Raw genomic sequence first — 69,969 nt, 5'->3', positions numbered from 1 at the left:
CTAAACTTTAGCTCTTAAGATTCCAAACCGATATTTTAAAGCGTTGTCTAAAGTTTAGATAACCGTAAAAAATATCATAGATCATTAATAAATCTACAAATATACTAAAGTGGTCTAAATTTAGTAGTCAGAGTATCCTATATATATATTGGGGAGCTATACTTTTTCTTGTTCCAATAATTCCCCAATAACTCTCTTTTTCTTTTGTGGTCACCAAAATTTCTTCTCATCTCCATTCAAATAAATAGGATTTGTATCTTACCTAATATCATGGGGACCCTTGCAACTACCACTTTTCATTCTCTTATATATTATACACTCCTCTGGAAACCACCTTAAGAGGAGATACATTGGGTACTCCCCTAATATTTATAAAAATAATATTGGGATACCTTAATACATATATGTAATAGGAAACTGCTAGAAATGCTCTCATGTGAGGACACGATGTACTCCGGATCTATAAACATACGAAAATGCTTAGACCCGGCTGTCCGATCATCCAGATGCCGTCGTTCGCGGGCCGCGACACCAACCCAACATTGCATCCTCTTGTCCACTTGTCCTCTCCGGAAGACTCTCCACCATAGCGCCGCGATAGCGCTCTGCCGCGCCACCTTAGCCTTCTTGACAGCGTCCAGGCGTCAACCGCCGGCCGGCATCACCACCGCGCCCCAACGTGGCTGCCCGTCTTCATCCCTCTCCATGGCGCCTCTTGCCCACCGCGACCTTCTCCAGCGCGAGGTCTGTCTTCTCCATCAAAGCGATCCGCCACGCCCTTCTCCACTGGACATGTCATGGTCTTCTCCACCGAAGCAACGAGCTCCGCGCCACCGGCGAGCTCTACGTTCCATACACCGCCGATACACCATTCCCAAGCATTAACGAGATATTTGCACCGAGAGCACATGTTGCAAACATCTCTTTCAAGTGTTTCAGATGTTTTGGAGGTGTGTTGCAAGTGTTTCGTATCGGTGTTGCAAAAGTAGATTGAGATGTTGCATATGTTGTGATGACATACATTAATGTTTGAAGTGTATGTTCCAAATATTTCATCTCTATCAAACGTATGTTGCAAGTATTTTTATCTGGATGTTGCATATGCATGCATGTTGCAAGCGTATTTTTCAAGTGTTTCAGATGTTTCATATGTCTGTTGCAAGTGTTTTATATGGATGTTGCATATGTTTGTAATGGTTTTCAAATATTTTCAGGTGTTTTTATAAGTGTTTCAGACACACGTATCAAGTGTTTCATTTGTTTTCTTTTTATGTTGCAACTGTTGCATCTGGATATTTTCAAAAGTAGATCAAGGGTTGCATATGGGATGCGTGTGGGAAGCGGCTAACGGCGTGAGCGACGTTCGAGATGTCACGGGCTACGTTCGGGGCAGCGCGGACCCGCTGCTGAGCCGCTCGTCCCCAAGCCCAACGTCCTGGGGTGCTTGCTCCCATGCTGAGCGAGTATGGCGCTCGGATGAGATGTCGGAGCCGAGCGCTAGCAAGTCCGAACATAGTCTAAATCTGAAGTAAAATCATCGCGCGGCCCGTTTGGTTTCCACGGACTAATTTTTAGTCATGTCACATCGAATATTTAGACACTAATTTAGAGTATTAAACATAGACTAATTATAAAACTAATTGCACAGATGAAGGCTAAGGCCCTGTTTGGTTATCCCCTCCTAAAATTTGGCAGTGGGAGCAAGCAGATGACAACGGCTCCCAGTTGGTAAGTTCCAGTTCTGTGATTTTTGTTCCAGTACATCCTGGAGTGGATTCAGTGTTCCATGACTACGCGCAAGGGTACAACCAGTGCTAGAAACTTTACAGACATGCACTACTAGCTATAGCACGTGTAAGATATATATATATATAGATTGATGAAGTTTTAATTATGGACGTGTGATATCATACTGAGGAGATAGTTTCCGTCTCAACTCTGAACATATATGATATATCTGGTGCATCGTTCAGTATGTTTTCTTTACTAAAGATTTGGAATCTTGATATGTGTTTGTTTGTCAATGCTGGAGCGGTACATATGAGTCTGCTGGCTACAGACATACACTAATCCCCTCCAGAAATTCAGGATTGGAATATCAACTTAGTATTATGCAGCTCTGAACCGAGTAATAAAGCCTGGTGACACTTGTGTATGAAATGCTATCTTTTCTTTGGTTAGGCATATGTATATCGGATAATGCATGGTTTGGTTGTCATCTTCTGATGCCTAGCTATATATACCTGCTGGTGGTGGTTCTGCAATAATCCAAGCATGTGTGTTTTATTAGCTTATGTATGTATATGCTAAACAAAACTAGCTACTACTTCCCGAGCTTCAATAATCAAATTGCATAGTGCATTCCCGAGCATGTGTGCTTGCAATAGTAACCATCCAGCATGTTTTTTTTTTTTGAAAAATCCAAAGTTGAGGCCCAGAGCTCCAATTGTTATATATGCTGCTACAAAAATAACCATCCAGCATGTGTGCTTGCAATAGTAACTATTTAATTTATCAGATCTTTATGTGTAAATTGTTTCATGTAATAGATGATCTTTTCTTGATGATAGAACTGGTTTCTGTAATAGAACCGTTTTGACAAGGCAAATTGGACAAGTGAAGGAAACACATATATTCTGTGAACTATGTGTTGAACAAATTAGAAAAGGCAATTGTCCAAATGGGCAGATGAAAAATACAGCTTACAAGATTATAGCCCAGAAATATTTTGAAAGGACTGGCCTCAACCATGAAGTCAAACAATTCAAGAACAGATGGACTCAATGCAAGACTATGTGGCAGTGGCATGATTGGAGCTGCAACAAATCCTAGCCTGTTCACTTGCTTTGTTTGATCTCTAGTCGTTCCTCTAAATTGCTTGATTTGTTCTTCATCTCTAGTTCCTCTAGATTGCTTGATTTATTCTTCCATAGGCTAGGAGTTTATGTTATAATGATAAGGTGCTAGACATTATGCTTAGACTTGTATCTAACAATATGTCAATTTTTTTGAGTTGCTTAGACTTTCTATGCAGCAGTCAGAAACCACTGGTTTACCTTATCTAGACTTGAGTTCTGAAATCATTCAAGTGAGGGGTCAGAGGCTAGATAGCACCCTGCTTCACCTAGAAGCAAAAGAGACCGGGGTTGCAAATGAAGATATTAATGTGCATTAGATTACCCAAGTTAACCCCAGTGAGGACCAACGATTCTATGATAGAACTTACCCAAATACAATTGTCTGAACTTACTTTTGGACTTTCCAAATACTGCTTTTTACAACAGCTTAAAACCACTGTGGCACAGCACAGGGCAACTATTGCAAAGATGTCCATGTTGGCAGAAATTAGCTCCCGTGAAGAGGATGCCATGTGGAGCATAAGTGGGGCTCTTAAATGACTTGTTAACCGATTAAAGCGATGGCATGAGCCAAAACCCCTGGAAACTTTTAGGATGACAACTAGTTATTGATGATAATTACTTTGGATTACTAGACTCTATATGATTTCCAATTGGATGTTCAGTTGTTCATATTATTAGATGGTGGGTTAGTCTAGTGCTTTGTTTTGTTCTGACTTCTAATGTTTTGCCAATTTCAATTTTAGTAACCAAATTAAATTGAATGTGTAGGCAAGTTTTATCCTGTGGACTCGGGATACCCAAAACGACCGGGTTATCTTGTACCGTATAAGGGCACGAAGTATCATCTCCAAGAGTATCAAGAAGGGCCAATGCCAAGAGGTAAAAAGGAGGTCTTCAATTTTGCACATTCTTCACTTGGTAATGTCATCGAGCGGTCTTTTGGAGTTCTGAAGATGAAGTGGAGGATTTTGTTAAATTTACTAAGTTATCCGATGCCAAAGCAAAGCCAGATAATTATCGCATGCATGGCACTTCATAATTTTATTAGAGAGAGTAATTTTATTAGAGAGAGTGCTTTGCCGGATGAAGACTTCGACATGTGTGATCGTGATGAAAATTACGTGCCAGTTGTTGAAGAAGGTGCATCGTCTTCTCAAGCAAATAGAGGTCAACGAAATGGAGCTAGCACGCGTCGGATCAAAATATGAATCAGTTTTGTGAGTGGATAGCCAATGATTTGTTGAGTAGGTCTTAGTTCTCATGAATTGTAAGAAGAGATTTGTGTACTGCATCAACATTATTTGGATTGTATAAAAAATTTGAGGTGTGCACACAGGCTGCCAGCAGCGCGGCAATGCCATGTGATCGAGTGCGGGAGCCAGGGGCAGAGCGGGAGTCAGGGCCAGCAGCGTGGGAGGAGAGCGGGAGCCAGGGGCAGCAGTGCGCCAAGGCAGGGGCAATCTGTGCATTGAATAAGGGTAAATCGGTCTTTGTTCAACTACTTTAACGTTGTTTAGTCACTTTAGTTAGAAAGACTAGAAGACTAAATAGGAGTGATTAAAGTTTAGCTACTAGTTTTAGTAGCTAAATTTTAGTCAAAGAGAACCAAATAAGCCTGAATTTGTAAGACGAACTTATTAAGTCTAATTAGTTCATGATTTAATAATATGGTGCTACTGTAAATATGTGTTAATAATAGATTTATTAGGCTTAATAAATTTATCTTAAAAATTAGTCTCGGTCTGTCTAATTAATTTTATAATTAATTTATGTTTAATCCTTCTGACGAGCATCCGACAAACGTGACCGGGACTAACCTTTACTCGTCGCTAAATGCAGGGCGAAACTAGCTAGAGACGACAAAGGTGCGAGTGCGAAGCTACTAAGTTTTTGTAAAGGCTAAATCCTTTTTCCCCTCTTCCGCCTCCGCTCCCATCTACATCGCCGCGACGCCGCCTCCGTCCCTGTCCCTGTCACGTCCGCCGCGCAAGAGCCACTCGAAGCCGCCGCGGTCATCCGCCCGCGCGAAGCCTCCGTTGCCGCCCCCTCCTAGAGCTCGTCGTGGGAGGCCACGCCAAGCTCGCCGCGCTGTGCGTTGCGACGGCAGCGGCGGCTGCTGTGCTGCGCTCGCCCCGCCGATTCCTCCGCCACCCGCCAAGATTTTTCACTAGGGTCGGCTCGAAGGTCGACCGTGTATGCCCTAGCCGAACGGAAGCAGGAATGAAAGAGGCGATGGCTGCGGCTGCGCCGGAAGAGAGGCGGTGGCGGCGGGAGCCGGAGGGGGAGGCGGCGGCGGCGGACTGGGCGTGGAGCTGGGGTGCGGGCACGGACGGGCAGCTGGGGAACGGCGGATTCTACGATCATCACCTCCCGCAGCCGCTGCTTCTCCCCACTCGATGCCGCGGCCGTGTCTCTTTCGTCGCTGGTGGCGGCGCCCACGCTATCGCCCTCACAAGTAAGCCTGGCTACCTTAGGAGGCTCTAATAAGATTGGGGTTGATCAAGTGAACTCTCGCCGGTTTCTCCATGTTTGATGTTTTGACCACTGTTGTAGAAATAGTAGTGTGATAATAGTAATTATGATTATGGCTCTCGCATTGCTAGAAGTTGAAAATTTGGTTTGTTAATGACTAGGTAGTTTTGGCAACCAAGTTGGGGCATATTGGCCTCCTACCATGCTCAGCTATCCAATGTATATCCAGGCAACATTAACCCAACTTGGTATGCTTCTAGAAGTGAATGTTAGCTTGGTGGCAGGTACATGGTAGACACATTACCACTGACACTTTGACATTATCAAAGTCGATTTTTGTGCAATCTGAATGTGTAATGTAAGAAAAGATTGTGAATGCATCTCCATACCTTACTCCCGTAATGAAGCTACCATTTATTTTCACGCACGGCATTTTGTGGAGTAATCATTCATTAAGCATTCAGAGGAGAGAAAACCATTGGTTAAACACTTCAACATGTTCATCTATCTGTGGCAACTTAACGACAACAACGAAATCTTTTACTTGTCCCAAGTAAGTTGGGGTAGGCTAGAGATGAAACCCATAGGAAAGAGCATAAACCATAGCAACTTCAATAAAACAGTTTAGTTATCAAGTGATGCTGTTTGTTCAAGGTTGACTGTTTACTTGGAGGCCAAATGTATATGGTTGATCAGTCTCTAAAGAAAATTAGCTGTCATGTGTTAGTTCTTGATGCACCTTACAATTTTACTATTTTTTATGGAAATAAGTTTGCAGTATACTCAACATTTCAGGTGATGGTGAAGTATTTACTTGGGGCAGAGGTACACATGGCCAACTTGGTCATGGGAACTTGGACAACATCCCTCATCCGAAGTTGGTTAAGTTCCTTGAAAATCGTACTATAACCTGTGTGTCTGCTGGATGGAACCATTCTGGATTCGCTACAGGTCTCCAGATTCTAAAACTATTCATTTCTTATTGTGGTCGTTTGTATATAGAATCTTTTTTGTGTTTGAAATGTTCTATATGAAATTTATGTATTATATATGTTCATGTGTTCGTTTTTTTAATGAAGAGTTCACTATTTCTTTGGTATTACCTTTGTTTATTGGAAAATTGAACAATTGCTGATGAGCTTTACTATGATGTTTCTAGTTCTTATTTTCAGATTCTGGGCAACTCTTCATGTGTGGAGATGGCTCATTTGGACAACTTGGCACTGGTGATAACCTCTCAAGGAACTTTCCTTTTGAAGTGACATACTTTAATGCAAGGCATATTGAGAAGCTTGCTTTTGGTATGCGCCATTCTCTTGTACTACTGAAAGGTAAGTAAAACCATGGGCCTAGTTGTTGCGGTGAAAATCAACTACGTAGTTCTTTTTAAGAAACTGCATGTTCACAGACCCCAGCAATTTACTTTCTTACCTTCTAGAAACACTCATTCAGCAATCAGCATTTCCTCAAATCCATGATAATACCCTAGATCTACACTGTTTCAATCACAATACGTAATCTAGAGTTCTATTGTTCTTGAGAGTTGAGAGAAATTATTCCCAGCCCTACATTGGTATTATCTTTCACATTACATTAGATCAGAGGAAGTGGAAGCTCTTTGGCCTCCATTGGGAGGTACACTACCTTATATGTCTGTCGTGCGAATAGAAGATATCAATGAGTTCATCAAGGTGGAAGTGAGCTAAAAGCTAATGCTATGCCTGCCAAAGGCCACATAAAGTGGTGGCATGAATCAGTGGTGTTAGTTGTTCTTTTCACACAGCACAGGAAACGATGCATATGGAGATGAGTTGTTAGATCATCACAGCTGTAGGATCAATGATTCACCATTCTGCACTGGTGATGCACATTTGGGAGATGCTGTAGGCGTTTGTTGTTCACAACTGTAGGATCAGAGCTTCTCCTTTTTGGTTTCTGCGCTAGTGAGTAGTGATCTAAATGCAGGACAGCAGGAGATGCTGTAGGTGCCCCTGATCTAAAAGATGAGGTGTTAGCATTTCCAGGATCTTACTCTGTTCGACCTGTGAGAAACTAAGAAGTGAACCAGTGGCGGAGCCTGAACCAAAATTCAGGGGGGGGCGCCAATTTGCCAATTGAAACCATGTGTACATAGGCCTGCAGATTTTACGGATTGAAGAATTTGGAAGCAAAAATTAGAAGAATCAACAAGAACTCAAATGTACATGTATGGGGCTATGGGTTGTACGCAGAGCACAGAGCAGCAGAGGCAAAGGCCACAGGCCAATAACGGGGCTGCTGTGTGGAAGCTGGGGTCAGGGCTGTCCCTCACCAGCAGCCGGCCGGTTGCTTTGGAGTGGATGCTGTCACGCCGCGACTTGGACTCTCGGAGAGACGGAGAAGCGGAGGACAGGAACGAGCGATGCTGCGGTGACTTTACGGAGCTGTATAGGGTGTGTTTGGTTCACTTCCTCGCCAAGCCTGGCTAGCAAAACTAAGATGGGCCAGCTCTAGCCAGCTTTAGCCAATGCAAGCAGCACATGTTTGGTTGCCTGTACTGTTTAAGCCTGGCCAGGAATCGGTGTGTTTGGTTTCCTGATTTAGTTTGCATAGAATCACCTCTTCCTTCGACTGGTAAGTTTACCCCCTTTGAGGACTTTTGTCGAACAGGTGGTGGGCATGCTCGTCTACGCAGGAGTGGGTACCTGCGAGCACCTTGGCTGGCGAGCATGGCAGCAGGTGCCGCGTCTGCAGGCGTCTGCAGCGGTTTGGGTTAGGGCTGTGCTCGGAGCTGCAGGGGGGCGCGCTGCCGCGGTGGGTCTCCGGCCGGTAGCGGCGAATTGCATCTCAGTTGCTGGACTGCGGTGGGTCTCAAGCGCAAGAAGCGAGCACCTCCATGGGCATGCTCGGCAAGGAACTCAAGTCACAGACGAATCCTTGCGTTGCTTTGCTTACCGGAGCTGGACTGCTGGAGATGCTCGAGTTGCTGGTGGGCGGCGACAGCACGGTGGCATCTGGATCTGGTGCGTCCTTGTGCTGTGCGTCTTGTCGTCATCCAGGAGGCGCCTCTTGGCTCATGGGCTAGCAGAGCTCGAGCACCGGCCGCCGGGAGCGTGCTTCCGAGCTCGGGAATCTCGTTGGAGTAGCAGAAGACGGGGATGGTGGTGGACGAGGAGAAATTGGGAGGAAGATGTGTGCTCGGTAGCCATCCTTGGGGAGCTGGGACCTGCGGCGATCTGCTCGCCGAGCCACCACCCACCACCGTGCGAATGCCAGGGTGGCTGGGACCGGGCGGCGGCGGCGCCAGGCCCAGGACATACGACCTGGAGAGAGAGAGAAGAACACCGGGAGGTGAGACGAGCGAGGGCCTAAGACTGGCCACGGGAAAACACCCGCACCTCTCGTTCCCGGTTAGCCTGGCTACGACCCCCTCGTGGGCTTCCGTAAGCCTGACCAGGACCCCTTTACAGGCTACCAAACAGGACGAGGTTGTATTCCTGGAGCCTGGCCAGCCCCTTAGCCAGCAAACCAAACACACCCATAGAGTAGCTTTGGGTACTGGACATAGTAGGCTATTGGGCTGAATAGCCTATCGAGTTCAGGAAAATTACAGAAGCGGGGGGGGGGGGGGGGGGGGGGGGGGGGGGGTGGGGGGGGGCCACGTAGCTCCACCATTGAACTGAACCATCTCTCCTGCTTTTTTACATTGATGAAGCACTTAACAAAATCCATATGCTTCACCAACAGATGACACTGTATTTTTCTTCTCAGACAATTCAGTGTATGGATTTGGCTCTGCAAGACGAGGACAAGTTGGTACATGTGTTTCTAGGAACCAAAAAACATATAATGTTCCTAGACTGATTGATGGTTTTCCAAATTGTAAGATAGTAAATATATATGCCAATGGTGATCACAGTGCAGCATTGGATGGTAAGCTTTGTAGTTCTGTAGTTGTTGACTCTCATCTTCTCTTCAGTCTTGGACCATAATCCCCCTTCCATTTGATGTGACAGAATCTGGTCATCTGTACATCTGGGGAAGAGCATTAATTGGAGAAGATGATGATGACCAACCACAGCGAATTTTACCCTCTTCGAGTGTTTCTCAAGTGGCACTAGGATGGCACCATGCATTAGTTTTATCTGGTGCGTGTGCAATGTGTTTCATTCTAACTATACTTTCTGGATAATAAGCTCTCGCATTTTTTGCCGCTTTGTATCACAGCTGGAGAATTGTACACACTTGGTGTTTACCGCCACCAGAAATGTGATCTCCCTGGATTAGGAAATGTATTGGGGCAGCAATCGAACACAAGGGCAACAAGCAGCTCTCATGATCGTTCATCTTCTTTGTCAATGTTGGAGACGGTTCCATTTATTGATAGAGAACAGGTGGTGCAGATAGCAAGTGGAACTGAGCATTCCGCTTTGGTAACAGGTAAACGTTCTTCCAAAGGCTGGTGATGTGCACATAAGAAAAAGAAATTCCCGATGAAACCAACTAATTTGATCTTGCTTATTTTGTTGTCAGATAAAGGAACAGTCTTCACCTGGGGCTGGGGAGAGCATGGACAACTTGGTTTGGGCGACACTTCGGATCATGTGGCTCCTCAGAGAATAGATATAGGTGACAATGGGCAGCGCACGTCTGGTTCACTTGCCGTCTACTGTGGGAGTGGATTTACCATTGCGGTGAAATCGCCCGTAGTGGCTGTCTAGTTTGTGATGCACATACCAAATTCTCCTTGCAACACAACAGCAAGAATAAACAGCAGACAGCACTTTGTTGTGATGCCATGAAGATAATGGTTGAATTGTTTGTGCAAATATTTTGGCGCCTCTGATTTTGAGCGACACATTTGACTTTGCCATTAGAGGTGGAGCTGAGAGAGCCTGGGAGAAAAATAAGAGTACAATATCGTTCGGTGGCTATTTTCATCATTGCACAGAACCATATTCTGAGGCTGCCTACAAAATAAATAACACAGTAGTGACGCATCTGGTTCTCGTTTGTAAACAAAACGATATTCCTGGATGCTTCCTCCAAAAACGTCAAGCTGATGAGCGCTGGCCTTGCGAGTGAAGACAACACGGCAGATGGCAGCAACTGCACCTTTCTTCAGAAGAATCCGGCCATACACAACGCTGGTAGACGCTAATCGGCTGGCTATACAGGAAGATACACGAGTCTTGTGGAACCAAACGGCTCATTTCAACTAAAACATGCATATTCTAGCCATGTCTTAGCTCACGCAGGCTGTAGTTGGCTGGCATATTCTGCATGCATATTCAGCCTGTTCGGCAGCCTGTATTCGGCTTATAAGCCTTGGAACTTTCAGCCATGGATTGGCTTATAAGCCATGGCTGAAAGTACTGCGGGCTGGTTTAGCGTGAGAGGGAAATACTGTTGGCTGACTGATAATCCAAGGCTTATAAGTCGGATACAGGCTGCTGAACAGGCTGAATAAGTCTAATCGAGAGTAAACAAAGAGTGTGTCAGGGAGTTTGAACGTTGAAGGAAAGGATACAACAAGTCCTTGATCTCGTGGCGGTAACTGGTAAGCATCAGTACGATATGGTCAGAAAATATGCATGCAGACGCCTCCCAAATGGGCCGCCTGCTGCCTTGGCATATTCAGGTTGGATGCTCGTGTTCCTCCGGCGACCTCGACGTCGATGACGGGGACGGGGGCGCCAATGGATCCGCGGGCCAGTTTCGCCTGATTTTGGCTGGTCTTTTAACGGCAGCATTTGCCTGGATATTCCGGTGAAGAGCTGAGGTGGTTTTTAAATCTGGGGCTAAAATTTAAAGTGTCACGTCGGGTGTCATATGTGGGTGTTAGATGGGAGTGTTCAGACAGTAATAATAAAACAAATCATAGAAGTTCTCAGGAATCCGCGAGACAAATTTATTAAGCCTAATTAATCCATCATTAGCATACGTTTACAGTAGCTTTACTGCCATATTGTCAAATCATTGACTAATTTGGCTTAAAAATTTATCTCACAAAATAGTCGCAATCTGTACAATTAATTATTTTTTAATCTATATTTAATACTCTATGCATGTATCAAACATACAATGTGATAGAGACTAAACTTTAGAAGAGGAACTAAATAAGGCCTGAATATTCTTAAAATATTCTGACCCGGTATCTCTTCTTGTCAGGTTTAGACCCTTTGAATCGTAGGATTTTTTTCCTCTCATTTCCTCTGTTTTTTCTATAAAAATGAACTAACTCCCCCAACGAAATTTCTACGTTCTAAGTATTAGGCTCCGTTTTGAAGGGCTTTCAACAGCTCTGGCTCCTTCAACTCCTCTAACTCGTGTACTGTTCATAAAAATATCTCTTTCTCTTCTCTAAATAAACTATAAATCGAGAAAAGCTAGTTTTTTTTTCTCATCTGACTCTAGCTCTTTGGCTAGTGTAGCATAGAGCCGGAGCTAGAGAGCCCAACCAAATAGACTCTTAGTAGTTGACAAGATCAGACGCAATTTATGTGCTTCTTTCTTACCATGGGCGGTCCCAAGGCCCGGCCACCCCGGGCGTCTGCCCGAGCTCATATCAGGCATCGAAGGAAACAGGGAGACGATCAGCCTTCAGGCTTCAACCTGCAGTGCTGCAGAAACCTGATAGAAGAAGCAGAACAACATTAATTTAAAACTGTACAAAGCCAAAGATGGCGGAGATTTAGCTCTCAGGGATTAATTCGTCTAGCTTCTTGCATCCAGCGAGTACCCAGCTTATCAAATTGAATAATTGATCTTTGCTATTTATTTTTAGTGGGTACCTATATCTAACTGATGGATCATCATTTTTCCACGGTTTAAGAATAAGAAAATAGAGTTGGCACGCACCGTAGGCTTGTAAAGACACACTCCTTTGAAGACTTTTAGTGGAAAATTGCTAACATATAATCAATTTTAGTGGCATATAGCGACACAATTGCTATGATATGTCTTGCTTCTTAATGTACACTGCTAAATGTTTTTTTTTTTGACAAAGGTAAACCGAACTTTTATAGAAAGCACAAATGTAACATTGTTTCAACAGAAAATGGTTAATTTTATTTTAAAACAACTAATATTGTTGACTTTGCTTATGTTAGTGGTGGATATGTTCGTGTGAACTTGGTAGTAGCTCTTGCGTTCGCCCAGGCTCTAGAAAATATCTAGGTCCGCCACTGTTTCTTACCTTACTTTAGTATTGTTCTCCATCCTTTTATGTTGCCGCTTTTGAACCTAGTGACATTTCATGGGTACCCTGCTTATCATGGGATGTGAATGGCTGAGGCTTCATCTAAGATCTGGTACTCCTACCTTGCAATTATTCCCGTCTGCCCCTCCCCTCCAGCCTTAGTTGTATAAGCATTAATTAATCTTACTGAAACTCCAGGTAGACTGTAGTGCAAAGGAAATACTCCATCGCTGAGGCTCCAAAAGGTAAAAAGAATTGCTCATACACAAAATTACAATAGCAATTACAGAAGACGAGCTCGTGACTAGAAAATTTCCTGCACTGTTCGTTTCTGTGAAATTTGGCTACTGTTGATACTAATTCTGATTTGTTATGAAAGAAAAATACTATTCGTTCGCTGAAAAGTACTGCTGAAGTAGTGCTGAAAAACAGAGCGGGACGTCAACGGTCACGTGGGGATGTTTTCATCGCCATTTTCCTCTCATCCTAATAAGCATCTCATGGCCCTCTATAATATGTGCAACCCCATCACAAGTTTCACTTCTTATGTGCTTTAGAAAAACTCACTAATTATCTTGTACTCTCTCTAATAAAGAAAAGATAACATTTTCAGATTTTGGATGTCATATCTTTTTTTTTGAAAAAAAAACTTTTGTTTTTAGCGCACACAAATATAAAATATTTTATAACAATACTCTCTCCCTAAATTTTTGCACTATTCCTTTTCCCCCTAAATTTTATAACAATACTGTCTCCCTCCACCTCCATCAATATAAAATATATTTTAGTAACAGAAAAGTCTTCTATAGTAGATTTTGACTCTTATTTCCGTTACTATGCATTATCAATGGCTGAAAACTTAATACCATCTTACAATTCCATTTAATACACATTTTTATGCAAATTTTTGTACACTAGACATGTATACAGTTTGAGCAATTTCTAGTCAAAACTTGCGAAGTTTGATTTTTTTTTTCTACAGTAGCATTATATTGATGGGCGAATGGGTATGGCAGTGCAATGATTGATTACATTACAGAGCAAGATGCTCCTTTTTTTTAAGAAAAAAGGGAAGAAATGTGTAGGAAAGATCGATTACATTACAGAGCAAGCATTTGCCACCTTACAAAGTGACAGACTAATTCGCAAGTAAAAAGTGACAGAATATCTCACTAACAAAATCTAGGCTAAATAATAATTTTTTTTACAGTTGTAGTTAGACAAAGGTCAAAAGGACAAGAGAATAATGAAAAATTATCAATGAATTCAAATATACTATTAGGCTGTTCTCGACCTCACAATTTCGAAGAATCCAGCCAAGAACACTTTAATGTGTACTTCGATGCTCCATACGTATACAGTATGATGGGATAAGTCTCATATGTGGGCTGGTCTTTGTGGGCTGTGCTGGTCACATGGTCCTTGTGGCTGCAGGGTTTATTTTTAGGATATCATCTTAGACTAGTTGACAGCATTTTAGAGGATAGCATCTTAGAGGACGGCATCTTAGCATCTAGGACAGCATCTTAGACTATCATCTTGGCATATGCTTAGCTGGCTAGCAGTCTATAAATATGTACCCCAACCTCTCAGATTGACATGACATTTGGAAATAAACTAGAAAATTGCTCAACTCCTAGTGTCATCCCCTCTCGATGAGAGTAAGAATTCTGCTACTACCAAGAGTAAGAATTCAGCGACTAACAACTGGTATCAGAGCCGTACTATCCTGTAGCCTGAGCATCTCCTGCTCATCTCCTTTTCCAGGCGCACAACAGCCCTAGCTAGGAGCAGCAGCAGCTCCGGCCGCTCCTACTCACTCCTCTCCCTCTGCGCAGACGAGCAGCAGCTCATCTGAAGCAGCCCTCTCCCCACGCAGCAGCCCCCCGGTAGCGCGTCATGTCCGTAGGGTAGTCTCAGCGCTCGGTCGCCTCGAGCACGCGGCGTCGACAGGAGGCCGAACTTGCCGCGGCAGAGAAACGTGAGCGAGCGGCGGCAGAGACCGCTGCGGCGACGGTAAGGGCGTCGAGGCAGGCAGCGGCGAAGCTGGCAGCAGCCAGAGCGAAGGCGGAAGCAGCGGCGGCGGTGGATGCAGCACGTGCGGCGGCAGCAGAGGTTGAGGCCCTACGTGGCAGCATCAGCAGCTCCGTTTCTGCTGACGACAGTGCCGACGTGGACCTTGAGTTGCTAGGAAGGGAGGCAGGACGAGCGCGGATGGCGCAGTGGGCAGCCACGCACGCCCATGAGCGCGGTGGCAGCCCCGACAGGCACGGACACGCCGGTGACGCTCCTAGAGGAGGCACGCACGGCAGCGGCGCTCCTAGAAGAGGCACGCACGGCGACGACGCTCCTAGAGGAGGCACGCACGGCGACGGTGGCGGACGAGTCGATGGAGAGCGCGGCCTTCACATACAGCGTGGCTCTCTCTCTCCGGATCGGTACCGTGGTTACCACGGGCTCTAGGCTGTCGTTAGGGACGTCGGCCCTGGCGATGGGTGGCCTACCCTCACCAAGACCAACTATGTCGAGTGGGCTACGGTGATGAGGGTAAAGATCTAGGTGTGGCACATGTGGGAGGCAGTCCGGTACGGCGACGTCGACTACGACCTAGATTGACGGGTGTTGGGTGTCCTCATCGCTACAGTCCCGCCCAAGATACAGTTCCCGCTTACCAACAAGTGGACTGCCAAGGAGGCTTGGGACGCCATCGCTGCAACACGCATCGGTAGCGATCGCGCCCGCAAGTCCACACTATAGGCACTTCGCAAGGAGTGGGAGAACCTGGTCTTCAAGCTAGGTGAGGACGTTGATGACTTTGCTCTCCGTCTCAACACTCTGTTGCAGAAGATGGTGCAGTTCGGCGATGACACCTACGGCGAGGAGAGAGCTGTCGAAAAGTTTTTCCGCTGCGTCCTCGAGAAGTATAAGCAGATGGCTCGCTCGATCGAGTTTGTGCTGGATCTCTCCACAATATCGATCGAGGAGGTGATAGGTTGCCTCAAGGTCGTCGATAGCGATGAGCCACAGTTCCTCTCGGGGCCCATCACCACTGGCGGGAAGCTCCTTCTCACTCGGGAGCAGTGGCTTGCCAGCCAAGGTGACTGGAAGAAGTGGGAGCCTTCTTCTGTGATAGGCGGCCGCAAGCGTGGCAAGTTGCGCAAGGCGCGTAGAGACGCCCAGGTCAGGGTGCGAGGACATGCCGAGGGTGATGCCCGCGGCGACGCCGACAGGCATAAGCCAACACGAGACGACGCCTGCCGCAACTATAGCCAGCTTGGCCATTGGGCCAAGGACTATCGACAGCCATGATGCGGCTAGGCCAACATCGCACAGGCGGAGGAGGAGGAGCCAGCTTTGTTCATGGCACATGCAAGCATCGAGCTACCTCCAACGACACTGGCCACAGCGGCTCTCCTCTACCTTGACGAGCCAAAAGCACACGCCCTCCTCGGCGACAGCTCCGGCAATGACAAGACTGACGGGTGGTGCCTCGACACCGGCGCCACCCATCACATGACCGGTCGACGAGAGTTCTTCACCGAGCTTGACTCTAACGTTCGAGGCTCCGTCAAGTTTGGGGATGCCTCTAGCGTGGAGATCAAGGACATTGGCTCCGTCATCTTCACCGCCATGTCTGGTGAGCATAGGCTGCTCACCGAAGTCTACTACATCCACGCGTTGAGGAACTCCATCATCAGCTTGGGATAGCTGGATGAGAACGGTTCGCGCGTGGTGGTTGAGGACGGAGTCATGAGGATTTGGGATCGTCGTCGTCGCCTTCTTGCCAAGGTATCCAGAAGCGCAAATCGACTCTACGTCCTTAACGTGCAGGTGGCACAACCCCTCTGTCTCGCTGCTCGTCGGGACGACGAGGCATGGTAGTGGCACGAGTGTTTTGGGCACCTTCACTTTGAGGCCCTAAAGCGGCTCAGTGCCATGGAGATGGTGTGAGGCCTACCGTGCCTCGACCATGTGGAGCAGCTCTGCGACGTCTGCATGTTGACGAAGCAGAGACGACTCCTCTTTCCATAGCGGGCTAGCTTTCGAGCCAAGGAGAGGCTCGAGCTTGTGCACGGGGACTTGTGTGGCCCGGTGACACTGGCCACACTAGGAGGACGACGCTACTTTCTGCTGCTCATCGACGACCTCTCCCGCTACATATGGGTGATGGTCCTCGATAGTAAGGGAGAGGCTACGGACACCATCAGACGCTCGCAGGCTGCTGCGAAGGGCGGAGTGTGGTCGCAAGCTGCGCATGCTACGCACCGACAACGGCGATGAATTCATGGTGGCTGAATTCGCGTCGTACTACGCTGATGAGGGCATTCAGCGCCACTACTCCGCGCCGTATAGCCCATAGCAGAACGGCATCATCGAGCGGCGCAACCAGACGGTTGTGGGGATGGCTCGGACCCTTCTCCAGTAGAGGGGGATGTCGGCTGTCTTCTGGGGAGAGGCGGTGGCGGCAGCCATCTACATCCTCAATCGCTCACCTACCAAGACGCTTGACGGTAGGATGCCATACGAGGCTTGGCATGGGCGTAAGCCGGCGGTCTCCCACTTGCAGGTCTTCAGCTGCCTCGCGTTTGCCAAGGAGCTTGGCCACATCAGCAAGCTCGATGACAGGAGCACTCTGGAAGTGTTCATCGGCTACGCGGAGGGCTCGAAGGCCTACCGCATCCTTGACCCAAAGACACAGCGTGTGCGCACGGCGCGCAACGTTGTGTTCAACGAAGGGCGAGGATGAGCGTGGGACAAGGTGGTGGACGACGGCTCGGCTCCGACGTACGACGACTTCACTGTCGAGTACGTCCACTTCGAGGGAGCTAGGGGAGTAGGCAGCTCTTCTTCGATGAGCGCGTCTACCCTAGTCCCCGAGCCTCCACCGACCCGGCGCCTGCTACTCCGATAGCACCACACTCTCCAGCTAGGACCTTGGCTGTGATGAGTCCTTCGCTGGCTCCACCACAGCCGGCACCACCACGTACTCCAGCACCGATAGGCACCTCTCCGGGCATGTCTACTCCAACACCAGCTCATGTCGAGCATAGCCTGGTTGAGCTCGCTACTCTGCTCTCTCACGATGAAGAGCGTATCGACGTGTACCATGACGGCAAGCCATTGCAGTACCATGCGATGGAGAACCTTCTCGGTGACCAACCGGTGCCAGGACCGATGCCTCACGACCTGGAGGCGCAGTTGCACCTTATGTGTGACGACGGCAAGCCTCAGTCATTTGTAGAGGCCGAGAGACACGTGGCATGCGCACCGCAATGCAGTCGGAGATGGATGCGGTCGAGAAGAACCGCACATAGGAGCTTGCTGACCTTCCTCATGGTCACTGTGCAATTACCCTTAAGTGGGTGTACAAGCTAAAGAGGGATGAAGCCGGCGCCATCATCAAGCACAAGGCTCGCTTAGTGGCATGAGGTTTCGTATAGCAGGAGGGGGTCGACTTCGACGACGCTTTTGCTCCCATGGCACGGATGGAGTCCGTGCGACTCCTTCTTGCGCTAGCTGCCTAGGAGGGCTGGCGTGTTCATCACATGGACGTCAAGTCGGCGTTCCTTAACGGCGACTTGAAGGAGGAGGTCTACGTACACCAGTCGTCAGGATTTGCGATCCCCGACAAGGAGGGCAAGGTGCTCCGCTTGCGCAAGGCCCTCTATGGCTTGCGACAGGCACCGAGGGCGTGGAATGTCAAGTTGGATTCCACGCTAAAGGGGATGGGCTTCGAGCAAAGCCCGCATGATGCGGCCATCTATTGACGGGGCAGTGGAGGAAATGCTCTGCTGGTGGGTGTCTACGTCGACGACTTGGTGATCATCGGCACCAAGGATGTGGAGGTGGCGGCATTCAAGGAAGAGATGAAGGCCAACTTCCAGATAAGTGACCTGGGGCCTCTCTTCTTCTACCTGAGAATCGAGGTGCACTAGGATAGCTCTGGGATCACACTTCGATAGACCGCCTATGCCAAGCGCGTCGTTGAGCTAGCTGGGCTCACCGACTGTAACTCAGCGCTCATTCCGATGGAGGAGAGGCTGAAGCTGAGCCACGATAGCACGATGGAGGAGGTGGATGCTACGCAGTACCGGTGTCTTGTGGGGAGCCTTCGCTACCTCGCCCACACACGACCGGACTTGGCATTCTCCGTCGGCTACATTAGTCAGTTCATGCAGCGACCAACGACAAAGCACTAGCAGGCTGTGAAGAGGATCATCCGCTACATTACGGGGACTCTCGATCACGGCCTCTACTACCCTAGGTGCCCTGGGGTGGCACACTCCGTCGGGTACAATGACAGTGACCACGCTGGCGACATCGACACCAGCAAGAGCACGAGCGGGATCATCTTCTTCCTCGACAAGTGCCTCATTAGCTGGCAGTCAGTCAAGTAGCAGGTGGTGGCCCTGTCCAGCTACGAGGCCGAGTACATAGCGGCCTCCACCGCTTCGACTCAGACGCTCTGGCTTGCTCGACTGCTCGGTGATCTCCTCGGTAGAGACACTAGAGCGATGGAGCTCAGGATGGATAGCAAGTCCGCTCTGGCTCTAGCAAAGAACCTCGTGTTTCATGAACGCAGCAATCACATCTGGGTGAGGTACCACTTCATCCGAGGCTGTTTGGAGGAAGGGAGCATCAAGGTGAGCTACATCAACACCAAGGACTAGCTTGCGGACCTGCTCACCCAGCCTCTTGAGAGGATCAAGTTTCTTGAGCTCTGCTCTTGGACCGGGATGGTTCAACTTTCTCACAGGACGACGCAAAAGACTTAGGGGGAGAATGATGGGATAAGTTTCATGTGTGGGCTGGTCTTTGTGGGGCTGTGTTGGTCACATAGTCCTTGTGACTGCATGGTTTGTTTTTAGGACAACATCTTAGACTAAAGGACATCATCTTAGAGGACAATATCTTAGACTAGAGGACATCATCTTAGCATCTAGGACAGCATCTTAAACTAGCATCTTGGCATATGCTTGGTTGGATAGCAACCTATAAATATGTACCTCCAACCCCTCAGGCTAACATGACATTTAGAAATAAATTAGAAAATTATCCTAACTCCTTGTGTCATTTTTTCTCAATAAAAGTAAGAATTTTGCTACTCCCGCGATTAAAGTACACCGTCAAACAGACCTAAAGTTTTTTTTCTCTCTCTGTTTTTCAATGTAGAACTGGAAAGAAATGGCGAGAGCAATCTCCTTATCACGCACCCCTCCAGGCTTCGGCTGCTCACTAGCCCGCTCTCCCCTAAAGTTTTCTAGATGGGCCAGGCCCGCTGGGCTGACATGGGCACGGCCCGATAAAGCACGGCCCAAGCACGGCTCGGCCCGCATGGCCCCATTCCCGTGCCTAGCACGGCCCGCACCCATGCCCGTGCCTGGGCCTTGAGTTTGGCCCATGGGCCAGCACGGGCACGGCACGGAAAAGCGGCCTGGCCCGACATCGGCACAGCCTGATGAACGCTAGCCGTTGGATCAGGAACCCTAAATGATTCTAACCGTTGGATCCGACCGTTGGAACGCGGTGTATATAAGCCGCGCCAGCCTCACTCCCCTCTCCCACCCGAAACCCTACTTCATTTCCCACTCCCCCGCGTCGGTCTCCTCGCTTGCGCTCCGTCAGCCATGGCGAACGGTGACTCCTAGGGGCGAGGGCGACGGCGGCTCGCCGTCATCCCCTCCTCTACGTCTCGCCCTCCGACGGCTCCTGAGCCGGAGCTACGAAGATCCAGGTAGGATACCCACCTCTACTTCTTCTCGCCATCCCGCAGCTCCCCGTTCATCTTGCTTCTTCGTCTTGAGTTCTTCTCTAACTTGTGTGTTTTGTTCTACAGATCCGCTGATCCGCTGCTGCTCGGAGGAGTCGGAGCTCCTTCTACGTCGCCGGCGACTGGGAGGTAAGAAACCCTAACCCTAGATCTGGTCTCACTTCTTCTCCTTCTTCTCCGTTCCCGATCTAACTTCTTCTAACTAGTGTGTTTTGTTCTACAGATCTGCTGATCCGCTGCTGCTCGGAGGAGTCGGAGCTCCTTCTACGTTGCCGGCGACTGGGAGGTAAGAAACCCTAACCCAAGATCTGGTCTCACTTCTTCTTCTTCTCCATTCCCGATCTAACTTCTTCTTCTTCTCTTTTGTGTTTTGGCAGCCGTTTGAGGCCAGCGCCAGTGAGAATGCCGGCCGTGGCCCGGCCCCCCGCTGTCTCTGAAGACACGGTGGAGGCTAGTGCCATGGCCATGGAAGATGAAGACGAAGATGAGAGGCTGCGGAGCCTCCCTGGTGATGACGAAGACGACGACATGGGCGAAGACGACCTAGAAGAGCTCTTCGGCCGTGGAGCTCGAGCTGGCGCAGAGGGGGACCCCATCGACCTTGATGCTGCAGAAGGGGGTGGTGGAGAAGAAGACGGTGAGAACGACGACGATGACAAGGTATCACGCCCATCTACCTCTGATGTCTGGAACGACTTCAAGAAGATCTTCAAAATCGGTCCCAAAGGTAAGAAAATCAGGTCTGGCGCTGTCTGCATCCATTGCCACAAGGAGTACTCCGGTAGATCTAGTGGTGGCACTGGACATCTTCGTCGTCACCGTGCTAAATGTGCTAAGAGGCTTGAGAAAACTAGGAACTATACTCAGTCTCAAATCTCTTTTAATCATGATGGTTCTATGCGTAATTAGGAGTACTGTCCTATGCGTGCTCGTACTGAATTGTGTTGATTGCTTGCTAGGGTAGATGTTCCTATCAGCTTTAGTGAATCTAATGCTTTTGAGGAGTACATAAAAAATGCTCATAATCCTAAGTTTATTGCTGTCTCTAGACAAACCACCACTAGAGACTTGACCAAAATGTTTGATGAAAGAAAGGTTAAGCTTGTTGAACGACTTGCTTTTGATTCTGTTAACTGTGTTTGCCTTACCTCCGATATATGGTCTGGTAATGCCAAAGAGGATTATCTTAGTGTTATTGCTCATTACATAAATCTAGATTGGCAACTAGAGAAGAGGGTGCTTGGTCTTGTGCTTATTGATTGTTCCCATAATGGACAGAACATTGCTGATAGAGTTGCATCTGTACTTGGTGAATATGGTGTGCTTAAAAAAGTGTTTGCTGTTACTTTGGACAATGCTTCATCTAATGTTTCTGCCATGCGTATGCTTAGACCTATTTTGTCTAAATATCTTGGTCTTGAGGTTCCTGCAGAGGATCCAAGACATCATGAATCTGCTGTTACTACTATGTTCTTGCATCAGCGTTGTGCATGTCATATAATCAACCTGATTGTTAAGGAGGCACTTGACTTTCTTAAACCTTTGATTGAAGTTTTTAGAACTGCAATATCATTTTTGAACTCATCTAACCAGAGAATTGCAGTATACAAAAACTACTGCATTGCAGCTAGTTTTAGGCCAAGAAAGTTTCAATTGGACATGGATGTGAGGTGGAACTCTACATATCTCATGCTTAAGACTTTGTTTCCTCATAAAGATCCTTTCACTACTTTCATTCATGCCAACTATCCTAGAGTTGAAGATGGTGAGTTGCTTCTAACTGAGGAGCATTGGACTGTTGCTGAAAAAGTGTTCAAGTTTCTTGAACTGTTCTATGATACTACAGTTGCATTGTCTGGTGTTTACTATCCTACATCTCCACTTATGCTTCATTATTTTGTTAAAATTGCTATACACCTGAATAATTATGCTAATGACATTCACCTTAGAGATGTGATTCAACCTATGGTAGACAAATATAATAAGTATTGGAGGGACATACCTTTGCTCTATTCTTTTGCATTCATTTTGGACCCTAGAGCTAAAATGAAAGGTTTCTCAAAAGTGCTGAGAAAGTTGATGAACCTTACCAGTATAGATTACAGTGCTTACCAGGTTGGCACTAGAGCTAGACTGACAGATGTTTACAATAAGTATGAGGAGAAGTTTGGAGCTGTTAGGTTGAGGAGGACTGTCCCTCAAAACCTATCTGGTAAGAAAAGGTCTGCTTGGGATGAAATATATGATGATGATTCTAATTCTTCTGGTGAGGATACATCTTCTACTTCTATGCTGCATTCTACTCTTAATCTGTCTAAAGATACATCTGCTACTGCTTTGCTGCATGCTGCTACTTCTACAGGTTCTAATGCATCTGAACTTGTTAACTACTTGGACTGTGACACTGTTAGCCATTTGGATGATTCATTTGACATCTTGAGATGGTGGCATGAGCACAAACTGACATATCCAGTGCTGTCCATCATGGCTAAGGATGTTTTAACTGTTCCTGTGTCTACCATATCTTCATAATCCACTTTTAACATGACTGGCAGGATCATCGAGGAGCGGCGGAGGAGGCTGAAGCCGGAGACGGTGGAGATGCTCACCTGCATTAAAGACTGGGAGTTGGCGGAGGCAAGGCTGCAACACAATGTGGAGGACAAGGAGCTTGAAGAAGCATTTGAAGAACTCTATCTTGATTAGTGCTTATTGATGCCAAGGTACATCACTAAAACAAAACCTAACACAATGTGGAGGACATCAGTAAATCTACATCATTATCCTAATGCTAACTCTGTTCTCTCTGCAGCACAATGTGGAGTACAAGGACAAGGACAGCTGGACAAGGACAAGGACAAGGACAACTGGACAAGGATTATTGAAGAAGCTTTTGAAGACCTTGGACAATTAGTTTCTCTCTTAGTTATCATTTCTGTAATGGGATTGTAATTTGAAACTTGAACAATGATGTAAGATTAAGAACAATGAACTTATCTGGAGCTTGGCTGTACTCTTTTTCTGCCTAGGGTTTCTCACAAGGGTGAGTTTTACCTAGGTGGGTTTTTAATGAGGCAACCATTGCACAAGCTCTCTATCTATTACTATTTTCTTAACTCTTTGTGTGTTTGATCTGATTTTGCTTCTCCACTTCAATTTCTGGAGTTGTTGATTTGAAAATGTGCTTGTGAAGTTAAATATGATGCTGCCAAATTGCTTGTGACAGAAAATGTTCATAGTGCCTGGGCTGGCACGGCATGCTTCAGCCCTGATAGGGCCGTGCCTGGGCTGCTGTCTCAGCACGGTGACACGTCAGGCACGGCACGGCGGGCCACCGTGCCGCTTAGTGCCGTGCCTTGCCGGCCCGTGCCTGACTGGGCCCGTGCCCGTGCCGGGCCGGGCGGCCCGGTTGGCCAACTATACTATCCCCCCTCCTCACAAGTCACAAAGGTTCAAGACGTCTGGTGAGGTTCCAGTCCTGAGTAGTGTAATAAATGTCCAAGAAACAAACATTCCCTTTCGAGCCATAATAGTCTGCTCTTTCCGCGGTAAGCGAAGGGGGTGATGGTGAGGGGATGGCGAGGCGCAATGATGGCTGGGGCGACGGCGACAAGATCAAGATTGGTGTCTGCGTCATGGAGAAAACGGTCAGCGGTTGGACTCTGGGGAAACTAATGTTTTGATGCCTGCGTTTCTTCTTGCTGATTTGATTGATTTTCCCTGTGGAAACTTTGTAGGTGTCGTGGTCTCCCATGGAACAGATTCTTGAGAGGCTGCGCGCGTTCGGCGAGTTCGAGGTATGGCTCAGAAATGTGCTATGCCGGCGGATTATCCTTTGCGTTCCGTTCCTATTCTTGTTGATTACTTGTTCGTGTTTTTCTAAATAAATAAACAAAGGCGAATACAGTTTACCAAACGATATGAAATAAGAAGCCGTAATTATACAATCTGCGATTTTGCTTCCACTTTCCTTTACATGTTATATAGAAGGTTGATTTCTGGAAGTTACATTGTTCGATCCCGTGAAACTTAAACTCTGCCATTTTGTGACATCATGATTATGCTACCAGCCTACCATGGCATGGACCTTGGTTTTTTTGTGTTAATACAATATAAATCCCATCCAATTCATATTCTCTGTATTTTTTACCCCTTATTCCCTGAAGAAGCAGGACAGTTCAGTTTATACTTAAACTTTATACTGCTGAAGGTACATATACTAGGTCTAGTTCCCTTTATTCTTCTGGCCCTGTTGGTGTTCAGATGTCTGAATCCTGAAACTATTTTGCAAGCAACTTCAATAACTATTTGTATTATACTGAATATCAAGAGGTTAAAATAATATGTTTATGCTTTGTGGGTGCAGATTATAATTTTTGGTGACAAAGTGATTCTTGAAGATCCCATTGAAAGGTATGTTAGATAAATGTGAAGAGTAAATCTTTTAAGAAGTCTGGTTGTAAATTTTCTGTGCATTGATGAAAATTAAGTAGTGAATTGTGCAGACAAAAATTTACTTGAAGTATGAGGTTAGGATAAATACCATTAACTAATGGTACCACTCTAGCATGACTATCTAATCATTATTAAGCAAGTAACTGATACTATCTGTCCCGCTGTTCAAAATACTTGGGGTTTATTTTTACTTAGGTGTATAATCCCATCACCCATGAGCTTTGCAGAAGTCTCGGCTTTCCAGTGAGGATTTATTCTGTGTTTCTGGATAAATCTTATCTCACATTAATTATGTGATGTCCTTTAGTCATCATATATCTGTTAACTATGTTTGTGTTGAGTTGTAGGCCAACATTTTATTTGGTGACACCACCCTAAGTTCAAGTTGGCACATTCATTATACTAACTGTTACTGTTTTTTTTTTGGCAGTTGGTCTATATGTGATTGTCTAATCGCCTTTTACTCGTCTGGGTATCCACTAGAAAAGGCAGAGAAATATGCAGCTTTACGAAGGTTAAATACCTCCCCAGATTCAAGCATAGCACTTGTAAAGTGTTGGATTTAAATATGTACTGCCACCATTCTAAATTGTAAGCCGTTTTGGCTTTTCTAGATATATAACTTTTGTCATGCACCTAGATATACGCTATGTTTAGATACATAGTAAAAACTATTTATCTAAAAAAAGTGAAAATGACCTACAGTTTGGAACGGATGGAGTATTAGATATTTGATCCATGTGTGGCCTACATATTGAATTATGGATTTACTAGTCCTAGTGTTATTCCAAATACACTTTCTTTTAGTCTGCAAGATCTACATCAGTCAATTTTCTCTTAATCTGTTACAGTTACCTCGAATAAACAGCTATTCACGTGCCTGAACCTTGATTGCTTCTGCTGGGTTTCAACTCTAGCCTACCCCAATTTGTTTGGGACTTAAAGGCTTTGTTGTTGTTGTTGCTGCTGCTGCTATTACAGTTACCTAGAATGCACCCTTGACTAATAGTTCAGTCTAAACCAACTCTCCTAGTAATAATATTTTTGGAATCCTATCATCATGACATTTATTTTCCTAGACATGAGTTCCTCTATGCCCTTTCCCATGACTGAAGAAATGAAACAGAACTTCAGAAGCTATATTTTCTTAATATATTCCTTTTGCTTCTTGCTTGGACAAACATGCAAGTGACAAATACATTTGATTGCAAGCAAGGGGGCTCATGTTACCCTGAGGAGTTTTAAGATTCCATGAAGTAACGTAGATATTGTTCTTTAGGCCCTTTTTGGTGAACGAGTTGGCCCCGCAATACCTCCTTCATGACCGCAGCAAAGTATATCAGGTATTAACTGTTCGGCTGGTATTAAAGCCGGTTGATAAGCCGGCCTTGGCTGATTTGTTGTGAGAGAAAAATACTGTAGATTCTAGCTGATAAGCCGGCTGATAAGTCTTTGGGTATATTCCATCATTTCAAGTCTTCTTTTATTGCCTCTACCCAAGTCAACTTCGGTCTTCCTCTGCCTCTCTTCACGTTACTATCCTGGCTTAGGATTCCACTACGCACCGGTGTCTCTGGAGGTCTCCGTTGGACATGTCCAAACCATCTCAACCGGTGTTGAACAAGCTTTTCTTCAATCGGTGCTACCCCTAATCTATCACGTATATCATCGTTCCGAACTCGATCCCTTCTTGTATGACCGCAAATCCAACGCAACATACGCATTTCCGCGACACTTATCTGTTGAACATGTCGTCTTTTCATAGGCTAACATTCTGCACCATACAACATAGCAGGTCTAATCGCCGTCCTATAAAACTTGCCTTTTAGCTTCTGTGGTACCCTTTTGTCACATAAGACACCAGATGCTTGACGCCACTTCATCCACCCTACTTTGATTCTATGGCTAATATCTTCATCAATATCCCCATCTCTCTGTAGCATTGATCCTAAATATCGAAAGGTATCCTTCCTAGGCAGTACTTGACCTTCTAAACTAATATCCTCCTCCTCCCGAGTAGTAGTGCCGAAGTCACATCTCATATACTCAGTTTTAGTTCTACTGAGTCTAAAACCTTTGGACTCCAAAGTCTCCCGCCATAACTCCAGTTTCTGATTTATTCTTGTCCGACTTTCATCAACTAGCACTACATCGTTCGCGAAAAGCATACACCAAGGGATGTCTCCTTGTATGTTTCTTGTGACCTCATCCATCACTAAGGCAAACAGATAAGGGCTCAAAGCTGACCCTTGATGTAGTCCTATCCTAATCGGGAAGTCATCCGTGTCTCCATCACTTGTTCGAACACTAGTCACAACATTGTTGTACATGTCCTTAATGAGCTCGACGTACTTCGTTGGGACTTTATGTTTGTCCAAAACCCACCACATAATATTCCTTGGTATTTTATCATAAGCCTTCTCCAAGTCAATAAAAAACATGTGTAGGTCCTTCTTCTCCCTATACCACTCCATAACTTGTCTTATTAAGAAAATGGCTTACATGGTTGATCTTTCGGGCATGAAACCAAATTGGTTCATAGAGATCCACGTTATTGCTCTCAAGCGATGCTCGATAACTCTCTCCCATAGCTTTATAGTATGGCTCATCAATTTAATTCTCCTGTAATTAGTACAACTTTGAATATTCCCTTTATTCTTGTAGATCGGTACCAATATATTTCTCCTACACTCGTCAGGCATCTTGTTCGATCGAAAAATATAGTTGAACAGCTTGGTTAACCATACTATAGCTATGTCCCCGAGGCATCTCCACACCTCGATTGGGATACCATCCGGTCCCATCGCCTTACCTTCTTTTATCCTTTTCAACGCCTCTCTGACCTTAGATTCTTGGATTCTCTGCACAAAGCGCCTATTGGTGTCATCAAAAGAGTTATCCAATTGAAAGGTTGTGTCCGTATTTTCATCATTGAACAATTTGTCAAAATACTCTTGCCATCAATGTCGGATCTCATCCCCCTTCACCAAGAGATGCTCCCTTTCATTCTTAATGCACTTAACTTGGTTGGAGTCCTTTGTCTTTCTCTCACGAACCCTAGCCATCCTATAAATATCTTTCTCTCCTTCCTTCGTACTCAAATGTTGGTAAAGATCCTCGTACGCTCTACCCTTTGCCACACTTACAGCTCGCTTTGCAGTCTTCTTTGCCATCTTGTACTTCTCTATGTTGTCCACACTCCTGTCATGGTATAAGCGTCTATAGCATTCTTTCTTCTCCTTAATAGCCATTTGGACTTTCTCGTTCCACCACCAAGTATCTTTAGCCTCGCCTCCACTTCCTTTGGTTACTCCACACACCTCTGAGACCACCTTCCGAATGTTGGTTGCCATCTTCTTCCACATGTTGTTTATGTCCTCTTCTTCCTTCCAAGAGCCCTCTTTGATAACCCTTTCCCTGAGTACATCTGACGTCTCCCATTTCAGTTTCCACCACTTGTTCTTTCAATCTTAGCTTGTTTATCCCTACGGGCACGCACCTGGAAACGAAAGTCTGCCACCAAAAGTCCCCTGGTATCACCTTGCAACCCAAGCATGCTCGTTTGCCCTTTCTTCTTGCGAGGACAAAGTCAATCTGGCTAGAGTGTTGTCCGCTATTGAAGGTCACTAGATGAGATTCTCTCTTTCTAAAGAAAGTGTTGGCTATCATTAGGTCAAAAGCTACTGCGAAGTCCAGAAAAGCTTTTGAAATTGATGTTGAAATACAATGGTGGAAAGGCCCATGCAGAGGCATGGCAGTCCAGTTCATTTTATCTTTCGTTCATTCACAGCGTTTGTTCTTTTGCTTGATCTGATCTTTTTATTGTTATTGTTCAGGCTAAGCTTAAAAGCGCTTTGCAGCTGCAAGATCTATTAGATGCAACAAGAATCCTGGTTCCGCGTGCTAGGTATGTTTCTATAGTGTCAATTTCTCATCTCTTATTGTTTATGAACCTTTAGGCAATCATCTTATCAAGACTATGTATATGCTCTTAGTTGATTCCTACCTTCACATTTTTCCACCCAAGCCATTATGCCATAGTAACTGTGAAATGAATACTATTTTTTATCCCCATCTGATAATTTTAAGTCTTCTACTACCATAGTATTCCTGACTAATAGTTTAAAAACTTTAAACTACTAGAAAACATGACAGGCACATCTAACATTAAATAATGTGATTCTTTTGTCAATGGAACATCCATCTCAGGTACCTTTGGAACATCCAAAGAGATTCCGTATAGAGATGGCATTTAGTCGTGGTGCAGATATAAGTTCCTTGGAGGTAATATTTATTCGTTTCAATATTTCTAATGACTTACATGAATATATTTTTTGCATACATCATGATCACACTATTCTTATGTATCGATGTAGAGTGGAGGCAAAGAATCTATGCTGCCTGATGACCACACAATGCCGATTATGGAGCCAGAGAGATTGCAGGAAGTTGGATCATATATCACCTTAGACAAATTTGATAAAATGGCTCGCCCATTTGCAATGCCAGCTGAAGATTTTCCTCCAGCTGCTCCTTCTCAAACTTTGCCCGTCCGGTTCTGCAAGGATATCGAATTACAAGCAGGAAAACTGGTAATCTCGAGACCTATTACACTGAACACTATCATCAGTGGACAAAAGCTTTTTTGTATTTTCCTTTGGCCTTTATTCTGGTTGCTTTATATTGATGTGGAAACTGGGTGTGGGTTAGGGTATTAGTAGTAGGGCTGTTACAGGTCTGGAAACTAGAACCAGCTTAGGCATTTCTTTCAGGACCAGTATTAGCCCCATAGGTTCACCCACTAGACCTCACACTCTCAAAGTATCTTACCTATGTACTTGTGTTTTCTTCTAGTTTAAACACAAAACATCAAATTTTGAAAAAGGAATATTTCAGTCTTGAAAATTCAGGAGTAAACCAGCCAGTTTCTAGAGAGAAACCTGGCTAGTTCTGGTTATTGCTATCATCAGTACCTTCATACCATGGCATGTTGTTCTTTAGCCTCATATAAGCCAAAAGGAGTAGGAAGATTGTAACAGCCGTGATTTTCCATCTAGTACCATTTGGAACAGTATGATCCTGTGTTGCAGAACCTCCAATTTAGCCTGGGACATTCAACTATTAGTAATAAGCTTTCTTCTACTTCTGTGAACAATCAATCAGGTAGAAATTATTAGTGCAATATTATTTACTTCTTCTGTCAATCAGCCAATCAACCAGTCTTATTAACAGTTAACACCACCCATGAACAATCTATGAAACAGATACTACTGCAAGGCTGTTTTCCTCTTCAAACAGCTGACACAATTCGACTGTCTTGTTTTGACCAAAATTTTGTAATGTTTTTTTTCATTTCTATCTCACCATTTGACAATTTATACTACATTAATTCTCCATGTTTTTTTTTTTCATTTTTAACTTCTTTCAAAATTTGCAGCAGCATAAGTCAGACATGCTGAGTGGTATTTTGAAAAGGAAGACAAAAAAACTTCAGGAATAGCATGCAACTGCGCAGCTGAGCTTCAGTTTGGCTGAGTCGTCGTATGGCTTAATGAGAGACACTCAAATGGTTTACCAACAGACGACAAAGTCCTTCAAATGGTTTACCAACGAACGGGAGTTTTACTGAGCACTCTACACATCGATGGCTAGGTTTGCAGACACCATCGCACAGGAAGAATCACGAGCAGATAGCTTTTTCAGTGTATAAATAATTGGCCAATGTGTTCAGGGTGCTGCAGGTGGCTTTTTCAGGATTTACAGGAACGCTGAATCCAAGGCCATGTGTGAGTGTGTTTGTTTGGGGACTCTTCTCCCCTTACACTCATGTACATTCTTTTTTAATAAAATGTTGTGCAATTCTCCTGGGTGTTCGAGAAAAAAAATATATGACAGTGGTATTTCAAAGGAGCATAAATAGAAACAGTCACCATGCTTTGAATCTATCCTCTTTTTTCTGTTTTTCTAAGCTTTTAAAATGTTGAGTGACAGAATGCCTACACGACTCTGGTTATCCAGTTTTATTCTTCACCGGTTCTAGCTCCTCCGTCTACTCTACCAAACTCTAGCAGGAGCTAGAGCTGGCCCTCCCAAATAGGGCCTAAAACTTTAGAATTTGGTGGCACTTTTTGTTGCATCTTAATTCTGCATGGTAACATGTACCACAAAGACACATGGAAATTCCATGGTTCCACGAAAGCTCCTCATGAATGGTACTACGTACACAGAAGAGAGGAAAGAGTTACTCACTAGGAGTAAACGCAACATTGTGGCCTAGATTAATTAAGGGCCTGTTCGGCAGGACTGAAAAATAAACCAAAATACTGTTCCGGCTAATTGCTGTGAGAGAAAAATACCGTTCTATCTGGACGTGAACAGTGTTCCTGTGAGTGAGCTGGCCAGCCAGGCTCAGCCCAGCCAGCCAGCCGAACGAAGCCTAAGATTACAGAGGCTCACGTGAGCAGCCCTCAAGTTCCTAATAGGTTGTACAAAGACGACAAGGCTGGTTTATCCCTTGGAAAGCTACTTCACTACCCACACTCACTAGAAATCTAGAACAGATCATCATAGGCGACTATTTCCCGCGCCTTGTAAGTCGCTCCAGAAGCTGCTTTGGAGCTCAGGATGGCTGAATTATCAGTAACGTTCTTCACCGTTGCATCGTGTGACGATCGCCCTGCGGGTTCAGCAGCCCTTATTGTGGTTCTTGAGTTATGTGGTGCCTCGCTGGCCTGTACGACTAAAACCTGTATCGCATCGAAGGGAAAAAAATGTTACCCAAGGTAAACGTGTGTATAGTTTGGGGAATTTGGGATTGAACACCGACTAGTCATAGATTTTGAGATGGGAAATGTGACTTGTGAGCAACCATAACGCAAATACTTCAGCCCACCAAGCATAATTATATTTCTGAAGCTTTTGAAGTTTTATTACTTAACAAATTTCTACTCCTACATGACACTACCGATGTGCTTGACATGAACTGGGGCAATGAACTTGGCAATAATCTTTTCTTCTTCAAAATGTGGTGTTTCGACCCCAATTCAGGTTTCTGCTGTCTAGTGTGTACAATCGAGGAAAAATAATTGCGCTACTACCATTTAATCGAACAACATTGCATCACAATCAAGAAACCTAGCCTTCATTACCTTCTTGGATCCGATGGCGATGCCTCCACCGGGGTCGAGGGACGCGGCAATGGCGGCCACGGCGGCCGCACCGGACCGGAAGGTGACGTACCCGGTGGCCGCTGAGGCGTCGACGCGGGCCCGCGCGATGGGGCCGTACGCCTCCAGCCGTGACTTGAGCTCCAGCACGCCGCAGCCGGGCGGCAGCCCGGCGACCATCACCGAAGACGGCTGGGGAGCAGCAGGCGCCGGAGTCGGGACGAGCTCAGGGGAGTCGTTTGACTCTATCTCCGGCGCGCCTCCGCGGCGGCGCTTCGTCGGCGGGTCTGGGCTCGTGCGCCCGCGCTTGCCCCGGCGGCGCCGTGTCATGGCCGTGTGAGTCAGTACTCAGTCACACAGCGGCAGAGATGAGGGCATGAAGCTGCTGGGAGCCTGGGATTTTTTTTTTTTTTTTGAGAGTAATGGGTAGCTATTCATTTCATTAAGCGATCATTACAAAGTGCTGGCCAAATGAAATCTGGTGGTACATAGTGCCAGATAGACTCATTAGTCTGATCGGCTGATTTTGCTAATACATGAGCTACCACATTACAACATCTACTCACATGAGTAAAAGAGAAAACAACATCAGTCGAAGATCTAACTGACTCCTTAATGTCTTGGATAATTATCGCAATATGGGATCGATCCTTGACCACCCGGCGAAGCTTCAAAATTAGGGAGAGACAATCAGAGGCAATGATCACCTGTTTAAATGGCAACTGGAGAGCGAAGTTAATCGCCCGCCTAAAAGCCACAGCTTCCGCCATTTCTGGATCAACGATGTTGTCCACACCCTGCCTGCATGCCGCAATAAAATCGCCATTGTGGTCTCTGGCCACAATACCCAGACCCCATTCTATTGGTTTCCTTGAACACGGCAGCATCCACATTAAACATGACCCAGCCTCCCGGCGGTGGACTCCATCTCTTAGGTTCGCTTGAGTCACACCTGTTGGGATTATGGGTAAAAAACATAGCTTCAGGACCATCTCCACATATGCCATGATCTTCTCCGCCACACAATGAGGGTGGATTTCCTTTTCTCCATTGCGCACAGCATTTCTTGCCTCCCAAATATGCCAAAGGGATATTGTGAGAATGGTGGCCTCCCTATCTGTACAAGAGTTTAACCTTTCAAATATCCATTGTGTAGCCTGGACCGGTGCTTTGTACATCCTAGAGAAGCCACATCTTAATTTCAATTCCTTCCAGATTTCAACAACATAATGACACTCCAAGAAAACATGATTCACTGATTCTTCTCTGCCACAGTGACAACAAAGATGTTGGGTTGGAATATTCCTATTTTTTAGTTGTTGTCCTGTCGGGAGACAATCATGGGCTACTCTCCATAAGACTATTTTCATTTTAGGCGGTGCTATAATTTTCCATAGTTTCTTCCACTCTATCGCTGACTTTGATTGGTCCGACCTCTCCGCTTTACCCTTCACTGAAGCTTTCAGAAAAATTGCATCCCTTTTTGCCATAATGTATGCTGACTTGACAGTGTATATGCCTGATTTGGTAAATGGTCATGAAGCAACATCTTCAGTTCGGTTGTGGCTCAAGGGCATTTTAACGATGCGTTCTGCATCAGCCGGCCTAAAACAAGCTTGCACCAGCTCCTCCTTCCATTGCCTGGTTTCCTCATCAATTAAGAAGTCTACTGTCAGCTCCCCAGGCAGGGGCACCAGTGGCACAATTGGGTGACATGGAGCCTGGGATTCGGGAGTGGGAAAGACGGCAGAATCTGGGCGGGTACAGCTGGATGCGCTGAGATTCGTGTGTAAGACCAGCAAATCCATGGGTAAGAAACACAGCTGCAAATTGTAGCCGAAATTTTTGCCCTCGTTATTGTTTCTTCTAATAATATTTTATGGTATATCTCTCCTCTTTGCCTTTTTATTTCGATAATGATCCAACATGGGCTTATGTCCGTAACTCCCGTTCGGACACGGCTCCATGGGAGCAGGTCTCATCTCTCTCAGAAACAAAAAAATATATCCCCACTTCCTCATGTTTATCCGCTCGGCCCTGAAACAACGTGGCCGCTCATCCGTCCGCCCTTTTTCCCTCACTGCGCGCTCGTTGGTCTAGTGTGCCCGCCCTCCCCTCCCCCCCCCATCGCCGGCCGTGCCGCGCGCCCTCGCTCCCTGCGCCGCTCACCTACGTTGCTCGCTCCCTTGCCGTTTGTCCGTCGCCTATCACCGTCGGGCATGCCGCTAACCCTGCCATGGCCGCTTGGGCGCACGTGTCGTGGCACCTCACCGGCTGAGCCAAGGGCACCCACGAGTGTGCCCAGTGCTCGTGCGCTGTCGAATCCCACTCGACGACCGGAATCGACCGGCCCCGGCCTTTCCCTCCCCTATGTTGCAAATTATGTTTCAAGTGTTTTCAGTGGTATGTTACAATTGTTACATATGGATGTTGCAAAAGTAGATCGGGATGTTGCACATGTTGTATATTTTTGCAAGTGTTTTCAGTAGTATGTTGCAAGCGTTTTGAAAAAAAGGGAAAATGTTTCATTTGTTTCAGACGTATATTGCAGCAAGTGTTTTATCTGGACGTTGCATATATTTCACACACATGTTGCAAGTGTTTTATCTGTTTCAAACATATGTTGCAACAGTATGGTTCAAATGTTTCATTTGTGTCCGACGTATGTTGCATCCAAGTGTTTCATGTTGCAAGTGTTTCATGGAGCACGTTGAGTGCTGGGGATGAGGCGCGACAAAGCTCGGGACCGGCGGACAGGGGCGCAGTGAGGTGGGGGACGGCTCCCAGGTCCCACCCACACGGAGAGAGAGAGGAGGGAGTCAGGGGAAAGGAGCGAGACACAGCGGGGGGAGAAGGGGGCAGGGTGCGCATTCGAGGCAGGGGCGGGCTACGCGGCCATCCATCTGAACACGAGGAGCGACATGCGCAACTTCGAGGGTAAGGTGCACATGCGAGTTGGATCGAGGCGGATGGATGCAGGCTGCGTGGGCGTCTGGTCTAGATGCGCGCGTCCATCCGAACGTCCGGGCGCTAGCCACGTCGTTTTTATTTAGCTTTGTTTCGGTTTGGAGAGCTCAAGGAGTGTTCACTTGTACCTTGAGAATGAATGCAACAATAAACAAATTGTAGATTTTTTTTCTCAAACACACAGGAGAGCTGCATGTCAATATATTAAGATAGAAAACGATCCGATTACGAGCCGACTCCACAGCATGGGTTAGTTTTTAACACAGTCGCCCTTTGAGATGTAAAAAGCCATATATGGTAACTAACCCAACGCCTCTCCTAGGGCACTAGCTGCAGCCATCACCCATAGCACTGCTTGCTCAGCAAATCTCCTGTAGCACCAATGCACCATCCGGACATCTGGTTTACAAATTGTAGACTCAAAACTATCACCTTGTTCGCTTGGGCTTGATTGGTTTATAAGCCGTACTTTTTCAGCTAACGAATAGTATTTTTCTCTCACACTAAATCAGCAACAATACTTTCAGCCATGACTTATCAGCCAAACAAGCCCAAGCGAACAGGGCCAGGGACAAGACAACACCGTACAAACTTTTTTTTTCTTTTTCGATTTTTACTTTTACCTTTCAGGAATGGTCAAGAAACATCAATGATGCCGTCCAAATCATGCTCATACTTAGGGGGTGTTTGGTTCCATGACTAAATTTTAGTCCATGTCACATCGGACGTTCGAATGTTATTTAGAAAAACTAAATATGAGTTAATTATAAAACTAATTACATAGATGGAGACTAATTTACGAGACGAATTTATTAAGCCTAATTAATCACCCATTAGCACATATTTACTGTAGCACCACATTGTCAAATCATGGACTAATTAGGTTTAAAAAATTCGTCTCGCAAATTAGCCACAATCTGTGCAATTAGTTATTTTTTTCGTCTATATTTAATACTTCATGCATGTGTCCAAACATTCGATGGGACAGGGACTAAAATTTTTCTGTAGAAACCAAACACCCCCTTACAAGGATGAACATACAACAGGTATCTTAACTACAGTTCAATACAGTCGCAAATGAGATTGCTTTCTTCAATGAAACAATAGGAGCTGCTGCTGCAGGGCAAGCATATGAGCAGTAGACGTGGTTTGGACACGAACTGACGAGCAGCACAAAAGATGAGCTCGAAATGAAGAGCTTCAGTCATTGATGAACAGCTACAGAGGGGCTCTGAAACAAAGGAACCTCTGCAGCCACTCGCGGTCCTCCAGGGTCTGAATGTCAACTACTTCAACGATGCTTCCTTTTGCTGAGGAATGGAAATGCTCTCGTCAGGGGGTGTTTTCTTTTCACCACAGCATTTGCTGCTGCTGGACCTCGCCTATTTCAGGTCAGATCAGGAGAGCCAACATGTGCGGCACTGATTCTATTTGAATTGGCTCCTAGAAGTCCCTCCAGTTGCTTTCAGTGCAGTCTCTCTGAATCTGCTCCCATTCAAATGTCTGACTGCAGCTTTCACAGGTTTATATGCAAATGTGCTCAGATCAGGAGGACTGTCTGCAATTTTCGTAGCTGTGCCTGCATATTTGCTCCGATCAGGATAGCAGACAGTAGGTGTCACGGATGTGTATGCACTATGCAAACGTTCCCAGATCAGCAGGACCATCAGTACTGTCTGTAGCTTTACCTGTGGTTTTGCCTTGATCAGAAGCAGCAGTTTTCATAGGCCTATAAGCAAATGCGCTAATATCAGGGGGGCTGACAACACTTTCCATATCACTTGTGTATCTGCTTTTTGAAGTGGGGCCTAGACCTGTTTTCTTTGCTGTGCGTCTGAATGTGCCTTGTTCTGGAGCTTTGAGAATAGATCTGTAGCAGAAATAAGCATGGCATAAAAAATAAATACTTATGCATAACAAGATTGTACTGTCTCCAATCATACTTAATTTCCTTAGAAGTTTTAAATCTCTCAAAAAAGGTTCTAGAGCTGCATACCTCATAGAAAGTGTATTCTTCACATTCTTTAAAGGAGCACGAAGGCCACTGGCACGGGGGCCTGGGTATCTGAAAGATGATGCCAATGCAGCAAACTTATCCATTGATTTTTCTGCAATTCCACTGTATGTATTCACATGGGAAACATTGCATCCAAATCTTCTTTCAGTTCTTATATTTGTATCATCAGGGTCATCTGTATCTTGACCTGCAGAAGTTTCTTAGATCAAAACAAACGAATTAAGAAAGGCTTATATAGTTTGATACATAAAAAATATATCACAATACAGGAGGAACTACTTGGAAGATCAAGAAGGCACCTAAGACTGTTACAGGATATGATGCCCCAAGGTTGCATCTCTAACTTATTGGACTTTATCAACTAGAAGAAAAGGTAGATAGTTACCTTCATCAACGACTGGTGGACTATCGCCAGAATGAATCGGTTGTAAAGTTTCCTGCATAAACAGCATATTTAGGACCAGCTATATACTGTGATATGAGGTGCTAGTTGTCATATGATGATTCAAAAGAAGAAAAATACATCTTCGAAATTTTGGATGCCAGAAAGCTTTCCTCTCTTCAACATGCCAGATTTCCTCAGTTGATCTCCAGAAAGATTACCAGTACCAACATCATAGTCATCATCTAACTGGTCTTCTTGATCTGTGCAAATTCTCTTATTCACCGTTTTAAAGTATGAACTCCTTACGGTAATGTCATTATTTTTAGAGGCCACAATGCTTTCAGTATGATGTTGAACTGGTATAGATGGTCCCACGTTATGGGGAAGTAAAAATGGCTCTGATGTCCAGGGCGAATTTCCTAGAAAAAAGAGAATACACACACAAGCTAAGAATCAATGACAAGATTGTTTTGATTTTGTATAACCAAATGATTCAGATCATGGTTTGCAGATTGAATCATGAATCAACTATGCAAATCAGATGTATTACCTGCTAAGCAAGGACTTGTAGGTATTGTATTTTCGTTGCCATAGTCAGCCTCAACCTGAATGGTACAAACAAGCTTTGAGGGCGATAGAAATGTGGCTGCTACATGAGTTAATGAACAGGACAGCATTGGATATGTCTAGATGATGAAGTGATGGGAAGTACTAAATACCTTTATGTCTTTAATGCTTGTATCCTTGTAAGGAGGATCACTACCACCATCAAGTGAACTGCATTGAGGTGAAATATTGGCTGAATCATCGAGGGGGTACTCACAGCTGAAACGCTCAGAGCTACACTGAGAGCCAACACTGATTGGGCCACTTTGAGGAGGTTCAGAGCTTAAATGCTCAGAACTACATTGAGAAGCTTGGATGTGATCTGTTGGCAACCTAGTATCTTCAACTGAATCAGGGGTACCAGAGCCTTGAGTTTGAGGGCTAGGCAAAGATTCATTCAATATTGGTTGCTTATGTGTTACTTTAGGCGCCCTGAATTTCCATTTTGCCTCAAGGGATGCTAAGCCTTAGAAAAAGTCAAGGGTAATCCAACAGGCAGTTGATTATTGTGTACAAGTCATTCAAATAAAGTAATGAAACCAATCACAACGTTGGTGTGAATATTATGCCACTAAAAAAAACTACAGATTATGTCAACAGCCCCGCCTGTTAAAATACCGAGGGAAAATATAAGCTGTTATTAAATGATCTAAGACATGTCTAAGAACACAAACTTTGATACTGAGCTCAAGGCACTTATATTGTTGTGATTTTTTATATAATATGTCGATAAGAGTTTACTATTAGTAAGCAAACGATTGATGTGACGTATTCATGACTAAAATTGCAATATGTTGAGAGGATACAGAAATAGTTGGTCAATATATTTTTCTGCACAGGCAAATCTAGCTTCTTCCTCCCATTTGAAGGTGCAATAGGCTCTCTGGTTGGACAAACCTTATGAACAGCAGGTGCTGTTACGGCTTAGGCTGAGTAGGGGGTAAGAGTGGACGGTTGCTGGCCGAGGCTTGAATCCTCGGCGGCGAACAGGCGGCGCCGTGGCCGGCGCCTGAATTCTGGGCGGCAAGGAGGAGACGGTGAACAGTGCTGGGCACCCAAGGGAGACGGAATGTCTCAATCCCAGGTTAACTCTTCATTAAACAAATGGTCTGCCTTATAGGCGAATTACAAGCATGCCACTAATTTAGGAATAACAAACTAAACATGCAGCTAACAAACTTCCAACAAACTCCACGCAAAGCTCCTGTGATCTAACAAGCTGAAGCTGATCTAACCAACTGAAGCCGCATTCTAGCCACTGGTGGTGCGTTGCCTCCTCTGGTACATTTGGCCCACCATAACATCTCTCCCCCCCTCGGGAAACAGCTCGTCCTCGAGCTGGAACGAGGGGTAGGCTGCCCGGAACGCCTCGACAGATTCCCAAGTTGCCTCTGACGCCGGCATGTTGGCCCACTGGACGAGGATCTGCCACTCGCCGCGCCGAAGGCTGGCATGTAGGACCCGTTCCGGCTATTGTAGCGGCCTGCCATGTTGGAGAGGAGGTAGAGCAGGGACGGTAGCTGGCGGAGCGCCGCGGAACGGCTTCAGGATGCCGACATGGAAGACGTCATGTATCCTGGCGCCGTCCGGAAGACGCAAGCGATAGGCCACCGGTCCGATGCGTTCCAGCACCTGGTAGGGCCCCGCGTACTTGGGGGCCAATTTGCCGCGGTGGCCGGGGACCAGGGATTTGGTGGGCCAGTGCAGCAGGCGAAGGAGCACCCAGTCCCCCACCGCGAACTCCAATTGTCGATGATGGGCGTCGTAGTGGCGACGAGCATACTCCTGTGCCTAGAGGAGGCGAGCGCGCACCTCCTGCAGGAACTCGTCGCGGCTGGAGAGCAGAGCGTCGACGGTGTTCGTGTTAGCTGAGGCCGGCGCATAGGGCAGCAGTTCTAGGGGGTCCCTGCCATAGACGACTTTGAACGGCATCGTGCGGAGCACCGAATGGAATGAGGTGTTGTAGCAGTACTCCGCCCACAGAAGCCAGTCAAGCTAGTCCCGCGGACGATCGTCGGTGATGCATCGGAGGTACATGGCGATGGTCTTGTTGACAGCCTCCGATTGTCCATCCATTTGGGGGGTGGAAGGCGGTGCTCAGCCGCAACTAGACGCCAGCGCGGCAGAACAAGTCACGCCAAACGTGACCGGTGAACACCGGATCGCGGTCACTGACTATGGAGTCAGGAAACCCATGTAGACGGACGATCTCATGGAAGAACGTGCGAGCCACTGACGTTGCCGTGTACAGGTGCCCCAACGGGATGAAGTGGGCGAACTTGGAGAACCTGTCCACCATAGTAAGAAGGACGCTCTTGCCATGCACCTTGGGCAGTGCCTCAACGAAGTCCATCGCGATGTCCGCCCATATGCAGGACGGCACCGGTAGCGGCTGGAGAAGCCCCGTGGGATGCAGGGCCTCTATTTTGTTCCGCTGGTAGGTGGAGCAGGCGCGGATGAAGTCGCTAATGGTGCGGCGGTCGTGGTCGAGGTAGAAGGTGGCGTGGAGACGTTGCAGCGTTTTCTGGACGCCCTCGTGGCCCGCGGTGTGGGCGAGCTGCAAGATGTCGGGAAGTATAGCCGACGTGGGAGGCACGAAGACACGACCATCGTAGATGATGAGGCCGTCATGGACACTCCAGTCCCCGCCGTGATTGCCTGCCGAGATGGCGTCCCGACGTGTCCGCAGCTCCGCGTCCTGGGCGAGCTCCTAGCGCAGGTCATCATAGAGTGCGAACATGGGCATAGACATAGTCGCCAGGAGAGAGGTGTCGCCGTCACAGGACATGGACAGGGCCATCGGAAGGGGCGTGTCACCGTCACGGCGCGACAGCGCGTCGGCAACCTTGTTCAGTCGCCCGGGGTGGTACTCGACCCTGAAATCAAAACCAAACAGTTTGCTAATCCATTGGTGTTGTGGAATGGTTGACAACCGCTGATCCAGCATATATTTGAGGGCATAGTGGTCGGTGCGGACGACGAACACGCGCCCCCACAGATAGGGACGCCAATGTCGCACCGCTTGAACGAGGCCGATGAGCTCGCGCTCATATGCAGCCACCTTGAGGTGTCGGGCCGCGAACGGTCGACTAAAGAAGGTGAGTGGCCCCGTGCCCTGGTGGAGTACCGCACCGAAGCCTGACCCGGATGCATCGCAGTCCATCACGAACTCTTTGCTGAAGTCGGGGAGATGCAGGACAGGAGCGCCGAACAGGGCGGCCTTCAAGGTCGTGAACACCGCCTCTGCGGCCATGGACCACTGGAACACGTCCCGCTTGAGCAACTGTGTGAGTGGAGCCACGATGGAGCCGAAGTTCTAAATAAAACGTCGATAGTATCCGGCCAAGCCCAGGAACCCACGCAAGCCACGGACAGAGCACGGCTACGGCCAGGCCTGGATGGCGTCCACCTTAGAGCTATCCATCGTGACGCCCTCTGCCGAGATCATGTGGCCAAGGTACTGGACCGACGACGAGGCAAATGCGCACTTGAAGCGTTTAAGGTGCAGTTGATGCTCACGCAGAACATCGAAGACGATGTGGAGGTGCTATAAGTGCTCGGTCCAAGACGTGCTGTAGATTAGGATGTCGTCAAAGAAGACGAGCACGCAGCAGCGCAGGAAGGGCTTGAGGACAAAGTTCATCAGGGCCTGGAACGTCGATGGTGCATTTGAGAGGCCGAACGGCATGACCAAGAATTCGAAGTGGCCATGGTGCATGCGGAACGCCGTCTTGGCCACGTCCTCCGGATGGATACAGACTTGGTGATACCCGGAGCGAAGGTCGTGCTCCGTGAAGAAGCGTGCGCCATGAAGTTCGTCCAGGAGTTCCTCTACCACGGGGATGGGGAACTTGTCCTTCACCGTGGCTATGTTGAGAGCCCTATAGTCGACGCAGAATCTCTAGGTCTTGTCTTGTTTCTTGACCAAAAGGATAGGCGCCAAAAATGGGGAAGTACTGGGCCAGATGATGCCCTGCTACAGATAGCCTCACACTACGCCTCCAGCTCATCCTTTTGTAGCTAGGGGTACCTATAAGGACGTATGGCTACAGGATCAGTGGCCAGCTTGAAATGGATGCGGTGGTCACACGGGTGTCGGTGTTTTGGGTCTGGCAGATCCTCAACCGACTAGTGAAAGTGTACTATGTGTCCCCTATCCCGGATGGTGATGCAAAGAGACACAAGGTTTATACTGGTTCAGGCAATAGGTGCCCTACGTCCAGTCTGAGAGAGCGATCTTGTATTCCTTGCACCGAGGTGCTTGTAGTAGGGGCTTACAAGCTGAGCGAGAGAGGGAGCTAGTCCAAGGTCTCTACGTGGAGAGGCATGGGTTGCTTGAGATGTTGATCTCTTACGGTGAGGAAGTGAGTGTGTGTCTGTGGGTGTCTCTATGTTCGTGTGTCTGTGTTCTAGAAGCCATGTCTATAGCTCATAGAGACAGTACAGGGCAGGCATCGATGTGACTCACGTCTCGTCAGCCACTCCGCTGTATTGAGCCACCGCTCGACTGACGTCGTGGGAGTGGTTGAACGCGTTAGTTGTACATGACGTCCAATTAGAGAAATCGGTCAAGGCAGAGGCGACAGGGTTGTTGCCGAGCCAGCCTCGGGCGAGGCGGAGAATCGGCTCCTCGTCCGAGGCCTTACGGGCGGGGCCTCGGGCGAGTCGGAGAATCGGTACCTCGTTTGAGGCCTTACGCGTGGGGCCTCGAGCGAGGCAGAGAATCGGTACCTCATCCGAGGCCTTACGTGCGGGGCCTCGAGCGAGGCGGAGAATCGGTACCTCGTCCGAGGCCTTACGTGTGGGGCCTCGGCGAGTTGGAGAATCGGTACCTCGTCCAAGGCCTTACGTGCGGGGCCTCGAGCGAGTCAGAGAATCGATACCTCGTTCGAGGCCTCATGGTTTCATTTTGGGCCGAGCCCGCTTCGGGTGAGTCCAGATATTGTTTGAGGTGGGTAGGGCGGTCCAATCGAGCCTCAGATGAGGTGGGGGTTAGCTAGTGGTTGTCTCTTAGCTTTGATTTTTACAAGGTCTAAGCGATTTTTTCGGTTCTTGCTTAGGGAACCCCTTTTATGGTGCCCGACAGTAGCCCCCGAGCCTCGGGGAGACTGTGAGCGCTCTCCCTAAGGTTTTGACGAGACTCGGCTCGCGGCAGCTTCTGGTGGGATGGTGTTTCGTACTCGAGGCCTCGGTGGGTGCGCACGAGCGCACCCACCGGGTGTAGCCCCTGAGGCCCTGGAGGAGTGGGTTTATTCCTCTAGGGGCTTTTCTCACGTTGAGCAAGGGGTTTTATCCCGTTTACCGAGCCCACAAGTGCGATTTTGAGCCGCTGGGTCTCGGCTTGGTTGCAGGAAGAGCCCTCGAGCCTCTGCTCAGAGCAAGAGGGCGATCATGAGCTTCCCTGTCTTTTTTGTGTGGCCCTCACGCATCCTTTTTGTTCGGAAGGAGGGGTAGAGTATGCCAGGCTACCCTCGGTGGGCGCGAGCAATGACACCTCCGGTGAGTTGTTATCGGGTAAGTCCAAGTGGAGGCCTATGCCCTGTTCGATAGGGTTTGGCTAGTGGTCTAGAGACGTGCTCTAAAAGTACCAGAAGGCTTCTCTAGTGGGTCCTAGGGCCATTTGATTGGCCCCGGGGGCTCGGTGCCTCCCTACGGTGGGATCCCATTCAGAGACCTCCCTATCGGTCTCGGACACGACTTAGGGCATCCCAAGCAAATGATTGCTTAGGCCTCGGCCATGTACGGGCTCACCCATAGTCATCCCTGACTCTGTTTGTCCTATGGTGGCTGTCGAGACCTTCGAGGGCCCAGCCTTCGATCCCCTAGACCGTAATAGGCTCGATGCCTTTTATCGCGTTTGCCGAGCCCCCGAGTGCGAGTTTGGGTTGCCGGGCCTCGGCTTGGTTGCAGGAAGAGCCCCCAAGCCTCTGCTTAGAGCAAGAGGGTGATCAGGAGTTTCCCTGTCTTTTTTGTGTGGCCCTCGTGCATCCTTTTCGTTTGGAAGGAGGGTGGAGTATGCCAGGCTACCCTCGGTGGGCGCGAGCAGTGACACCTCTGGTGAGCTGTTATTGGGTAAGTCCAAGTGGAGGCCCATGCCCCATTCGATAGGGGTTGGCTAGTGGTCCAGAGACGCGCTCCAAAAGTACCAGAGGGCTTCTCTAGTGTGTCCTAGGGCCATTCGATTGGCCTCGGGGTCTCGGTGCCTCCCTACGGTGGGATCCCATTCAGAGACCTCCCTGTCGGTCTCGGACACGACTTAAGGCATCCCAAGCAATTGCTTGCTTCGGCCTCGGCCATGTATGGGCTCGCTCATAGTCATCCCTGACTCTGTTTGTCCTGGGGCGGTTGTCGAGACCCTCGGGGGCCCAGCCTTCGAACACCTGGACCGTAACGGGCTCGGTGCCTAGTTCCTTAGTCTGAAAGGAATCGGGTGGGGGATATTCCCCTCCCGTCGACTAACAACGGCGGGTGCACCTTTTGAGGTGGTTCCTTGGGGAGACAAAACAGTGTCTGTCATTGCTATGGTCGGATGCGACGTGACATCTATGGATGGGACGTTACCGTGCGCGCGATTAATAAGGAAGAGGCGGACGCGTGGGCGGTTTAGTCAGATCTGGATTAATTGCGCTAGATCTAAGGGAAACTTCCTTGGTTTCATCGCCCATCCATTTCACCCCCTTCCCTCCCTTATAAATACGTGACGAGTCTCGCCCCGCCCCTCCTTACCTTGCCTACCTGCGTTCACCCTTTCTGCCCTCGAGCGGTTGCTAAGAACAGAGAGCGCCGGGGAGAAGAAGGAAGAAGGGGGAGGAAAGGAGAGAGAGAGAGAGGGATAGCGAGAGCTCGCCTTACCACTGTAGCCACATTCTCCACCGCACTCATGGCCAGCGGCACTGTTGTCATTCCGGTAGATCCTTGGGGTTCGTCCGACGTGTCTGCGGCGATGCTGCAGTCGCTCGTCAATGACGGCCTCCTCTACCCGGTTATCGACCCCAACATACCAGAGTGGATTGCTCTAGGGGGCGAGCCGGAGCTGAGGCCACACGACGGCTACATCGTGAGCTTTGTGGCCTTCCACGAGCACGGTCTCGGCCTACCGGTGGACTGATTCATGCAGGCGCTCCCATATTACTACGACGTGGAGCTCCACAACTTCAACCCCAACTCCATCGTGCAGGCGGCCATCTTCATCGCCGTCTACGAGGGATACCTGGGCATCGCCCCCCACTAGGAGCTGTGGCTCCACTTCTTTTGGGTGGGGCTCAACACCAAGCCGACAAGCATGACGGGCACATGGAAGGCATTGAGGGCCGGCGGCTGCACTCTCCAAGTCTGCCAAGACAGGCAGCCCTTCTACATCCTAGCCTAGCTTGCGTCATCCAACCACCGCTGGTACAATAGCTGGTTCTACCTCCGCAACGATGACGGTGGGCTTCCCCCCTATACCGGGCGGGTTGTGGAGAGCCAGCCGGAGAGGTGGAGGTACGGCGTCCCAGTGGTTGATCAGCCCAAGCTGCACCTGCTCCTGAAGGCGCTAGAGAGGCTGCATAGCTGTGGCCTTACGGCAGTCGTGGTTGTGGCGGCGTTCCACCGCCGGAGGGTGCTGCCGCTAATGGCTCAGCGGCAACGCCTGTTTGAGATGACGCCGGTTGAGCCAATCGACGGCATCCAGTTGTCCGCTGTCACCCTTTCTGACGAGGAGGTTCTGCGTTGGGTGAGAGAGATGGTGGAGGGGCAGTAGAGGAGCAGCGAGCTGACCCCGTTCCCGATGTGCCCGTCATAGGGGTACATCTCTCTAGTAAGTCATGCACCATTGCGGCCCTCGAGGCCTCCTCACTCCTTGCATTTTCAATCTGTTCCCTTACTTGTGTTTACCATTCCCGTAGGGGATGAGGGATGTGTGAGCCTCCCCGCCGCCCGTTCCCGAGGACGTAGAGCAGCGAGCGGCGAACAGGGCACATGCCGAAGCATATAAGGAGCAGAAGGACGCCGAGGAGGCAAGGTGCAAGAGGAAGAACCTCGAGCACGATGAGCTAGAGAAACATCGCCAGCAGCAGAGGCACGGCGATCTCTCGGTGGAGCCATCTCCATCACCATCGTCGATGGATTCTTCGAGCAAAGACGATGAGAGTGAGGTGGGGTGGGGTCCTTTGGACCATCTCCTTGATGTCAGGGGGACTATGCCTGGGGCATCGGTGAGCGGCCTGGCTTTTCTAGGAGGAGGAGGAGAGGACACCTCAGGGCTGGCGATCGCCCACCCCAAGGCTGAGGCCGACATGCCCAAGGCACGGGTGTTGGGGAAGCGTGCCGTCAGCCTGATGGGCTTGACAGCGGAGGTGGAGCAGGTGACGGTGGGCACGGCCCAATCATCTCCACAGAGGGCCGAGGAGGCGCTAGGGTCCGGCGAGGGCCGGCCGGCACCAACGGACACGGGGGCCGTGCCACCGCCGCCGCCACCGCCGTTGTAGAGGACGAGGGACGCAGTGTGGAAGCTATTGTGTCCCCGCTCGAGGCAAGTGTTTTGTTAGTGGAGTTTGCAGCATCTTCTACTCGTTCTTTGGTCGTATGCAAACCTCATGAGTGCTTTGTTTTCAGCCAGAAGCGTTAGGCAGAAGCGCCCGCCATGGCGCCATGCAAGGCGCTCAAGGTGGGCGCCAGCTCCACCGCTCGATGGGTGGTGGAGGCGTAGGCCGCCATACAGCGTGGCACGGCATCGGCCAGGGTTGACCCAAAGGAGCCGATCGCCCAAGGAGAGGTTACTAAGGCGGCCATGAAGCAGGCGAGGGAGGGGGCGCCTACGCCCCAAGAGGCCGAGGCCCTTGAACTAGGTGAAGCCGAGGCACCTCCAATCGCTGAGGCCACCGAGGGCGAGGTCGAGGCCTCTAGGACCTCTGAGGCTGAGGTGGCAGACGTTGGGGCTCTTAGGACCACCAAGGCTGAGGTGGCGGAGGCTGGAGCTCCCGAGATCACCGAGGCTAAGGCAGCAGAGGCCGGCTTGGGCACGGCGGAGCCGGCGGCCTAGGATGCGGAGATGGAGACGGGGCATGCCTCGGTAATGCCCCCGGTCCAAGACCCGCTACTTTCACAGGGGAGCACCTGAGAGGTGGAGGTTCATTCAATCTCCTCCGACGATACTTCTCGAGGGAAGGAGGTGGTGGATACTGAGGCAGCCAGCACCGCGGAGCAGCCAGCTCCAACTTCTGGTGAGGGAAGCTCGGCCCTCGTGCAGGTAAAACCCGAGCCCCACGGGTAGGATCACCCACGTGTCTTGTGGCAGAGCCGGGACAACCCTGAGGGGGAGCCTCTATTTGCCCTTGAGGATGTGGCCAAGGGGCGGCGCTGGGGCTCCTTCGAGCAATTCCACCAACTGGTGGAGCGGTCGCTACGGACAGCGCCGTCCATCGTGGCTAATGATCTGCCCGGCGTTGCCCAGGTGCACGCTTTCTTTCCCGGTGCTGTGTCATCTTTTTCTGAGTTTTCTCGCAGTGCTTGACCTCTGTTCTGCCTATCCAGGAGCTCAAGGCCCGGTCCCTCGGGAAGTCGATGTTCCTCCGGCAGGAGAGGGACATCTAGGACCAGCTCCGGTGGTACGACTTGCTCGCCCATGCCAACGAGCTTCTATCAACGCAGAGCGTGGAGGTGGAGGACCTTCGCCTTTGCTGTGCTGATATGAAGGCTGAGGTGGCCATGGCTCAGGAGCAGGCCGTCCCTTTAGTGGCATGGATCAAGGAGCTGGAGGAGGAGCTGACCCGGGTGGCCGATGAGCGGGGCGCCTTTAGGTCCCGGGCTGAACAATTGGAGGTCTCTGCCAAGGCCATCGCCAGGTAGCTGGGGGCGGAGCAGGGCGCACACCTACTGATGAAAGGTGCCCTGGCAGAGGCTCTCTAGGTGGTCGAGGCCTCCCAGGTCGAGGCCTTAGCCTAGAAGGAAAAGGCTGAGGGTGAGTCCTATTGAGCCGTGCCTCTTGTTCTATTTGTTTTTCTTGCGTTAGACCTCTAACTCCACGATGTGATGTAGAGTTGGAGAGGGAGGCTTCTAGGGCAGCCGAGGCCTCTTGGGTCGAGGTCAAAAACTGGAGGGAGAAAGCCGAGGGTGAGTCTCATAGGCGTACGCCCCTGTTTGGCTTGTTTTTCTTTCCTGCTTGACCCCATTCCGCCTGTCTTGGCGCAGAGTTAGAGAAGGAGGTCACCCGGGCAGCCGAGGCCTCTATCGCAGTGCAGGCATTGCTCGAGGTTGAGATCTGGGAGCACAACGTGCTGCAGAGTGCCGCCCATACTGCCTGTGAGGCCCTGGAGGTCAAAGGGGTCGAGTCGGGCAGCTCCCTCGGGAGCCACTTAATCACATTGAGTGGCCGAGTTCACAAGCGGATCCGAGGGGCGCTGCACACAGGCATCACTATGCCAGCATCGACCTTGAGGCCATCAACGATGGTTACATCGTGGCTAAGGATGACGAGAAGGCCGAGGAGGAGGTCATGAAGCTGGTGGAGGTGGCTGAGGCCCCTGGCACGGCGTAGGCCAAGCTGTTCGAAGAGGAGGTGGTTCCTCCTACGCCGACCGCCGACGCAGGCGACTCTGAGCCTTGACCTGGGCCAAAGGGGCCATGTAAATAGATTAGGACTTTCATTATTGTATCATAACGCTTGTGGCCATCGAGGCCTTTTTAAAGTACTTATGCGTATATGATTTTTTAATCGTTTTTTATTGTATTTCCGAGCCTCTATCCTCTGTCTCATCTTTGAACATATCTCTTGCAAAAAACTTCCTCAGAGCCTAAGCTGCCCCTCGGGCAAAAGGTAGTGAGGGAGTTGCCATAGCCCAGAGGCGTAGGCCATCTCGTGGCTCAGCCGGCCTTTTGCCCCTCAGACAGGCTTTCGGTCCTTAGGTTTTTTACAATCAATTTGCTAGAGTACGTGAGAGAGTTTGGCGTAGAATTTTTTTTCAAAAAACGATAAAGAAACAGTGTCTGGGACTTAGGGGGGGGTCCCCCCTTCTAGCCCCCAAGGGAGGCTCGGTTCTGCAAAGGCAGAGCCAAGTCTTGTTCGAGCCCCACAGTGGGCACCTCTGCAGAGGTGGAGCCGAGTCTCCCTTATAGTGTTATCGTAACGCTGAGCCCCATGATGGGCTCGGGGGGTTTCTCGAGAAATTAGAACAACTAAAGAACGTTTCTTTATTGTATTTCAAGAAATAATGTAAACAATGCTTAGAAATTTAAGGGTAGAAGCGACGTAGCTGTTCTATGTTCCAAGCGTTGGTGAGGATTTCGCCCTTCTCGTTGGCTAGCTTGTAGGTCCTAGGCTTTAGCACTTGGGTGATGATGTATGGCCCTTTCCATGGTGGGGTCAGCTTGTGGCGGCCCTTATTGCTCTGCTTTAGTCTCAGCACCAGGTCGCCCACCTTTAGGTCTCGGCTTCGAACGCACTGGGCTTGATAGCGTCGTAGGGCTTGCTGGTACTTGGCTGAGTGTAGCAACACAACGCCTCGGGCTTCCTCCAGTTGGTCGAGGGTGTCCTCACGAGTAGTACGGTTGCTCTGCTCGTTGTAGGCCTGAAGCCTCGGGGAACCATACTCCAAGTTAGTGGGGAGGATGGCCTCGGCTCCATAGACCAGGAAGAACGGTGTGAACCCCGTGGCTCGGCTCGGAGTGTTCCTCAGGCTCCAGATGACCGATGGGAGTTCGGCAAGCCATTTCTTGCCAAATTTCTTTAACCAGTTGTATATTCTTGGCTTGAGGCCTTGTAGGATCATGTTGTTGGCACGTTCTACTTGGACATTTGTCCTAGGGTGTCCTACGGCCGACCAGGCCATGCGGATGTGGTGGTCATCATAGAACATCAGGAACTTGTGGCTGGTGAACTGTGTCCCATTGTCAATGATGATGGTGTTTGGAACCCCGAACCTGTGGATGATATCGGTGAAGAACAGCACCGCTTGCTCGGATTTGATTTGAGTGATCGGACGAGCCTCGATCCACTTGGAGAACTTATTGATTGCTACCAGCAAATGGGTATAGCCCCCGGGGGCCTTCTGCAGAGGCTCAACCATGTCTAGCCCCCACATGGAGAATGGCCATGTAATGGGGATGGTTTGGAGGGCTTGGGCCAGGAGGTGCATCTGCCGTGCATAGTACTGGCATCCATCGTAGGAGCGTACCAGCTTGGTGGCGTCAGCAACCGCCGTTGGCCAGTAGAACCCTTGGTGGAAGGCGTTTTCGATGAGTGTCCAAGGCGCTGCATGGTGCCCGCAGGCCCCCGTGTGCAAGTCCCAAAGTAGGGCTTGGCCTGCCTCGGTGGTGATGCACCATTGAAGGACGCCAGATGGGCTTCGCTTGTACAACTCACCGTTGCTGAGGACGTAAGTTTTGGCTCGTCGTGCGAGCCATCTAGCTTTGGTCCTATCTGCGGGAAGCTCTCCTCAAACGAGGCAATCAAGGAACGAGACCCGCCAGTCCATGCCCTAGTTGGCCTTAGGAGGCTCCGCGCTGATTTTCATGGCCTCGAGCTCAGCTGCAGGGGTCTCAGTGACAGAGGGGGCCTTGGGCCCTATGGTGGGCTCGACCGGTGGGCCCTCTTTTGTCGCCAAGGTGTAGTCAATGGAAGGCTTGTGGAGGTCTCTGGCGAAGATGTTCGGGGGGACCGAGGCCCGTGCCGACGCCATCTTTGCTAGTTTGTTCGCGGCCTCGTTGAATTTTCACGCAATGTGATTGAGTTCGAGACCGTCAAACTTGTCTTCTAGGTGACGTACCAACTTGCAGTGCGCCTCCATTTTGGGGTCATGACAGTTCAACTCCTTCATAACTTGATCGACGACGAGCTATGAATCGCCCCGTATGTCAAGACGTTGTACTCCAAGTTCGATGGCGATCTGCAAGTCGTTGATGAGGGCTTCATATTCGGCTGCGTTGTTGGAGGCGGCGAAGTGGAGCCAAATCATGTAGCGCATGTGCACTCCGAGGGGTGCGATGAAGAGCAGACCCGTGCCTGCCCCGGTCTTCATCAGGGACCCGTCAAAGTACATGGTCCAGCATTCTGCCTGGACTTGAGCAGGTGGCAGTTGAGTGTCGGTCCACTCAGCCACAAAATTGGCTAATACCTGGGATTTAATTGCTTTTCGAGGCGCAAAAGACAGGGCTTCCCTCATGAGTTCGACGGCCCACTTGGCTATCCTACCCGAGGCCTCCGAGTTCTAGATTATCTCTCCCAGAGGAAAAGACGACACCACGGCCACTGTAACACCTCGGTGTTAAGCATGCATTACCATTTCATCCCATGAGCATAATCATCATTACCTCATGCATAAGCATCATTCATGCATTTCATTTCGAAAGAAATGAAGTATCATTTCATGTGGTGCTTAAGTTGATTGAAATTCATTATGTTTAAAACAACGTGAAATGCCATGCCCATGTTTGGATGCCATGATTTCTTGTTTTTATCACTAATATAGCTTATAAATATTTAGGATACAATTTGGAGCGAAGTTCATATTTATATTTTTATCAAATTTTGCCTTTAAAAATAATTCTTCAAATTAGGGTTTTGAGTTAATATTGATTTTTATTTTGTAATTCAAAATCTATTTGGAATTGGACTTTGGTCATAAAAGCAAAATTTAGATCTTGAAAAATGGAACAACTTTCATTTTTACACCAACTTTTGAAACTGCTTTGAAATGGTTCAAAAATTCGTTTGAATGAAAAAGGAATTGAAAATAATTTGAAAAAGAACATTTTTACTTAAATGGGCCTTGCGCCTCGCCTTCGGCCCAGCTGCGCAAGCCGGCCCGGCCTACCTCCGCGCCGTGCCCCTGCTCCCGCGCGCCGCACCTGTTCGCCCGCGTCGGAGTCCCGACCGCGACAGGGCGCGCACGCCGCGTGGCCGCCATGCGCCGGCGAGCACGCCGCGCGGCAGCCCCGGCCTGCCCCGCGCCCCTCCTATCGTGCCTTCACCGGCCCGACCACGCTGTGCTCCTCCTCACTCCTCCACTTCGCTCTCTCACCTCTGCCAGCGCCAGCAGCAGCCGCAGCGCTCGCCTCCGCCACCGCCCGCACCAGCCGCTCGCCGGAGTTGGCCGTTCCAACTGCTCTAGTTTGCCTGAGCCATCTCCATCTCACCAGCAGCTCCGTCTCCACCTCACGCAACTTGTGCTCATGCCCGTTCGACGTGGTAAGGCTCGAGCCAGCCGCTATTGCTCGCCGGAGCACGGCCAAGCTCACCGGAGAGCTCCGCTTCCGTGGACCTCCCCTTCTCGCTCCCTTTCTCTTTTCTATTTTTGCGTGCGTTAGCACCGCCTTGCCCTCGCGAACCTCATGCGCATCTCCCCGCACCCTACCATGGCCGGAGTCGGCGTACCACCGACGAGCCGCGCCACCGCTCCGCCATGCGTGCCGTCGAGCTCCCTTCCGAGCTCCTCTAGTGCCCATTTGAAAGGTCCTAATGGCTAGAGGGGGGTGAATAGCCTAATAAAAATTTCTACAACAACACTTAACCAAATGGTTAAACAATTATGAGGCAAAGCGAGTGTTGCGCTAGCCTACTCAAAATGCAAGCCACCAATCACAATTTTAGTTTAGATAGTGTCAATTCACACAAGAGCAATGACACTACCCTATGTTAGTGTGCTCTCAAAAGCTAACTAAAGAGCCACACCAACCAAGCATGCAAGCTCTCACAACTAGCTACACTAAAGAGCTTGTCAACTAGTTTGCGGTAAAGTAAAGAGAGTGATCAAGAGGGTTATACCGCCGTGTAGATGAATGAACCAATCAATCACGAAGATGAATAACAATGATGACCAATCACCTCGGAATCAATGATGAACACAATGATTTTTATCGAGGTTCACTTGCTTGCCGGCAAGCTAGTCCTTATTGTGGCGATTCACTCACTTGGAGGTTCACGCGCTAATTGGCTTCATACGCCAAACCCTCAATAGGGTGCCACACAACCAACACAAGATGAGGATCACATAAGCCACGAGCAATCCACTAGAGTACCTTTTGGCGCTCCGCCGGGGAAAGGTCAAGAACCCCTCACAATCACCACGATCGGAGTTGGAGACAATCACCACCTCCGCTCGACGATCCTCGCTGCTCCAAGCCGTCTAGGTGGCGGCAACTACCAAGAGTAACAAGCGAAATCCACAGCGAAACACAAACACCAAGTGCCTCTAGATGCAATCACTCAAGCAATACACTTGGATCACTCCCAATCTCACTATGATGATGAATCAATGATGTAAATGAGTGGGAGGACTTTGGCTAGGCTTACAAGGTTGCTATGTCAATGAAAATGGCCAAAGATATGAGCCACAGCCAACCATGGGGCTTAAATAGAAGCCCCCATGAAATAGAGCCATTGTACCCCTTCACAGGGTACTCTGCGCTCTGACCGGATGCTCCGGTCCACTTGACCGGACCCTGGACTCAGCGTCCGGTCCACAGATGGACGCCATGTGTCATCGCCTTCAAACACTGTTCGTCAGATTCCAACGGCTATGACGCTGACCGGACTCTCTGGTTAAAACTGACCAAACGCTGGAACCTCAGCGTCCGGTCGAGTACAGTAAGGGTCGAAACCTGGTTTTCCTCGACCGGACGCGTCCGGTCCACCTCGACCGGACACAGCCTAGCGTCCGGTGGTAAACCCTAGCCACTGTACCGACAGTCAATGCGACCGGACGTAGGCAGTCAGTGTCCGGTGCTTCTGGATTCAGCGTTCGGTCACTGGACTGACGCTGGCATCAGCTCTGTTCTCACTTCTATCTTCTCCACCCTTGCTCCAATGTGCCAACCACCAAGAATTTGCATCCGGCGTAATAGAAAATAGGCATTTCATTTTCCTGAAAGCGCCGAACCCTGCAAACACCTTGTGCACATGTGTTAGCATATTTTCACAAATATTATCAAGGGTGTTAGCACTCCACTAGATCCTAAATGCATATGCAATGAGTTAGAGCATCTAGTGGCACTTTGATAACCGCATTCCGATACGAGTTTCACCCCTCTTAATAGTATGGCTATCAAACCTAAATGTGATCACACTCTCTAAGTGTCTTGATCACCAAAACAAAATAGCTCCTACAAGTTATACCTTTACCTTAAGCTTTTTGTTTTTCTCTTTCTTCTCTTCAAGTTTAAGCCCTTGATCATCTCTATGCTATCACCATTGTTATGTTATGATCTTCATTTGCTTCTCTACTTGAAGTGTGCTACCTATCTCATGATCACTTGATGAACTAGGTTAGCACTTAGGGTTTCATCAATTCACTAAAACCAAACTAGAGCTTTCACCATTCTTGGCTCATCGGGTCCGCCTCGTTGCGGAAGAGCCCCCTGGTGGTGACCTCACCGCCAGCGAGCTCACCTGCAGCGAAAGCCGGCCGGTCAGCGATGGCCCTGCTCGGCTCCGGCTGACGCGTGGGCCCGGATTAACCACGGGTCTCGCCTATCAGCATCTCTGGGTGCACAGCACCGGGTGCACTCAGCGTTTTCGTCGGCTGATTTTTAAAAGGGTTTCAGAAATGATTTTCTGATTTCTACTTAAATGCTTTGGGAATTTATAACTTGCTCAAAATGGCTCCAAATTTGTTGAAATAAATTTTGTTGTGTTCCTTGTCACCAGATCTACATGATAAAAATATTGCATGTCATTTTTGAGATACTTTAATGAAGAGCTTTATTTAATTCTTGATATTGCTAATATCTTGTAAAATGTTTAGTAAATCCTATATGTATCAGAAAAATATGATTCCAAGCTTGTTACTCTTCTTGTGTAATGTACTTTCTAGAAAAAATATATGCCATGCATGTCCTGTAGAAAAATTATGAGGTGTAGTTCAAGTGCCTTTAATGACTGATTTTTGTTATTTTTGCTAGAGAGCAAAATTTGTATAAAACATGCATGTGATAATTTTTGAGCAGTGATTATTTACTGTGTAGAACATAGGAAAAATATTACATCTATTGTTTGACACTTTTCATAGTACAAAGTATTTTCATGATCATAATTATGCCATAGTTTGTCATTTTTGTGTAGGCTAATCCAATTATTCAAATGCCATAAAAATTTGATGGTAGACTACTTAGGGTAGTACTATGCTATGGTAATTTTCTAAAATTTTTCTATGCTATAAAAATAGATGTTGCTATTCAAACCTATTATTAATTAGGGTTTAATCAAATGTTGCTTTATGCATGATTAAGAAATTAGTGAAGCTTTGGTGTATCTTTGAAGCATTTAATGAGATGTGTTGACTTAGCATATTAGTAGTAGAAGAGAATGCAATAGATGACATGTGCTTGTAGTACATGTTCTTGGATGATGTGACTACCTTGCATGCAAGCATATTCATTGTGTTCATTTTATCTGATGCACCTTTTGCATAAGCACTTACGCACCTGCATCATATAGGATCGCAAATCGAGAGCTCAGTCATCATACCCGAGGAGCCCGAGGAGCAGCTCGAGGTGCAGCCGTAAGAAGTGACCGAAGCAGACGAGGAGGATGTTAAGGAACTTCCGGAGTGCCCCGATCACCGCCCAAGCTCCTTCGAGAGAGGCAAGCCCCGGAGCATTTTTCTCCTCGGTTTGTGATTATTAATTAATGCTTTATTTTAATTGATGCATTACGTTTAGGAGTTGTTTGCAACCATTGCTGCATTATACCTTGTTTACCTTTGTTATACTATATCCTTGTTACCCTGGTATCCGCAGTCGAGTCAATGCTTAGCTGGCTTAGATCAGTAGAAGTCGGGTGATTTCCTGTCACCTGCGAGCTATAGGTGGTTACCTGGATCTGCTTAGATAACTATGTAGTCATGGTATAACTAAGTGTTAATTTGAAGTTGAGACCGGACGGAGACTTATAGAGTTCTGGACTATAGTGCTTTCCGTCTGTGTCGATTAAGGACCGACCGTTGTTGAGCCTCAGGTCATGTTGAACGCATGCCTTACATTTAGCTAGCCAAATAAAGTACCTTTCGACCGTGAAGCTGGGAGATTATTCGGGCCAAGTAGATTGCCCACAGCGCACTGTACCGGAGCAGGTGTGGTAGGACACGGGGGCGCGATGATAAGACCGAAAGGCGATCAGTCGACCCCCGGGTACATGTGGTTCCTGGCAAACTTGAGATTTTTCCTGGATAGTGACTCGGTGACCGATACCTCACTTTAGCGGGTGAGTGAGGTTTGTGTAAGGAATAAATTACCAGCTGGTTAATAATCGATTCGAATCGCCATCGTTCACTGGATAGTGAACACTTGACTTGAGTTACTTCATCGTAGTAATGTTGATGGAACACTTGGACAGTTATAATGAATATGACATTATGGAAGTTGTTAATGATCATTGGTTATCATTATTTGCTTAATCACATGCTTGCTCTAGTATAGGTGCAAATGTAGTCGACAGGTTAATAATAATTAACTTGACAATAATACTTTTGGAAAGGTTCTTGAAATACTAAAAATGCCTCTTTTTGCAAATGAGTCAGCTACCCTACTATAAAGCCCTTCATAATCCTTGGTGTCACTTTATTTTCGGTTATGTCGGGTAAGTCTAGCTGAGTACCTTCTCGTACTCAGGGTTTTATTCCCACTTGTTGTAGATGGACAGATGTATTACGGCTACTGTATCAACTGCCTTTATCCTACGATGGGTGATGCTTAGGACCATGGGCATGGTCACTCCTTACGTCTCGCCTACTGCTTTTGTTGGAGATGATCATTAGCTGGCACTATATTTGAACTCCGTGTGGGTGTGTGTGGTTTTGAACAAATGGCTTCCGCTACTTCTATTTGAACTCGTTTTGTAATAACTATGTTTAAACTCTGATGTACCGGTGGTGCGAACTTTTATGTAATATGTGATGGTGACCGCTAAACTTATTACGATCTTGGCTGGTATGTGAGTTGGTTTGAAATCCTTCGTGATTTCACGGACTACCGGGTTATATGGGCTTAAGTTTGCTAAATCATCTGCTCTGGCGGGTGATTTTCTTACTTAATTTCGTATAATTGGTCGGTTCTGTTACAGTCATCGGGTGGGACTCGAAGTAGTGACACAGCTTGCATCGAGCCAAGACTACAGCATAGATTAGTTTCTGGATGTGGGGGTAGCGTGCCTTAGTCTCGGAGAGCACCTCGCTGATGAAGTAAATAGGTCATTGGACGGGTAGGCCATGCCCCTCTTCCTACCTATCGGCCACTACGGCCGCGCTGACCACTTGGGTCCTTGCGGCGACATAGAGTAAGAGGGCCTCGCCCTTGGTCGGTGGCACCAAGATGGGAGGATTGGTGAGCAGTGCCTTGAGCTTGGCGAGGGCTTCTTCGGCCTCGGGGGTCCAAGAAAAGCGTTCGGATTTTCTCAAGAGGCGGTACAGAGGCAGGCCTTTTTCGCCAAGGCACGAGATGAAGCGGCTCAGGGCCGCAAGGCATCCCATAACCCTCTGCACTCCCTTGAGGTCTCGGATTGGTCCCATATTGGTCACGGCCGAGACCTTCTCTAGGTTGGCCTCGATGCCGCGCTTCAAGACTATGAATCCCAAGAGCATGCCTCGGGGGACCCCGAAGACACACTTCTCGGGGTTGAGCTTGATGCCCTTCTCCCTGAGGCATTTGAAGGCTATTTCCAAGTCTTCAACGAGATCGTCGGCCTTCTTGGACTTGACCACGATGTCATCCACGTAGGCCTCTACAGTTCACCCGATGTGCTCGCCGAAGACCTGGGTCATGCACCGCTGGTACGTGGCCCCTATGTTTCTGAGGCCGAACGGCATAGTCACATAGCAGTACATGCTGAATGGGATGATGAAAGAAGTCACGAGCTGGTCGGATTCTTTCATCTTGATTTGATGGTAACAGGAATACGCATCAAGGAAAGATAGGGTTTCGCATCCCACGGTGGAGTCGATGATTTGGTCAATTCGAGGTAATAGGAATGGAACTTTTGGACACGCTTTATTCAAACCGGTGTATCTACACACATCCTCCACTTCCCATTTTTCTTCTTAACTAATACAGGATTAGCAAACCACTATGGATGGGACACTTCCTTGATGAATCCGGCCGCCAAGAGCTTCTGCACCTCCTCGCCGATGGCCCTGTGCTTTTCCTCATCGAATCGGTGTAGGCGCTGCTTCACTGGTCTGGAGCCAGCATGGATGTCCAAGGCATGCTCGGCGACCTCCCTCGATATGCCCGGCATGTTTGAGGGACTCCACGTGAATACATCGGCATTCGTACGGAGAAAGTCGATGAGCACGGCTTCCTATTTGCTATCGAGGGTGGCGCTGATCCTCAGCGCCTAGTCGTTGGAGCAGGTGGAGTCGACCGAGACGAGCTTGATGGCCTCCGTGGGCTCGAAAGTCCCGGCATGACGCTTGGAGTCAGGCGCATCGCTACCAAGTCGGTCGAGATTGACGATGAGGGTCTCGGCCTCCACTAGAGCCTCAGCGTACTCGATGCATTCGACATCGTAGTCGTATGCATGCTCGTACGTGGACTCAATAGTGATGACACCATTGGGGCCCGGCATCTTGAGCTTGAGGTAGGTGTAGTTGGGGACCGCCATGAACTTAGCGTAGCATGGCTGCCCTAGGATGGCGTGATAGGTCCCCTTGAACCCAACCACCTCAAAGGTGAGGACCTCCTTGCGGTAGTTGGAGGGAGTGTTGAAGCAGACGGGCAAGTCGATGCGCCCAAGGGGTCACGTGCGTTTCCCTGGCACAATGCCATGGAAGGGCGCGGCCTCGCCTTGGAGTTGTGACTGGTCAAGCTCCAGGAGCTCCAGGGTGTTAGCGTAGAGGATGTTGAGGCCGCTGCCTCCGTCCATCAACACCTTGGTGAGCCGAGTGTTGCCAATGATCAGGTCAATGACGAGTGGGTACTGCCCGGGGTTTGGGACATAATCAGGGTGGTCGTCCTGATCAAAGGTGATCGCCTCCTGAGACCAGTCGAGGTATTGGGGAGTGGCCACCTTAACCAAGAAGAGCTCCCAGCGCTCCTTCTTTTGCTGGCGTGCCGTGAGGCACGCTGAAGGCTCGTCAAAGATCATGAAGGCGTTGTGCACCTCGGGGAACCCGTCGTCCTTATCGTCGTCCCTGTCGCCGGCGCCCTTCTTCTTGGCATCGTCATTAGGGAACCTGAGCTGGGCATAGTAATGCCGGAGCATGGTGCATTCTTCGAGGGTGTGCTTCACCGGGCCCTGGTGGTAAGGGCAGGGCTTCTTAAGCATATCATCGAAGAGCCTAGGGCCTCTGGCAGGGCCTTAGGGATTCCTGCGATCTACGGCCGTGACTAGACCAGACTCGAGGACCTCCTGCTTCTCTTGTTGACCCTTTTTCTTTTTCTTGGGGAGGTGGGGGGCCTCGTCCCTCTGCTTCCCCTTGGCATCATTGTCGGGGAAGACGGCCCCGACAGCCTCTTCGCCCGAGGTGAAGTTGGTGGTGATGTCGAGGAGCGTGGCCGTCGTGGTCGGTACGTTTCGGCCTAACTCTCGAACCAGGTCTCAGTAGGAGGTGCCGGAGAGGAACGCCTGGACAATTTTTGAGTCGCCCACGCAGGGCAACTCGGTGCATTGCTTGGAGAAGCGCCGGATGAAGTCTTGGAGAGACTCGTCCGGCCTCTGGCGACAACTCTTGAGGTCCTAGGAGTTCCTAGGGTGCACGTATGTGCCCTAGAAATTCTCGATGAAGACATTTACCAAGTCGCGCCAGTTGTGGATCTGCAAGGGAGGGAGGTGTTCGAGCCAGGCTCACGCCGAGTCTGACATGAACAAGGGGAGGTTGTGGATGATGAGCTGGTCATCGTCCGCGCCGCCTAGCTGACAAGCCAGGCGGTAATCGGCCAGCCACAGCTCGGGGTTGGTCTCGCTGCTGTACTTTGCAAGGTTGGCCAGTTACCAAAACTGGGCCGGGAAGTGAGCGCTGCGGATGGCCTTACTGAAGACTCGAGGGCCAGGTGGCCTAGGAGAAGGACTGCGGTCCTCCCCACTATCGTAGCGACTGCCTCGGTGCGGGTGGTAGCCTTGGGCGGGCCCATCGTTGCCGTGGCGCCGTCGCCTGCTGACCACATCATGGTCGCCTTGCGCCTCGCGTCGGTCACTGAGGCGGTCGTGCACCGAGAGGGCCTTGTTAGCCGTCGGTGCCCGAGCAGGCTCGGGATGAACCGAGGCCTCTCTATCCTACCGAGGCGGTGCCGTGGGTAGTTCCAAGGCGCCTCCACACTGTCGAGAGGCGGAACTTTTAGCTTGTTGTACCGCAGCGGTCTCGAGGAGGTCTTGGAGCCCGCCGTGGACCCATCGCCCCTCTAAGGTAGAGGGTTCGGGCATCGTTTAGAGTAGCATCGCCGCTGCCATGACGTTCTAGCTAGCGCGATTAAAGATAGGGGGTTGCTCGCCCCCTTCGTCGTTGTTGATGCGGCGGTTGACGTCACGAGCCCTCCGCTGGGCTGCTCCACCATCACCGCGACCTCGCTGCTCTTACTCGAGAGTGTCTCAGAGCTGTTGCAGAAGGAGTCAGTCTTGTTCGACCTTAGCCTAAAGCTCGCAGAGCTGCTCCAGGTCTAGGCATCGAAGTTCCTCGGGGCAAGGTTCTCGTTCCACGCTGCCCGAGGCTCGACGCGTGGATGTGCACCGCCGCCTGCCCCCTCGAGGGACGGGGAGTGATTGCCTGCCCCTTCCTCCTCATCGCCCGCGCTTGGCATCCCGAGCTCGACATTGAAGCACTCACGAGTGGGATCATAAGTGCCTTCGTCATCGGAGTCGGAGTAGCCGAAGCAGTAGTCGCTTATGGCCATGAAGCGGCGCATGGCCTCAGGGTCGCGAAGCCCGGAGAAGTCCGTTTTGGCCCCCACCTCGTCCTCCTCCGAGGAGTCAGCGTGGCTGTGGGTCGGGGTTGTGGCGATGAGGTTGCGGGCAAAATGTTGGTAGGTGGCGGTGGCATTACCCAACCCAAAGGGGTAAGGGGATGGTGTCGTCGCCGAGCTCCGCTCCATCGGAGGTGTCTCCTCAGGAGGTGGCAGGGTAGAGCTTGATGACAGGGCGTCACTGCATGCCACTAGTGTCTTTCCCCTGCCCAGGCTCAGGCTAGATAGGTCCCCAACCAGGGACTCTGTACCAACAGCCAGGCATGGGATACCGGTGGAGCGCGGTGCGTCGCCCTAAGATCATGCAGTGTTGGGGTGGTCCTGCTCACATCGTGCCTGGCGAGCGCGACGAGAGCGGCGGCCTGGGCGCTGCCTACGCCTAGGCTGCTGGTGCGTGATGTCATCATCGGTCGATGGGGTTCTAGGTGGGAGGAGTACCATATCATACTCATGTCCTAGAGACATGAACTCTAGGCTCCCAAACCAGATCATCGTGCCATGACGTAGTGGTTGCACGGGGTCTGCCATCCGGAACTTGTTGGGATGACGAGGCTGACACGCAGTAGAGCCCATAGATGGCGCGCCAACTATCGGTGTTTTGGGTCTAGCGGATCCTCAACCGACTAGTGAAAGTGTACTGCGTGTCCCCTATCCCGGATGGTGATGCAAACAGATACAAGGTTTATACTGGTTCAGGCAATAGGTGCCCTACATCCAGTCTGAGAGAGCGATCTTGTATTTCTTACACCGAGGTGCTTGTAGTAGGGGCTTACAAGCTGAGCGAGAGAGGGAGCTAGTCCTAGGTCTCTGCATGGAGAGGCATGGGTTGCTTGAGATGTTGATCTCTTGCGGTGAGGAAGTGAGTGTGTGTCTGTGGGTGTCTCTGTGTTCGTGTGTCTGTGTTCTAGAAGCGGCCCCGGTCACTCCCTTTTATAGTCGAAGGGAGGCACGGGGGCGGTACATGGATTTGCTACGTGGCATTTTGTGAGTAGAGGCGGCATGTCCGAGCCTTGTAGCTCATCACTGTGGTGGTATGGTCGGTGGAGCGGCCTTGTCCTCGGTGCACTAGAGTGACATGCTGATCATGTCTGATCCTATGCGACGTGGGAGCTCCTACGGCCTGGCACAGGGTATGGCGTGTACTGCAGACGACATGCCAGTCGCTGTATGTTGACAACGTAGAGAGCTGAGGCCCAGTTGGTGCAGAGGCTGGACCATTGTGGGGGGCTCGACTGGCACGAGTCCTGAGGCTACAGAGACCCCGAAGTGGATAGCCAAGGCTTGAAGGGAGCAGCTGGTCTTTGTACGTTGATTCCGAGGCTACAGGGACCCGGACATGACTCTCCACGTCGTGCTGTCCTTGGAGCAGGGGTTAGGTAGCATAGTGCGGCACGAGCGTCAGTTGTGGGCACAGTGCCGAGCACAGCGGCCGGTAACCCCTGCCCTATCCTGTCCTGGACGGCATGGCGTCGATGTGACTCACGTCTCATTGGCCACTCCACTGTATCGAGCCACCGCTCGGCTAACGTCGTGGGAGTGGTTGAACGCGTTAGTTGGACGTGATGTCCTATCAGAGAAATCGGTCAAGGCGGAGGCGACGGGGTTGTTGCCGAACCGGCCTCGGGCGAGGCGGAGAATCGGCTCCTCATCCGAGGCCTTACGGGTGGGGCCTCGGGCGAGTCGGAGAATCGGTACCTCGTCTGAGGCCTTACGCGTGGGGCCTCGAGCGAGGCAGAGAATCGGTACCTCATCCAAGGCCTTACGTGCGGGGCCTCGAGCGAGGCGGAGAATCGGTACCTCATCCGAGGCCTTACGTGCGGGGCCTCAAGCGAGTTGGAGAATCAATACCTCGTCTGATGCCTTATGTGCGGGGCCTCGAGCAAGTCGGAGAATCAGTACCTCGTCCGAGGCCTCGTGGTTTCATTTTAGGCCGAGCCCGCTTCGAGTGAGTCCGGATATTGTTCGAGGTGGGCAGGGCGGTCCAACCGAGCCTCAGATGAGGTGGGGGTTAGCCGGTGGTTGTCTCTTAGCTTCAATTTTTACAAGGTCTAAGCGATTTTTTGATTCTTGCTTAGAGGACCCCTTTTTATGGTACCCGACAACGGGCGTGCTGGCGGTAGGACGGACAAGGGGTCAAAGATGTCGGTGTAGGCGTCCAGTAGCCGCTCCAGGAGCTGCGACTCTGTGCCGTGAGCGGCGTGGACGCGGGCAGCATGGAGACGGCCCGTCGATGGGATGTCCGTGCGGGTCGACCCAATGCCCTTCCACAGGACGCGCTGGCCGTGGTGGTTGAATGCCATGCAAAGGTCGTCGTAATCCCACAAGATGGGGCCTAGGGTGCGCAGCCATGTAACCCTGAGGACCATGTCATAGCAGTCGAGGGGAATGTAGTAGCAGTCCACCATGAAGTGTTCCTTCCCTATCCGCAGAGCGATGTCATGTGCAAGCCGCCAACAGGCCACGCGGTCGTCGTTTGCCACGATGACGGGGGCGCCGTGGCTGTCCTAGAATTGGAGCCCGGTGCGCCGAGCTGCCGAGGCGCTGATGAAGTTGTGGGTGGAACCAGAGTCGAGCAACGCCGTCAGCTCGTGCGCGCCGATCCGGACGCGGAATTGCATGGTGTCTTCTGTGCGGATCCCCGTGATAGCGGAGAGGGATATGAGCGGCTCGTCGGGGTCGAACGGAGCGGCCAAAACAGGCGATGCCACCGACCCGTTGTCATCCTCTTCGGGCTCTTGGACGATGTAGTCCGCCGCCTCGAGGAAGAAGAGGCGTGCGCACTTGTGGCCGTGGACGTAAGGTTCGTCGCAATTATAGCAGAGCCCCTGCTTACGGCGTTCGGCCATCTCGTCTGGGGTCAGCCTCTTGTAGACGTGCGGCGGTGGAGTTGTGGCAGAGGGCGACGAAGCCGTGGGCGCTGCCTGAGAGCCCACAGGAGCCGGGAGGGCCGCGGGCGCGCCCCTAGGACGCCGGTGTGGCCGTGCAGGAGCCGGTAGCGCGGGGAGGATCGGCGCATTGCGCCGCTCATACGCGCGTGCCAGCCGCATGGCGTGTTGGAGGGTCTGAGGCTCATGGAGCTCGACATCAACGCGGATGTGGTCCGGAAGACCACCGGTGAAGAGTTGTGCTTTCTGCAGGGGTGGCGAGAGTACCCGCGTGCGCCGCGCGCGCTTGGAACGCCTCCATGTACTTGTCGACGGTGGATGTGAAGGGCAGCCTGGCCAGATCAGCTAGGTGGTTGGTGCTGAGGGGCGGCCCGAACCGCTGTTGGCATAGAGTCCAGAACTCCGGCCAAAGTGGACGGCCGATCTCGCTCTCAAGGATGAGATACCACTGCTGCGCCACGCCAGTGAGGTGGTACAACGCCAGCCAGACTTGATCGGCTGGGGTGTTTGTTGGCCACGAAAGAACTGTTCGCACTTGTTCAGCCAGCCAAGCGGATCATCCCAGCCGTCGAACGATGGGTGCGACAGCTTGTGGTACTTGGGGACCATCAGGTGATCGGTGTCCGGCTGAAAGTGCAGGAGCAGCGGCGACGTTGTCATGGGTGCGAACGACATGGACATGCTCATCTGCATGATGGACGACAGGGACGGCACTGGCGACGGTGAGTGGGGCAACAAAATTTGAGTGATGGGGACCCCCTAAGTCGGCGGCGGTGGTGGCGGCTGCGTGAACGCCGCGACTGATGCCGAGACTGGCGACGTCGAGACGGGCGCGGACAGCGGCGGGTGTGATGCTGTGGCCGGCGGCGCGGTGAACAGCTCGGCGATGACCGGCCCCGTGGAGGCCAGCAGGGCCGGAATGCCCCCATAGCCGGGAAGGCCATATTGCGGGAACATCGGGGTGGAGAGGGATGCCCGGCCCTCGATCGCCGCTAGTCTGGTGGCCATAGCGCCCATTTGCAGGCGCATGTCGCCCATCTGGGTCTGCAAGCCCTGGATGGCGGCGGTGAAGGCGTTGAGTGCCTCGAGAGGGATGGCGGCCATAGTAGGCTAGGGTGGTTGAGCGGGTGGCGCAGATGGTATGATGGCGGCGGAGACACCGGTGATGGGAGCGGCGGTGATGGCGGTGGTGAGCGCGATGGCGGCAACGTCGATGGTGGTGGGCGCGATGGCGGCAACGACGGCGATGGTGGGCGTGATGGCGGCGGCGAAAAGTCCCGAGGAAGTCATGAAGTCTGATACCTGATTGTTACGGCTTAGTTTGCGTAGGGGGTAAGAGTGGACGGTTGCTGGCCGAGGCTTGAATCCTCGGCGGCGAACAGGCGGCGCCGTGGCCAGCGCCTGAATTCTGGGCGGCAAGGAGGAGACGGTGAACAGCGCTGGGCACCCAAGGGAGACGGAATGTCTCAATCCCAGGTTAACTCTTCATTAAACAAATGGTCTGCCTTATAGGCGAATTACAAGCATGCCACTAATTTAGGAATAACAAACTAAACCTGCAGCTAACAAACTTCCAACAAACTCCACGCAAAGCTCCTGTGATCTAACAAGCTAAAGCTGATCTAACCAACTGAAGCCGCATTCTAGCCACTGGTGGCGCCTTGCCTCCTCTGGTACATTTGGCCCACCATAACAGGTGCACTGCACTCTGGTTTGATCTGCAAGAAGCAATCAAGAAAAAAAAAGGCTACAAGTAAATATTGGTAATTCGCATGTCCTGACAACTAAGTGCATGTCAGTAAGTATATAGTAAGAAGTGACACAAAAAGTGTATGTAGTGCAACAACCCAAAAAAATGAAATTGTGACCATCTATGGTCCATATACACTCCCTAACAAAATACCCTTGCATCTCCATAAACCCTCTCCTGTTTGGAACATCCATATTTTCATGAAGTTATGCTGTGCTTTTCTGTGTAAATTTGTTTGTCTTAAAGTGCATGCATTTCATATGCAGTGTGCAATGAAATTAGATTTGTGCTTGGAGAGAGACAGAGAGCATATGATACAAAGTGGGGAAAACAAGCATAAAGTTCACATAAATGTGCATCAGTCCAAATTCTTTCCGAAAAGAGACAGGATACCTCGAATGGTTCCTTTGTGAGTGGATCAATGTTCCCTAGAGCAATGCCTTTGGCAATATTATGTGGTAACCATGTAAAAAAAATAATTAAGGAAAAGCTCTAATTCATGAGTTTCTTCTGAGTTTGAACTTTTTTTAATTATTAAGAAAAGCTAGCAAGGCAAGGCCCTTAGCTTATTTCTAAACTCAACTGCAATGGTCATTAGACAGAGTGACCTACTAAATTCAGGAAACAGCTTCACAACATCTAGAACAGTGGATAATCTCATATGAAATAGCTTTAACATCAAAATATAAGCTTGGCAAAGGATATGGGCCCAAAAAATCCAAATCTTCAATGAGGTCATGAGGCACACTTGACAAATGAATAATATCTTCTGTAGCAGGATCATAGACCCTTTGGAACTTAAATGCCCAGATTGCCTTCTTGAAGTCCTCTTCATATTGAGGTGGAACAGAAACAGCACCATACCTCAGGTGCTTGATCACCTGCAGTTATACATGTCAATGAAACTCCCTTCACTGTCTGTTAAGTTCTAACTAGGCACAATGGTAGCATGTGCAAGAGACACACAGGAGATAGGGTTTACCTTTTCATGACACTTCAGCTTTTGGATGAGTGCATGAGCTCGTTTCACACCCATTCCTGGCAATGAGGGGAGATAGTCACAGCCACTTAAAATACACATCTCGAGTAACATTTGTCTTGTGAATCCATTAAAATCAAGCTCTCTATTTCGCTCTAGTCGTGTAATCTGAAATTCAACACCTTGCCCAAATTTGTCCATTTTGAAAATAATCTGCACATTAAAGAAAAGGTGTACATTATTAAAGGGCATATAACAAGCTATGAAAGGAAATCTAGCTGAGTATGAGAGGATTATGAAAGATGTACAGCACAGGACAAAGGGTTGTAATTGTGTACTTACTCTAGAACAGCCAAATGGTATCAAATCTGAATCCTCAGTGATCACAGCATCAACAAGTTTATTAACAGATAAGAATGTCATTTGTGCATCTGCTTCATAAGGTGCAACAATATAATCAACCTTTTCTTTCTTCAGTACCTACATCACATATTTTAAGAAGCATTTAAACAAGTCTGTTAGAAATATTTTAACTAGGTGGTAACTGTTAGGTGTTAACATTACAAGGAATTTTAACTGTACCACAATCAGTTCAGAAGCAATTCTAGGTGTAATGTCAACAGCTTTCTGATAGCACTCAAAAGCAGCACGTGAGTTCCCAGCAGCCTCATGTTCCCTGGCACGCTCAAGGTTTTCCTTTCTTGACCTGAAGGATGACATTTTTAGCAGGTAACTTACAGCACATGAGAAAGTGCATCAGGATAGCAAAGCAGAGTTTAAGACCTAACAGATCCACTTAAGATAGTGTAAAAGTAATGTAAATGTTCGTTGGCAGTTGAAACATGTTGGCTCTTCGCTGTTTAGAGCAAACGTGTCGCAAATAGAAACAATGTAATAGGTCCGCAAATATTCCGGTTCACGTCTAGGTTCCGTCCTTCCTCAGTAATCCATGGATTACCGAGGAGTGTTGTAACCATGACACTCTGCTTCTACTTAATGAAATACGAAGAAAAAAACATGTTGGCTCTTTCTGAAACCCAAACTAGAGGTCTAGAGCATACCTTGCCCGCTTCGTCTCTTGATAGCTCTTTATTGGCAGAAGGCCTCCATCAAATACAAGAATTGGTTTGACACCAAAATGCCGCAACATGTTAACCCGATGCATGCAATATTCAATATGCCTGCTTCAATTTCAAGGGGAAAACCATCACATGTGAGTTTATGGTAAAACCCCAAACATGTTAAAGAATTGGTGCTTAAACTATATGATCCACTATTTCATCTAAGACTTCTTAGATCTCATTGAAGAGTTCTGATATTAAGATATCTAGGTCAGAGCTGTACCGTAATAATTGCTAGTTAACAGAGTGGAGGGGGCAGCTGTGATGTTAGCGTTTGCAGATACTTCTGTACATAGAACGTTTTGGGCTAACCTTTCCCAGATTGAAACATTGTGTTATTGTAACAAAGCAGCACCAGATGGCAGCCAGGAGCCACACATATACCCCCCTCCATCCAGCATAAACAAGCCCCAAACCACACCAAGGCAGACGATATGACCAAATAAAATGCAATACATTTCTACTACACGATGCCTGAGGCAATGCAAACAAAAAATCTCCCCTCACAAACGGGCAAAATCTTGAAGAATTGTAAGCAAAACACTCCTGTCTCCACCCGAAAAGGGTTTCGCCAATCCGGACCCAAACAACAGAATCAAACCAAGAAAACCCCTGCCCTCACGAAGCAATCGTTCCCAGGACTGCCACGACGTCGAAGGGCTCAGGTGCGAAATCAATCGGAAAGAACCACATTTCATCGATGCGCCCATCATGTGAACCGCGGCCGGCGGAACGGCTCAAGAAACCCTACAGTATCGGAACGAAAATTGGTCCAAGAAAGGAGGCGGCGGAAGGGGGACCTGGTGGTGGGGATGCCCTTGCAGAGGCGGTCGCCGCAGGATAGAGCGCCCTTGTGGAGCCAGGAGTAGGTGTCGACAGCCACCGTCTGGCCCCGCAGCTCCTCCGCGCTAATGGGCGCCATGATTGACTTCAGCTGCGGCAGCAGCCCCTGGATCCCCATTGTCGCCGCCGCCGACGCCGCTGTCCCCTCCCCCTCGCCTCTCTCTCTCTCTCTCTCTCACTCAAGTCTCTCTCCCTCCCTCCCTCTCTGATCCCAGTCCGGAGTCCGCTGAGATGGTGGAACCCAGGAATGTGGAGGGATTTTTGTGGGTTTTCTAGGAAGGAGAAGAGAGGAGAGGAGAGCGCGGGAAGCTGAAATGCCAAATGGACAAGGGAGGGAAGAATCACCGAATCAGGGAGGGGACGTTACGTTAGGCCGTTACGTTAGGCCTTGTTTAGTAGTAGCGAGTTGGAATTTGAGCTACTGCAGTACTTTCGTTTTTATTTGGCAATTAGTATTCAATCATGGATTAATTAGACTCAAAACGTTCGTCTTGCAATTTTCCACCAAACTGTGTAATTAGTTTTTTTTCGTCTACATTTAATGCTCCATGCACGGACCGCAAACATTCGATGTGATAGATACTGTAGCATTTTTTTTTTAAATTTAGGGTAGAACTAAACAAGGCCTTAGTGTAAAACACCACGCCTTTTCGTCTTTTTAGTTTTTACCTCGAGAATGCAAGCCACATTCGACATCGGGTTCGTGATAAAACCGGATTTGGTTTTAAATTCTAATGTTGGTGCAATATTTGAAGTTTGTAAAATATTCTATAAAATATTATTTTATAATATATTTAATTGATGTCATAAATACTACATTTTTCTATAAAGTCAACCAAACTTAAGATAGTTTAATTTAGAGTGGTTCTAATAATTGATTTATTTTAGGATAAAGAGAGTAAAATACTCCCTGCATTCCTAAAAGAATGCAATTCTTGTCTTTTAGAAGTTAAAACGTTTTTAAATTTACTTAAAACTATTAAAAATATTAACACGTCTGATACAGAATGTGTTATTTAATTAATTATAAATATATTTTTATAATATACTTATTTAGAGTTGTAAATATTATTAAATAATAGCTTCTAAATTTAGTTATTAAATTTTAAGAAGTTTGACTCGATACAAACTCAAGATTGCATCTTTTAGGGACAGAGATAGCCACTTTTTGGCAAGTACTTTGACCAGTAAGTATGAACCAACGGTTCTCACTACTGCCATGTTCTTTCGGACTACCCTTTTTACTTGAATCGAACCATTACAACGTAGCAGACATCGTTTGAATCCTTTCTTTTGTATTAGTTGCCAAGCTTCTAGCTTTGACAACTTCGTACCATTTAGGAAGACGGTCTTTACATCAATCTGATGAAATTTTAAATCATAACATGTCACCAGTGTCAAAATAATTCTCAAGAAATCCTTCTTACAAACGGGAGAAAAAATCTATGTATAGTCAACACCATCGTTCTGAGTAAAACCTTTGGCAATAATTCGATTTGTATATTCAAGATTGCCTTTTTGAGTTATGATTGGTCTTAAAGACCCATTCACGCCTGATTTGTTTTGAACCTTGAGGCAATTCAACTAATTCATAGACACTGTTGTCATCCACCCATTTTAACTCTTCTTCATGGCATCAAACCACTTT

General features: G+C 48.9%; 4 protein-coding genes across 5 annotated transcripts; 2 read left to right on the top strand and 2 right to left on the bottom strand.

The window, feature by feature from the left end:
- Positions 1–4,741: 4,741 nt before the first annotated feature.
- Positions 4,742–10,246, top strand: LOC136453337 (ultraviolet-B receptor UVR8-like). Its single transcript, XM_066453907.1, has 7 exons — positions 4,742–5,316; positions 6,129–6,284; positions 6,506–6,664; positions 9,084–9,245; positions 9,329–9,460; positions 9,540–9,752; positions 9,846–10,246. Exons 1-7 carry the CDS (start codon positions 5,082–5,084, stop codon positions 10,031–10,033), a joined length of 1,245 nt encoding a protein of 414 aa, XP_066310004.1. The 5' UTR covers positions 4,742–5,081; the 3' UTR covers positions 10,034–10,246.
- Positions 10,247–23,823: 13,577 nt separating this feature from the next.
- Positions 23,824–29,146, top strand: LOC136453336 (inositol hexakisphosphate and diphosphoinositol-pentakisphosphate kinase VIP1-like). Its single transcript, XM_066453906.1, has 7 exons — positions 23,824–23,931; positions 24,022–24,081; positions 24,651–24,697; positions 25,170–25,253; positions 28,576–28,646; positions 28,949–29,023; positions 29,116–29,146. The coding sequence occupies exons 1-5, from the start codon at positions 23,860–23,862 to the stop codon at positions 28,613–28,615; spliced, it is 303 nt and encodes a 100-aa protein (XP_066310003.1). The 5' UTR covers positions 23,824–23,859; the 3' UTR covers positions 28,616–28,646; positions 28,949–29,023; positions 29,116–29,146.
- A 1,734-nt stretch (positions 29,147–30,880) lies between these two features.
- LOC136453335 (uncharacterized protein At1g27050-like) lies at positions 30,881–32,353 on the bottom strand. The gene is made up of 2 exons (XM_066453905.1): positions 31,888–32,353; positions 30,881–31,485 (listed from the first exon to the last, which is right to left on the bottom strand). The coding sequence occupies exons 1-2, from the start codon at positions 32,233–32,235 to the stop codon at positions 31,291–31,293; spliced, it is 543 nt and encodes a 180-aa protein (XP_066310002.1). The 5' UTR covers positions 32,236–32,353; the 3' UTR covers positions 30,881–31,290.
- Positions 32,354–36,874: 4,521 nt separating this feature from the next.
- Positions 36,875–68,548, bottom strand: LOC136453334 (exonuclease 1-like). 2 transcript variants are annotated; one of them, XM_066453903.1, is made up of 10 exons: positions 68,279–68,548; positions 67,419–67,538; positions 66,940–67,063; positions 66,700–66,837; positions 66,361–66,570; positions 65,772–66,259; positions 37,994–38,346; positions 37,825–37,879; positions 37,275–37,693; positions 36,875–37,076 (listed from the first exon to the last, which is right to left on the bottom strand). In XM_066453903.1, exons 1-6 carry the CDS (start codon positions 68,437–68,439, stop codon positions 65,996–65,998), a joined length of 1,017 nt encoding a protein of 338 aa, XP_066310000.1. In that variant the 5' UTR covers positions 68,440–68,548; the 3' UTR covers positions 36,875–37,076; positions 37,275–37,693; positions 37,825–37,879; positions 37,994–38,346; positions 65,772–65,995. The 2 variants fall into 2 exon arrangements, with proteins under 2 accessions (XP_066310000.1, XP_066310001.1); XM_066453904.1 differs by lacking the exons at positions 36,875–37,076; positions 37,275–37,693; positions 37,825–37,879; positions 37,994–38,346 and adding an exon at positions 65,205–65,346.
- Positions 68,549–69,969: the final 1,421 nt, after the last annotated feature.

The sequence above is a fragment of the Miscanthus floridulus genome, chromosome 5, assembly GCF_019320115.1.
Source record: "Miscanthus floridulus cultivar M001 chromosome 5, ASM1932011v1, whole genome shotgun sequence".
Classification (NCBI taxonomy): Eukaryota; Viridiplantae; Streptophyta; class Magnoliopsida; order Poales; family Poaceae; genus Miscanthus; species Miscanthus floridulus.
Note: the sequence above shows the minus strand (reverse complement) of the source record. Positions and strands in the feature narration are given on the sequence as shown.

Excerpts from the sequence above, each read along its gene's own strand:
- LOC136453335 (XM_066453905.1), bottom strand. The coding sequence starts at position 32,235 with ATGACACGGCGCCGCCGGGGCAAGCGCGGGCGCACGAGCCCAGACCCG. Across the intron at positions 31,486-31,887 it reads TCGCCATCGGATCCAAGAAG|GTTTTAGTCGTACAGGCCAG; the intron begins GTAATGAAGGCT and ends GATGCGATACAG.
- LOC136453334 (XM_066453903.1), bottom strand. The coding sequence starts at position 68,439 with ATGGGGATCCAGGGGCTGCTGCCGCAGCTGAAGTCAATCATGGCGCCC. Across the intron at positions 67,539-68,278 it reads AAGGGCATCCCCACCACCAG|GCATATTGAATATTGCATGC; the intron begins GTCCCCCTTCCG and ends AAATTGAAGCAG. Across the intron at positions 66,260-66,360 it reads AGCTGAAGTGTCATGAAAAG|GTGATCAAGCACCTGAGGTA; the intron begins GTAAACCCTATC and ends GTATAACTGCAG.
- LOC136453337 (XM_066453907.1), top strand. The coding sequence starts at position 5,082 with ATGAAAGAGGCGATGGCTGCGGCTGCGCCGGAAGAGAGGCGGTGGCGG. Across the intron at positions 9,246-9,328 it reads TCACAGTGCAGCATTGGATG|AATCTGGTCATCTGTACATC; the intron begins GTAAGCTTTGTA and ends TTGATGTGACAG. Across the intron at positions 9,753-9,845 it reads GCATTCCGCTTTGGTAACAG|ATAAAGGAACAGTCTTCACC; the intron begins GTAAACGTTCTT and ends TTTTGTTGTCAG.
- LOC136453336 (XM_066453906.1), top strand. The coding sequence starts at position 23,860 with ATGGCGAGGCGCAATGATGGCTGGGGCGACGGCGACAAGATCAAGATT. Across the intron at positions 23,932-24,021 it reads TCTGCGTCATGGAGAAAACG|GTGTCGTGGTCTCCCATGGA; the intron begins GTCAGCGGTTGG and ends GAAACTTTGTAG. Across the intron at positions 24,698-25,169 it reads CTTGAAGATCCCATTGAAAG|TTGGTCTATATGTGATTGTC; the intron begins GTATGTTAGATA and ends TTTTTTTGGCAG.